The sequence below is a fragment of the Primulina tabacum genome, chromosome 13 (genome assembly GCF_025594145.1).
Source record: "Primulina tabacum isolate GXHZ01 chromosome 13, ASM2559414v2, whole genome shotgun sequence".
NCBI lineage: Eukaryota > Viridiplantae > Streptophyta > Magnoliopsida > Lamiales > Gesneriaceae > Primulina > Primulina tabacum.
Window position 1 is genome coordinate 18,213,806 of NC_134562.1, and position 72,089 is coordinate 18,285,894.

The 72,089-nt window shown below is 39.3% G+C and overlaps 2 protein-coding genes across 3 annotated transcripts; one reads left to right on the forward strand and one right to left on the reverse strand.

Moving 5' to 3' along the window:
- The first annotated feature begins 21,365 nt into the window (after positions 1 to 21,365).
- Positions 21,366 to 33,280, forward strand: LOC142522355 (uncharacterized). Of its 2 annotated transcripts, none has more exons than XM_075625681.1 (10): positions 21,366 to 21,890; positions 21,989 to 22,126; positions 26,221 to 26,409; positions 31,208 to 31,345; positions 31,453 to 31,574; positions 31,657 to 31,789; positions 31,901 to 32,030; positions 32,187 to 32,266; positions 32,420 to 32,554; positions 32,693 to 33,280. In XM_075625681.1, the coding sequence occupies exons 1-10, from the start codon at positions 21,435 to 21,437 to the stop codon at positions 32,918 to 32,920; spliced, it is 1,749 nt and encodes a 582-aa protein (XP_075481796.1). In that variant the 5' UTR covers positions 21,366 to 21,434; the 3' UTR covers positions 32,921 to 33,280. The 2 variants fall into 2 exon arrangements, with proteins under 2 accessions (XP_075481796.1, XP_075481798.1); XM_075625683.1 differs by having other exon boundaries at positions 31,657 to 31,783.
- A 689-nt stretch (positions 33,281 to 33,969) lies between these two features.
- Positions 33,970 to 43,385, reverse strand: LOC142523054 (protein GAMETE CELL DEFECTIVE 1, mitochondrial-like). The gene is made up of 4 exons (XM_075626693.1): positions 42,912 to 43,385; positions 41,321 to 41,559; positions 34,544 to 34,733; positions 33,970 to 34,444 (listed from the first exon to the last, which is right to left on the reverse strand). Exons 1-4 carry the CDS (start codon positions 43,323 to 43,325, stop codon positions 34,226 to 34,228), a joined length of 1,062 nt encoding a protein of 353 aa, XP_075482808.1. The 5' UTR covers positions 43,326 to 43,385; the 3' UTR covers positions 33,970 to 34,225.
- Between the last annotated feature and the right edge of the window lie 28,704 nt (positions 43,386 to 72,089).

Here is a 72,089-nt window from a genome sequence, read left to right on the forward strand (position 1 = left end):
TCAAAACTTATTTTAAATGATTTTTAAATGATTTATTTATGCTTAAAAGTTATTTTAAAATGATTTTACGATTTATGATTTAATTATGTTTAAATGATTTTAAATGATTTATTTATGTTCAAAAAATTATTTTAAATAAAAATATGATTTTAATGCATGTGAATGTATATGTATTATTTTCTATCCATGTTTAGAACGTACTGAGTCTTTAGACTCACTAGGTTTGTATTATGTAGGATTTGATGATTTTATGGGAGGCGGTGACGATTGAGTGGATCGAGAACAGCATTACACACAGAAGGACCTTTATGTTTCTGCACTAGCTTATTAGATTAAGGATTTAAAGATTATGTTAATGATTTTTATTAGAGATATTTTATGTTTTATTTTTATTGTTAGTTGATCTTCTAAAAGTCGATTTAGGATATTTTGTTAGTTGATGATTTATAATTTATTTTATGCGCTTGAGATTTAAATTGTTAAATTATTATGATTCATGATTATGTTAAATTATTTTATTTAGTAATTTAGAATTTATGATTTAAGATTAGGAAAAAAATCGAGGTCGTTTCAATATGATTTTTACGTAATTATGAAAAATACGATGCATGCTTTCTTTTAAGGAAAAAATTTTTATATGCATGTTTTTATTAAGTGGTGAATATAATGACACGTTTTGAAGGATGAGAGTTGGTTGTTACCAATAAGATTATATGAGATATTATGAGCTGAGGCCAAGGCTCAGTGAACGGATAATGTTGTTCCTGATGTCCCCGCCGCGGGTACCGCGGTTGTATTAGATGGATCCATCGAATAGACATGATATGATAGAGCTGATATGAAAGTCATAACTAATGAATAGAATTCAATAAAAGAAAATGTATACGTATATGATGATATGTCGAGACATGTTTTGACACGTTATGATTTTATACGACACATCTACGTTTATGCTTTTAAGTTCATGAAATGTATGTTGATTACAGTATTTTCACTGCTATGTGCTATGTATATGTATTTGCTATTAACAGTACAGGTGTTTAGTCTTTAGACTCACTAGGCGTGTGTGATGCAGATGAGCACTTGGATGAGGACACGGGAGGCGCCGAACTCTGAGTAGGCGGGGTTGGATGTGCGCGCACGACCTGAGGACCACACTTTTTCGCACATCACGTTTTTATGAGCCTTCAGTAGACATGATCAGTGTTATATGTTTTTTACGATATGCTATTGATTTTCAGGATATTACTCGTTTTATTTAATTATGCATGATTGAGGCCGAGTTGGCAATTTTAAACTACAGTATTTTATTTGTCGATTGTTCACGACTATTTTTAGACGACATATTTTTCAGTATGGTTGCATGCATGTAAAACATATAGATGTTCATTTTCGAAATGTGAGCTTTTACAAAAAAAAAAAAAATAGCAGCATTTTAAATTAGTAGACGTCACATTATGCATGTTTAAATAATCATATCTTCCAATTCAAAAAACTATTATAAAAACCATAAATTAAAAAATAACTTAAACGATAATATTTAAGTAAAAATTCTAATCAATTATTATGAAATTTAAAATTTATCTCATCTTGTTTAAGTTTATACGATATCTAGATTTTTATACAAAAAATTACTTAGTATCAACACATTTAAATAGATTGACATGTATTATATAACAAGAGGTACTAATATTTTAAACAAAATTTAAATTTTGGTTCTATGATTGTCAAATTTAAATTTAAGTATCTTTTATATATATATATATATATATATATATATATATATATATATATAAATTTTAATTATTTTTTCGTTTGATGTTAACATGACATTAAGATGTCACATATATATTTTACAAAAAATGATTAAAAATTACGATGAAAAAGACAAACTTGTCTAAAATGAAAATATGAGAATACACTCAATTTTTTGTACCATATGGTATAAAATCGTGAATGGATAATTGAAACGTTTACTACTCATTTTCTTTAAAATATACTAGATTTTTTTTCTCTCTGTCTTCGGCAAATATGCACACACACATATATAATTTTTCCATTTAAAACAAACAAACCAACCTATTATTTGAAAATCCAAAAGAACGCAGTGCACAACGTAAAATCGTAAACCGTCAAATCAAACCTAAAACTAGCAATTTTCAAAATACAAAAACTCTTAAATTATCTCAAAACCTCTCAAAAGCATTAAAGTCATAAAATCTTTAAAATCATACTAATGCGGAAAACTAGCAAATGTCATCGGGTTATGTGCACCATCAGTCCAGTTAGTTCAATCATCAAGTCCTCCATCATCATCAAAATTATTATCATTTGTATCATTCATACCTAGTGAATCTATTGACTCAGCAAACCTTAACCATGTTAACAAGTAGTATATATATATATATATACACACATACACTCGCAAGCAACAGTGAAAGATACTTTTAATAAAATAGCTTTTCATGAACATAAATAAATTTTAAACCTTTTTCCTTTCATTATATACGTATACATTTTCCTTTTATTGAATTCAGATCATTATTTGTGACATTCGTTTCAGCTTTTGATCGATTGATCCATCTACGTATAACAATGGTACCAGGAGGCGGGAACATCAGCGACACTCTCACCCGTCAACTGAGCCTTAGTCTTACATAACATCAAATCATTTAATATTAGTCACAATCAAGTCACCTTATTCAACCTTCCATGTATTCATCACTTATAAAATTCATGCATATATATCATTTTTCCTTTAAACCAAGCATGCAACACATCTTTTAGCATTATCGTTTAAAAATCCATAATCTTTTAAAATAAACATTTTATCATTCATTACATCATTCGGGGCTTTAGGACGTCTAACATTTTTCAGGTGTAAAATGATCGTTTTGCCCCTGAAACCCTAACTTTCTCAAATTACCCTTGGACCTTAAAACGACGATCCAAATCCATGAAAACTTAATATAACACCTTAAAATACACCCATAAGCATTACTTAGGCGTAAAATTAAGCTCATCAACTAATTTCCCAATTCGTTTTATAACTTGAACCTACGTCTCGGTTTTAACCTAAATCAACTCGAAACTTAACCAAACTTTACCAAACTTGAATCATAGCTTATTAACACCTAACCATGCCATATGTAACGCCCCAGATTCGACGACTGTCCTCACTGTACCAAGACGAGTCTTTTCAGCGTGTTTATGTCCTCACTCACACGCACCCTAGGAAACTTCTCAGGGGGTCACCCATCCCAAAATTGCCCCAAGTCAAGCACGCTTAACTTTAGAGTTCTTATGTGATGAGCTACCAAAAAGAAGATGCACCTTCTTGATATGAGTAGTACATATCAAATCTTTTAAGCCCTTTTCAACTGTACAGTCCATTACATTGAACAGTCTCAGAATCCATCTCATTCCGATGTGGGATCGGTTCATTCATGTTCCCTCCACCTAGAAGCCTGCCAGGAGTCGCTCATTGTCCGTGCAACCTCATGGCACCGGCGATCACCCCCCGCCCTCTTCGGCTCCGGGCCTCACATGCCCACCAGCTTCCGCTTGGTTCGTCCCCGAACCACACCGTACTAAGGGAGGTCGGCTCTGATACCACTTGTAATGCCCCAGATTCGACGACTGTCCTCACTGTACCAAGACGAGTCTTTTCAGGGTGCTTATTTCCTCACTCACACGCACCCTAGGAAACTTCCCAGGGGGTCACCCATCTCAAAATTGCCCCAAGTCAAGCACGCGTAACTTTAGAGTTCTTATGTGATGAGCTACCAAAAAGAAGATGCATCTTCTTGATATGAGTAGTACATATCAAATCTTTTAAGTCATCTTCAACTGTACAGTCCATTACATTGAACAGTCTCAGAATCCCTCTCATTCCGGTGTGGGATCGGTTCAATTATGTTCCCTCCACCTAGAAGCCTGCCAGGAGCCGCTCATTGTCCGTGCAACCTCATGGCACCAGCGATCACCCCCCGCTCTCTTCGGCCCCGGGCCTCACATGACTGAAACGTCTGCTTATTTGTTTTCTTAAAAAGTACTAGAATTTTTTTTTAATTTCCTCACACTTTCGATTATACACCTACATATTCATAAAATACTTTTGCACTCTTTTTAAAATAAACACCCAACTACTATTTGAAAATGCAAGGAGAAATAGTCAAGATAATAAATCGTAAAGCGTTTTACCAAACCTAAAAAGAAATAAATATTTGAAAAGTGTAGCTCATACTACCTCTCAAAAATCTCTCAAAAGCATAAAGTAAAATGTCGTAAAAATCTTTAACTTAAAGTCATAAACTTAAATGCGGAAATAGAAGCGCTAGTCCTCGGGTTATGTGCACCGACAATCCAGCAAGTCACTCATCAAGACCTCCAATATCATTGCTATTTATATCACCTGCATCAACACACCTAGTGAGTCTAAAGACTCAACACGTCCTATCTTTGATAACAAGTAATACGTAATACAGTTAACATATAACAGTGAAAAATACTTATACTTAAAATATCATTTTTCTTAATAATGCATAAACTTTAACTTAACATTTTCAAAAAAAAAACATAAACATATCACATACACCTATTCAAATCATATCCATATTCATGTCCATGTCCATATTCGTATTCATATTCATATTCATGTTCGTGTTTGTTGAATTCAGATCGTGATTGTGACTCGTATTCTAGATCGTATTGGGCAATGGATCCATCTAAAAAAACCACAGTACTGGGCGGCGGGAGACACCAGCAACACTCTCATCGGTCAACTGGGCCCTGGCCAACGTATTAACATATTCGTATTCGTATTCGTATCCGTATCCAAGGAAACACGATCATCGGGCTCCCACTGGACCATAACCCTCACGATATTTCCAACATATTCAGTAGTCACAATTCCTTCACATCCTTCAACATGTCGTATTTCCATCACTTATAAAAATATGCATATAATATCATTTTTATTTTGAAACCAAGCATGCAACACATCTTTTAAATGATCAATTTAACCCTTAATAATCCATGAACATTTAAAAATCATATTTCAACATATAAAAATTCATAAACATGTCACATAATCATATTGATAAACATAAAAATTGTACATTAATTAAATGTTTTATAATATAAATATATAGTTTTTGTTTTATTAAATGTTTAAATATTATATATTTTATAATAAATTGTATAAAATATAAGTTGTTGTGTAATTACAAGTTTTTACTATTTTTTACAGGTTCGATAAAACAAGAATAAACTTGGCGTTGCAAATGGGATTAAGATGATTCTTGGACCTGTAGAAAGTTGATGTTAATATCTACAATATTGGTGTCAAACATGAGATAAAAATCCTCTCACAATTGGGATGAAATTAAGCAACAAATAAAGTTACCAAAGGAGTGGCAGTTTTACCATGCTCTAGTATTTTGACCATATCTCTCAAATTACTTGGTCAAATGATTTGAAAAAAATACCACAACTAGACAACTCAATTATCCACATGTTTCTTTTTATGTGAAGAAGCAAATTCCAAAAAGAAGATTTTCAAAAGTGATGTGTAATATAATATAATATCTTGGAACACCAATGAAGACTTTTGTGTCAAAAAATAATATTTTATTTGTGGTTATCTCCCCAAATTTGGCTATAAATAGGGGTGCATTGTAATGTATTGAGATATCCCTCATTCTATGAACAAACCTTTGAGTTCATAATATTTCTCTCTATATTTTTTCTTTATTTCTTCATTTAAATATAATTAGCATGTTAATTTCATATTCAAAGTTTTACACTTTGAATAATGAATAGCTAACTTCCTAAAGTTGAGATGAAAAGGTGAAACTCTTGGCATGATAATAAGGTTACTAAAAGGTAAGAATCTATGTTTTATATTATTTAATCATTATTTATTGTTTATGTTATATTTATTTCTTTAAGCATTTTTATACCCTACTTATAAGTGGAAGTTTTGATTTATTGTTGCTATATGTTACACTAAATTCTTGGAACCATTTAAATGTTAGTTTGGTGTTACCAACCATTTAAAGTGGATGCCTTGATTTATTATATATGAATATATTATAATATTAAATTCTTGGAACCATTTAAATGTTTGTTTGGTTTTACCAACCATTTAAAGTGGGAACCTTGATTTACTATATATAAATATATCATAATATTAATTTCTTGGTACCATTTAAATGTTAGTTTGGTTTTACCCACCATTTAAAGTGAGAACCTTGATTCAGTGTTTACAAATTTATATAGCACAATAAATACTTGACCACATTTATAAGTTTTGGTATATATTATATACTTATAAGATAATAATATATAACATAATATAAATATGATTATTTAATATATTGGAACCATTTTATTAAGTGGATTTCAATAATGTTCGTTAACGTTAACTTTAATAAAATACCAAGAGTGGATCCTTTAATCTCAACTACTTAAATTAAAATTTGAACAATTAAAATTTACCCATTAAAGATTCAAACAATTAAAATTAAAAAAAAAAACAAAAACAAAAACAAAACAAAAAGACATTGTAGTGGACTTGTAATTACCTTAGCTTCCCTGTGGATACGATATTCGAACTCACCGAATTATACTACTTGTGGACAACCTGCTCTTGAGAGTGCAACAATCAAAGTCGCAACACATATTAACATATAAAACAGCAAATAGGGCACTGTCATGACGTTTACTAATTTTCCGGTGTAAAAAGACAGTTTTACCTCTGGACGTGACATTTTACATTTTTGACGTTTTCTTAATTTTCTTGACTCTAACATGTCCCAAATAATTATTTAAGCCTAAATTAAAATTTCCATAATTTTATTTAGCTTAAAAAAAACTAGGCTTTTTAATTAATTCGTAATTGGACGTTTTTGACGGCGTTTTAATTCCGAAAAATCTCATACTTTAATATAAAATTCCTAAATTATAAATTTTGTATTTTTATGTTATTTTAGCCCTTAGAACCACGACTCGACCCCAGTGAACCATTTTTTCAATTTTATAAGCTTAGGACACCCTAATATGACACAATATCTTCGACCCCGAGCCATCTCTTGATTTTATCGAGTCACCCCCAAGCCATGTTAATCCAAACCCTGACCAACACCCTAGAGTACCTTACTGGACCCAAGGAACTCACGGAAAACGCCCTAAACAGAAAAACGAAGACCCAAGCCTAGCCCTCAATCATGGCCGAGAAACCCAATGGTGCAAGGACTCTTCTAGCTTTCTTAGGATTTAGCCAACCAACCCAGCCCCTGAACCAACCTCTCGTGTACTTACCTAGGACCCCACGGCATCACCCTAGCCCAGCCCCAAGCCCCCAGGCCGAGCTACATGACCCCTGCAAGCCTGCGCAAAACTGCGCTAGTTTGTTCACTCTCGGGTAGGAGTCCTTGTCAACAAGGACTCCTCCTAGCCCACTTGGCTCGAGTCCTAACATGGCTAGGACTCTACCCTGGACTCACTCACGGACGTGGCTAGCCCCTGGTTGCAGCCGAAGCAAGCCCAGTGTGGGGACCCGGACGCTAATCAAGTTCTTAATCATCATTGGGACTAATTAATCAATTATAAAACAGGGTCTAAAATTTTTTTCTTTTTAAAATGCGGAACGTAGTGAAATCAACTAATATACAACTCAGTATAAAATAAAGTACATGTCCTGTACGGTCTACAAATCAGTAAAACTAAGGTTCAACATCTAAATATCAAGTGTCAAAACCCTATATACATCCAAGTCCGAAGTCTCCACTCTATCACGATCTCTCCTCATCTCCTGGACCCTGATCCTGTCCCACATGTTGTCATGTACACATACAGACAAGACAATAGCCGGATAATTCCGGTGAGAATAAATCCCAGTATAAATCAACGAAACATGCAATCATATAAACAAATATAAAGCATGTAATCAGGTAACAGATATATGTATCAAAATCTGAAACATAAACAATCGTAGACTGTCAAACATATACGTGACTCCACGTTTCAGACTAGACTCCATCCTAGTCTAGGGATCCCGGTTTCCAAATGTGGTATTCCTATATCGAATTCCGTAATAGAAGGAACTCTGTTCCTATTACTCGATATAACCAAATATGGTGTTCCTATATCGAATTCCGTAATAGAAGAATTCCATATAACCAAATATGGTGTTCCTATATCGAATTCCGTAATAGAAGAATTCCAATCCTATTACTCGATATAACCAACATCCGGTGTCCTGACCTATCCGTCATGGACTGTAGCTCTATCGCTAATATCCCGTCTTGAGACATCGTGCAATGTGCCCGTGGCGATCCCGCCACTGTCAGGCACTTCCGTCCCAAGATGTCTACACTATCCTGTAACATCGTGCAATGTGCCCGTGGCGATCCCACCACTATCAGGCACTTCTGTCACAAGATTTCCCATCTGATACCTGCTATCTATAAATCAAGAGAACAAGTATATCAATCAAATCAATGCAATATCACTGCAATAAAGTAAAGTATGTGCTTTAGGGAAACTCAAGTCTAAACCGACTCAAGTCAATCTCCCAATACCACATTGAATTATACCTTCCGTTTGTAGTCTCGGTCTGCCGCAATCTCAGTTCTGAACTCAAGACTATCTCTGTAAATCTGAAACGACATGTCGAGAATCATAATATCAATATTCTATTCTCAGTTCAACATTGAATCTGATTAATCTGGATTTAATCCAATTTACGACAGAACGACACAATCTCAGTATCCTCGTCACTACCATATCAACAGACATCAATTACAAATCATAACTCATATCCGATATAGTCTGTAACTCATTCATAATCTAAATCTGTCCGATTTCAAATCAATATAATCAGAAAATCATAACAATTCCATAATCAGTCTGTTTCTCAATCTGACTTCGATTCTATGATGTCTAACATGTCAAGAACATCATATATGAATCCTATTCAATTCTGACAATGACATAATTTCAAAGCATGTCAAAACGTAGCAAAACTTACGTCAAGTTATAGCCTACGTTGATAGGATTGCAGTACTGAAGTCAGATTACAATTCGGACGGACGGATTGAAGTATAAAGGCGTAAGGATTTTTCACTCTTTCACAGAAACCTTTTCTCGATTCCTTCTGCTGGTTTTTGAAGAATATAGCAAGATATACGTATATATATATCAAGTTGCTCGGTTAATGATACGTGTCTATTTTTCATGAATTTCAGTCGGCGCTCGGGCGGTGCTAAACTACCGCTCGGGCGCGGCATTCTCTGTCCGAGCTCCTTCGGATTACACATTGGCGCTCGGGCGGTCACAAACTACCGCCCGGGCGCCACATCTTCTGCCCGAAGCATGCTCCCGTTGCACATTGGCGCTCGGGCGGTTATTTTCTACCGCTCGGGCGCCAATAATTCTGTCTCAAAATTGCACCCTTCATATGTTTTGGCCAATCTGGTCTCCTAATAGCCCGTCTATAATTATATCAAATCATAATCAAGAATCTCATATTAACATGATATAAAATCTCGGATATTACACCCAGTCCTTAAACAAACGAACCAAGCCTCCATGACAGCAACACGTCTCTAGCTTGTGTTCTGTGCTTGATGTTGCGTGTTGTGTGGTTCTAAGACACCTTACACTCGTGTAAAACAGTACCATAACACTTCCTAGTCATGGCAGCCCCTTTATGCACATAAACAACACAATTTGGATAAAAAATTCTACTTGAAAATTTCATGATACATACAAAAACGAACTTGAAACAAAAATGTCACTTGTTTTAAATCTTTTCATGCATAAAATATAATATGATGTGATGATGTTTTGAAGGAAAGAATAGACGTGCCTTTACGTAATTTACGCACGAAAAACCGTTGACGATGACGAAGAACGGAGCAAGAACCTTGGCTTGAATTCCCTTGAGCTTTACCGAATATTTCCTCTTCAAATTGTGGAGGTGGGTGCCGTGTGTTTGATGAGTGCTTCCATTGTGTGCAGATTTTAGAAAAACGGCGTGTACGTGTGATGGTGTGGGGAGGGTTACATATATTTATACATTAATTAACTCACCAATTAAAGCTTAGGCCAAATAAGCAAGGTTTAGGCCCATCAGTGCTAGATTAGAGTTTAATTAACATTTTAAAATAATTTTGGTAAAAATAAGTTTGTAAATTTAATAGTCGGGTTGCCAAAAAGCTTATATTTTGTTGAAAAGCCAACGCCGATAAAGCTTACGTCCCGGCGTATAAAGTCACCTCAAAACCTCTTATTTTCAAAATAAGTAAAACCATCAACCATATTTTAAATAATTAAAAATAATTCTTTAATAAAAACATTTTACGTTTTTCAGCCCTCGGTCTCCGTTCTTCGATCGCAACTTGAATTTTCCTTAGAAATATAGTTTTATGCAAATGACAATTAAATCATATTTAATATGAAATCATGCATTTCACCCAAATAATTTAGCAACTAAATCAATTAATTACTTAATTTCATATTTCCTAGATTTGCATGCAGTTGGATTACGTCGTCTTAATTTTGGACCTTACAATTCCTCCCCCTCTTAAATTAAATTTCGTCCTCGAAATTAGAACTTACCGAATAGATCTGGATAGCGACTCTTTAGGTCCCTCTCGGTTTCCCAAGTAGCTTTTTCTTCAGAGTGATTCAGCCACTTGACTTTGACCATTGGAATGACTTTATTTCGCAATCTTCTTTCTTACCTTGCCAAGATTTGGACAGGTCTTTCTTCATAGGTAATGTTTGGAGTTAATTGAAGAGGTTCATAATTAAGTACATGTGACGGGTTCGACATGTACTTCCACAGCAATGAAATATGGAACACATTGTGAACTCCTGAAAGCGCTGGTGGCAATGCCACTCTATAAGCTAGTGTCCCAATTCTCTCCAAAATTTCGAATGGACCGATAAATCTTGGACTTAGCTTGCCCTTCTTGCCAAATCGCATAACACCCTTCATGGGTGCTATTTTCACAAATACATGGTCGCCCACTGCAAACTCCAAGTCCCTTCATCTTTTGTCCGCATAACTCTTTTGTCGGCTTTGCGCAGTCTTCATTCTATCCCGAATTTTGACTACAAGCTCGGCAGTCTCTTCAATCACATCCGGACCAATCTCTCTTCTTTCCCCAACCTCGTCCCAATGAATAGGAGATCTACATTTTCTTCCATAAAGTGCCTCAAAAGGAGCCATCCCGATAGATGATTGGAAACTATTATTGTAGGTGAACTCCACTAGAGGTAACTTTGGTTCCCAACTGCCTTGGAAATCGATAATACATGCTCGCAGTAGATCTTCCAAAATCTGTATAACTCTTTTGGACTGACCATCGGTTTGAGGATGGAATGCTGTACTGAATAATAACTTGGTCCCCATTGCTGCATGCAGACTTTTCCAAAAAGACGACGTGAATCTCGAATCCCTGTCAGAAACAATAGATACTGGAATCCAATGCAGACGAACTATCTCTCGGATGTACAAGTCGGCGTACTATATCATGGTGAAAGTCGTCTTAATAGGTAGAAAATGCGCTGATTTATTAAGACGATCAACTAATACCCATATAGCATTGAATCCATTAACAGTCTTTGGAAATCCCACAACAAAGTCAATAGTGATATTTTCCCATTTTCACTCGGGAATAGGGAGTGTTTTAATTTCCCCGCTGGTCTTTGATACTCTGCCTTGACTTGTTGACAAGTCAAGCATTCAGATACAAATCTCAGGATGTCTCTCTTCATGCCTGGCCACCAATATAATAGCTGCAAATCTCTGTACATCTTGGTACTTCCCGGATGGATGAATAAGGTGTGTCATGGGCTTCCTTCATAATAAGATCTCTCAAAGCATCGTCACTAGGAACCCATAACCGATCTCGATAACGAACTATACCATCCACCTCTGAATATAATTTCCGACCCTTGGCTTCATCTCTAGCTCTCCACTTTTGCAACTGCTCATCAGTGGACTGCCCATCACGAATTCTATCTCTCAACGTCGACTGTACTGATAGTGTGGCAAGATTAGGGGCCTCGCCCCTAGCATAGACTGTAAGCTCGAACCGCTGTATCTCGGACTGCAACGGTCCTTGGAGTGATAATTGAGTGATAACTGCTGCTTTTCTACTCAATGCATCTGCCACAACATTAGCTTTCCCCGGATGGTAGTTAATCTCACAGTCGTAGTCTTTCACTAACTCAAGCCATCTGTTCTGTCTCATATTCAATTCCTTTTGGGTGAAGAAGTATTTCAAACTTTTATGGTCGGTGAAAATTTTGCACTTCTCCCCATAAAGGTAGTGTCTCCATATTTTCAAAGCAAAAACTACTGCTGCTAGCTCAAGATCATGAGTAGGGTAGTTCTTCTCGTGAATTTTCAGCTGTCTCGACGCATAGGTGATAACTCGATTATTTTGCATAAGAACTGCGCCCAAACCAAGTTTATAAGCGTCGGTATAAAGAACATACTCCCCTTGCCCTGATGGCATAGACAATACTGGCGCTGTAATCAAGGCTTGCTTCAGCTTATCAAAACTGTCTTGACACTCGGATCCCCAAATAAACTTCGCATTCTTCTTAGTCAAAGATGTCAAGGGCACTGCAATAGATGACAATCCCTTGATGAATTTGCGATAATAGCCAGCTAGTCCCAAGAAACTGCGAATCTCGGTAACACTATTCGGTACTGACCACTCTTTCACTGCCTCAAATTTACTTGGATCGACCTCCACTCCACTACTAGAAATGATGTGGCCTAAGAATGCCACTCTATCGAGCCAAAACTCGCACTTGCTGAATTTCGCAAAAAGCTTTCTATCTTGTAGAACTTGCAGTGCTGTCCTCAAATGTCGACTATGCTCCTCCCTACTCTTGGAATAGATCAATATGTCATCAATGAAGACTATAATAAACTGATCTAGGTACGGCTGAAATACGCGATTCATGAGATCCATGAAGATCGCTGGCGCATTGGTCAACCCGAATGGCATGACCATAAACTCATAGTGTCCATATCTCGTGCGGAATGTCGTCTTATGAACATCTGACTCCTTTACTTTCAATTGATGGTATCCAGATCACAGATCAATCTTGGAAAATATCGATACTCCTTGCAACTGGTCAAATAAATCTTCGATTCTTGGCAGTGGGTACTTATTCTTGATAGTGACTCTATTGAGCTCTCGATAATCAATGCAAAGACGCATACTACCATCCTTCTTTTTCACAAATAATACAGGCGCGCCCCATGGAGAATAACTAGGGCGAATGAAACCCTTGTCTAGAAATTCTTGGATTTGATCTTTTAGTTCTTTCATTTCAGCGGGTGCTAGACGATAAGGTGCTTTAGATATAGGAACAGTGCCCGACATTAGATCAATAGAGAATACTTCACGATCGGGTGGAATACCAGAAACGTCTTCGGAAAAGACGCTAGGAAAATCCCTAACAATATCGACATCCTCCAATTTTTGACTGATTGGAGCATGTATGGCTGTGACACATGCTAGAAAAGCTTGGCATCCCCGCTTAATAAGTTTCCTCGCATATAGACAAGAGATGATGTGCGGCATTTGCTTGTTCCTTGCTGCCTCGAAGACAAAAGATTTACCATTAGGTGGTCTAATAGATACTGATCGCTGACGAAAATCAATCGAAGCTCCATTAGCTGATAGCCAATCCATCCCAAGTATAATGTCAAATTCGGGCATAGGGAGTACAATAAGATCTCCCCGAACAACATCCTTGAATAAACGAAGCTCCAGATTCTTGACAATTTTAGACGTGAGCATCTGATCACCGGAAGGAATAGAAACTTTGAAACCCAAACCCATATCTTGAGGAGTAATTTTCAGTCTTTTGATGAAGGTTTCAGATATAAAAGAATGTGTAGCCCCTGAATCTAGCAATGCGTAGGTAGCTACACCTAGGATGATTATCCTCCCTGCGGGGAAAACGTCTTTTAAATCTTTTCGTGTCGAAACTTAAGGATTTACTATCATTAATTTCCCAAAGGTTAGGTGAAGATTCATGTTGAACTTAGGTATTTCTTGAAAAATTGCAACTTAGTCCTTCAATTTTCCGAAATTTGCATTCTTGACCTCATATTATCGAATTATTGCCAATAAATCCTGATATTATGTTGGAACTTTTCAAGTTCGCAATCTTGATTTTGATGGTAACAAAACTTGTTAATTGTGTTACTAATGATCTACCTTAGTTGTGCAGCATCTAGGATCATCTACGAGTTGTTTACATCGCAAAACTAAAGACCCAACTGATCGCTCAAAATGAATCAGTTCAACTGACTACATCATTTGAGCAGTACAGCTGATTGACCAGTTGATAGGTAATTCAACAGGAAAACCTCAGAAGCCTGGCCAGCCGAAAGAGTGTTCAACTGATGAAGAAACCCAGCTGATCAGTCCAACTGAACGAGTGTGAAATCAGTTTCACTGACGAGTCAACTGATTTCACCAGCCCAACTGAAAGATCAGTTCAAACTGACTAGTTCGAAGCATCAGTTAGAATCCTTCAGTTACGGACGATGATAGATTCCTTCTTGTGGATTCCAGCTGTGCGAAAAGGTACAAAGCCATTGTCCAGTCAAAGGACAATAATGGACATTGTATCAGAGCATTAAAGACAAAAACACTTCAGAGGGACAGTCAAAAAGACGAGACACATAGTCCAAGAAGGCAATTCAAATGCAACGGATACAATAAATGAGTCTCACTGTACGATCAGCTTCCTTCGCCTATATAAAGAGAAGATCGGTGAAGAATCAAAACAGAGAGAGCACATATACAATACTAGAGAGAAAATGGCACACTCAGTTGCATATCAGCTTTCAGAAGCACTTAAGCCCAGAGGGAATTATCATCGTGATATCTGCTTAGATTAGAAGCCTGTTATCCCTCTATGTGTGAGAACATTTCTGTTCAGTTCTCACACACATTCACTCTCAAAAACCACCCAAAACAGTCTTGCACAAAGACGTAAAACTTGTGTATGTAGTCTTTCTCACATAGACGTTAAATAAGTGTTGACTGAAAGTGTTGTTTTCAGTTGTAGCTAGAAGTTCAGTTTAGGCAGTAGATAAGTCCTAGCTAAGTGGGCTTGTACACGTAGTTGTATAAATCAAAGTCTTCTAGTGTACCTATCCGTGGAGATAGAAGGGGTGACGTAGGAGCAGTTGAAGTCTCCGAACATCCATAAACATATCTTGTGTATTTAACTGATTATCTATCGCTTTAAACTTGTTTTGATTAGTTAAAGTGTTTGTGTGTTCAGTTGTTACCATAACTGAAATACAAGAATGCAAAAACTAATATGTGTTCTTTCAGTTAGTCAGTTTACACAAGTTAAAATATTGTTATTAACATTTCAGTTTTCTTTATGAAGGATTACTTCGAGTTTCTTCCGCTTGGTTTAAAACCAAACTCGATTTAATTCATCGGTGTTAATATTCTTAGAACACGAGCTATTGAAGCTCATTGAAGGTTGTTGTGTTCAAAATGCCTTCGAAGGCACTAACACACACGATCCATCATATTATTTTCGAAAATTCTGATTCAGCCCTTCATGTTTCGAGAATTTCATTATTGATCTATCAACATTCAGAAATTGCACTTAGGTCACGTATATTTCGATTTATTGCATTTCGGTCCCTTAAATTTCGGTAATTGCATGTTGATCCTTCCAAATTCGAAATTCTCCCCAACACCTTAATTATGATTTTCTTTAATTTTGGCCCTAAAACTTTTTATTTGGAATTGTTTCATCTCCATATAAAATAAGGCACAAAATTCATATAATTTTTTATGGTTTCTAAAATCATAACTTAATCGCCTAAGGTAGAACATGCAACTTAATTTCTACTAAATTAAATCTTGTTCCCAATTCAACTCAAATAACCAATTTGACATTTCATGCAAATGAAAGCAATAAAAAAATGATAAATGACTAGGTTACCCGTGATGAGCGTAGTGTCTGCCTCTTCTTCAGCTTCCTCGGCATTCATCATATATGCTCGTCCCATGGTAGGTGCATTCTTCTTTGGGCAATCAGCTGCTTTGTGCCCTTCTTCCTTGCATATGAAACACCTAGAAGTACCGCACACACATGGCCCATAGTGTAGGCGATTGCACTTATTGCAGGTCTGCCCTTCTGCTGGTTTTGGTGCTACCGGTGGTGGGTTTTGCTGTCCTTGCTTCTTGACTTGACCTTGGGGCTTTTGAGGCCCTTGAGGTCTAGGAGGACCCATATATGGCTTCTTGTTAGGCTGATTGTTATTCTGATGCTGTTGTCTCTTACATTGTAACTCAAAATCGATGTCCTTCAAGGATTTCTCCGCCTGATATGCATAGGTAATTGCTGTAGCATAATCCCCAGGACGCATCATCATAACCTTATCCCGAATGGTAGGTCGTAGGCCATCCATGAAATGTCTAAGCTTTTCTTCCGCATTCCTAGCAATAAGGGGTACAAAGTGAAAACCCCTATCAAACTTTTTCACAAAATCAGCAACAGATACGTCTCCCTGACGGAGAGTCATAAATTCCCTCTTTATCCGGCCTCTCACATCAGCAGTAAAGTATTTCTCATAGAATTTTGTCTTGAACTGTGCCCAAGTGAGTGTAGCAAGGTCCACACCATGCTCGGCTCCTTCCCACCATAAAGAAGCGTCATCTCGAAACAGATAAGTGGTACACCTCACACGGTCAGCGTCTCCCATGTCTAGATAGCGAAAGTGTACCTCGAGTGAACGAATCCAACTCTCAGCAGCAAAGGGATCAGTAGTGCCAGAAAATTCCTTCGGCCCTAGCCTTCGGAACTGATAATAAATATCATGGTGTGGCCTAGGTGGCTGCTGTAGCTGCTGCTGTTGTATCTGCTGTAACTGCAGCTGTAGCTATTGCTGCTGTAACTATTGCTCGAAGAGACGAGCCATACCCTCTAATGCACGAGTAGCAGGATCCCCTGGAGGAAGGGGTGGTGGTGGTGCATTTCTTTGACTATTCCCTCGACGATTAACACTGTTCTCTTCTTGATTCTCGATAACGGGTGCACCTCTAGGAGGCATTTTATCTGAACGTTTTTCAAATTCTAACTTAACCAACATGCATTTAATCCAAGTCTTCTAATCATGAGTCATATCCTAGCTCATTTAGCAATTTAAGCATATAAAGAAATAAATATTCAAAAGCTAGTAAACATGTAACGTAAACATATTATTCATGTTATCAAGCAGGTAACATCATATTAAATCATATAAAGCATGTAAAACTTACAAATTGAGGCGTGACGACTGAACTTCCCGGCACTGATGGTGGCACAACCCTTTACAGGATCTTTGCTCTGATACCAACTGAAACGTCTGCTTATTCGTTTTCTTAAAAAGTAGTAGAATTTTTTTTTTAATTCCTCACACTTTCGGTTATACACCTACATATTCATAAAATACTTTTGCACCCTTTTTAAAATAAACACCCAACTACTATTTGAAAATGCAAGGAGAAATAGTCAAGACAATAAATCGTAAAGCGTTTTACCAAACCTAAAAAGCAATAAATATTTGAAAAGTGTAGCACATACTACCTCTCAAAAATCTCTCAAAAGCATAAAGTAAAATGTCCGTAAAAATCTTTAACTTAAAGTCATAAACTTAAATGCGGAAATAGAATGCGCTAGTCCTCGGGTTATGTGCACCGACAATCCAGCAAGTCACTCATCAAGACCTCCAATATCATTGCTATTTATATCACCTGCATCAACACACCTAGTGAGTCTAAAGACTCAACACGTACTATCTTTGATAACAAGTAATACGTAATACAGTTAACATATAACAGTGAAAAATACTTATACTTAAAATATCATTTTTCTTCATAATGCATTAACTTTAACTTAAACATTTTCAAAAAAAAAAAAAACCATAAACATATCACATACACCTATTCAAATCATATCCATATTCATGTCCATGTCCATATTCGTATTCATATTCATATTCATGTTCGTGTTTGTTGAATTCAGATCGTGATTGTGACTCGTATTCTTGATCGTATTGGGCGATGGATCCATCTAAAAAACCACAGTACTGGGCGGCGGGAGACACCAGCAACACTCTCACCGGCCAACTGGGTCCTGGCCAACGTATTAACATATTCGTATTCGTATCCGTATCCAAGGAAACTCGATCGTCGGGCTCCCACTGGACCATAAACCTCACGATATTTCCAACATATTCAGTAGTCACAATCCCTTCACATCCATCAACATGTCTTATTTCCATAACTTATAAAAATATGCATATAATATCTTTTTATTTTGAAACCAAGCATGCAACATATCTTTTAAATGACCAATTTAACCCTTAATAATCCATGAACATTTAAAAATCATATTTCAACATATAAAAATTCATAAACATGTCACATAATCATATTAACATATAAAACAGCAAATAGGGCACTGCCATGACGTTTACTAATTTTTCGGTGTGAAAAGATCGTTTTACCCCTGGACGTGACATTTTACGTTTTTGACGTTTTCTTAATTTTCTTGACTCTAACATGTCCCAAATAATTATTTAAGCCTAAATTAAAATTTCCATAATTTTATTTAGCTTAAAAAAAACTAGGCTTTTTAATTAATTCGTAATTGGACGTTTTTTAAGGCGTTTTAATTCCGAAAAATCTCATACTTTAATATAAAATTCCTAAATTATAAATTTAGTATTTTTATATTATTTTAGTCCTTATGAACCACGACTCGACCCCCGTGATCCATTTTTTCAATTTTATAAGCTTAGGACACCCTAATATGACACAATATCTTCGACCCCGAGCCATCTCTTGATTTTATCGAGTCACCCCCGAGCCATGTTAATCCAAACCCTGACCAACACCCTAGAGTACCCTACTGGACCCAAGGAACTCACGGAAAACGCCTTAAACAGAAAAACGAAGACCCAAGCCTAGCCCTCAATCATGGCCGAGAAATCCAATGGTGCAAGGACTCTTCTAGCTTTCTTAGGATTTAGCCAACCAACCCAGCCCCTGAACCAGCCTCTCGTGTACTTACCTAGGACCCCATGGCATTACCCTAGCCCAGCCCCAAGCCCTCAGGCCGAGCTACATGACCCCTGCGAGCCTGCGCAAACCTGCAGCCGAAGCAAGCCCAGTCCTTAAACAAGAGAACCAAGCCTCCATGACAGCAACACGTCTCTAGCTTGTGTTCTGTGCTTGATGTTGCGTGTTGTGTGGTTCTAAGACACCTTACACTCGTGTAAAACAGTACCATAACACTTCCTAGTCATGGCAGCCCCTTTATGCACATAAACAACACAATTTGTATTAAAAATTCTACTTGAAAATTTCATGATACATACAAAAACGAACTTGAAATAAAAGTGTCACTTGTTTTAAATCTTTTCATGCATAAAATATAATATGATGTGATGATGTTTTGAAGGAAAGAATAGGCGTGTCTTTGCGTAATTTACGCACGAAAAACCGTTGACGATGACGAAGAACGGAGCAAGAACCTTGGCTTGAATTCCCTTGAGCTTTACCGAATATTTCCTCTTCAAATTGTGGAGGTGGGTGTCGTGTGTTTGATGAGTGCTTTCGGTGTGTGCAGATTTCAGAAAAGCGGCGTGTACGTGTGATGGTGTGGGGAGGGTTACATATATTTATACATTAATTAACTCACCAATTAAAGCTTAGGCCAAATAAGAAAGGTTTAGGCCCATCAGTGCTAGATTAGAGTTTAATTAACATTTTAAAATAATTTTGGTAAAAATAAGTTTGTAAATTTAATAGCCGGGTTGCCAAAAAGTTTATATTTTGTTGAAAAGCCAACGCCGATAAAGCTTACGTCCTGGCGTATAAAGTCACCTCAAAACCCCTTATTTTCAAAATAAGAAAAACCATCAACCATATTTAAATAATTAAAAATAATTCTTTAATAAAAATATTTTACGTTTTTCAGCCATCGGTCTCCGTTCTTCGATCGCAACTTAAATTTTCCTTAGAAATATAGTTTTATGCAAATGACAATTAAATCATATTTAATATGAAATCATGCATGTTGCCCAAATAATTTAGCAACTAAATCAATTAATTACTTAATTTCATATTTCCTAGATTTGCATGCAGTTGGATTACGTCGTCTTAATTTTGGACCTTACACCCTATGCAACCCAAATCAAGCCAATTAAACCCTTAAGGACACCTAGAACCTTGCTGGAAAATTCTGTCCTAGTTTCGAAATCATAACTTGAACAAACCCTAAATTCCTTCTACCCTAGCCCATGGCTGACCTAATCAGACCCTAGCTGACCATCCTAGGATCCTAACCAAACCCATTAGACCCTACTGGACCAGCCCTACAGCCCACGCAAGCACAACCCTCACCCGTGTGCTTGAAGCCTTGCGCGACTCCCCCATATTCACACCTACAGCCTCTCCCCTCGCACTAGGTACAGTACTAGTCGGCTAGGACCGCCACTAGACCCCATTAGGACCCCTGGACATGTCCCAACAGCAGTCCAGAGCAGTGCCCTTCTAGGAACCCAAAGCCGAAAACCCTAACTTCTTTTTTGAACCCAAAAATGTGCTGCTTGTTTCCCCTCTTTTCCGGCCCTTAGCCATGCCCTTTATGACCCTTAAACCTACTGAAAAACATCCCTTCCCACAGCTCTATCATGGCAGCCCCTTTGTGAATCTTAAACATGAATTTAAAAGTATAAAAACTCAAGTTTTGATCATGTATTGTCATAAAAACGAAAATATAAGAAAGTGTAGCATATTTTTCATACAATCATGTTAAATGCACATAATATAGTATGAACGATGAGTAAAATATTTTTCTTTTATGGTCATCGGTCTCCGTTTCTCGATCGCGTCTCGAATAACCTTTAAAACATAATGTTATCCATTCTAATATAAAACTATGTTTTAAACATATAAACATGCATACAACATTTTATAAATGCAATTAAAATAATTTAATTAAACATTTTATTTTTCTTAGATTTACGTAAAGTTTGATTAGTTATCGTATTTTGGATCTTATAATAATTACAACAGAGGAAGAAGAAAACGAAAAACAATTTTCCCAATGTTAATTCAAGTCACAAAATTAGCTAGGCATAACGCATTTTCGTTTGCAAGAATTACGTAATAAAATTGGCAATTTTTTCCTATTAAATTAAAATTTCTTAATGGCATTCCCGTAATTTTAGGTATGAACAAGGTTAAATTCTGCTAGAGTCAAACTACTATAAATACACTCTTCTTCCCTTTCTCCAATTCAATGCCCGTCATTTCTTCGATCTCTTTTTCTCTCCCAATTTCCCTTTGGCGATCTCCGCAGTTTCAATGGAAGATGATAGATCAATTTCCCTCCCCGCCGAATCCGCCGAGGAGAACAACCATGGCTGGCAGAAGGTGACGTACGCGAAGAAACAGCGCAAGAATCAGCCCAAGATGGTGTCCGATCATGCCACGGCGGCGCTGCCGAACGAATCCGCCGAGAAAAACGGTGTCTTCAATAGCTTGGAGAAGCACGCGGCGGAGAGGCGGCGGAAATTGGAGGCTCAGCGCGCCTCTGCGGCGATTTACGACGATGAGATTCCGGTGCGATCGAGGAAGAAATGGGGAGATGAAGAGGACGGGGACGTCAGCAGCGACGCGGATGTTGATGCGAAGGAGAATAATGCCGCTGAGGCGTATAAGGAGAAGCCGAAGAAAGTTAAGAAGCCTAAGGTTACGGTGGCGGAGGCTGCCGCGAAGATCGACGATTCTGATCTTGCCTCGTTTCTTTCTGGCGTTTCGGTAATTATCTGTCTCCTTTTTCATTTTTTGGTTTTCCTTGTTAATATTCTGTGCTTGATTTTAAGCGTTATTGGATTTTTTTGGTGTTTTGGTGATAGGAATCTTATGAAGGGAAACAAGATATTCAATTGATGAGGTTTGCGGATTACTTTGGGCGTGCATTTTCGGCTGTGAGCGCCTCACAGTTTCCATGGATGAAGCTTCTTAGAGAGTCTGCTGTGGCAAAATATGCTGACGTGAGTTGGTTAGAACGTTGTGTAGCATCCCATACTTTTTTTATCTACAATTTTTTTAGCGTGTAAATGTTCTAAATTGGCGGGTGGTATGTCACTTTTATGCGAGCATCTGTAGTATGTTTTGGGGATTCAAGGAGAAAGTACATCATGTAGTAATTTCTGATTTTTCTTTGCCAAAGCCATATAGTAGTTTTTGAGTGAACAGCATTTCCTCTGAGATGTGCTAACGGATGTTTTGGCAGTATTTGATGGTGATTTTGGAATTCTGATTTTTACTTCAATGTTTGAACACTCGATATTTGACATTGTGATCTTGTCTATATTTTGTTTGCATGGAAAACTGATAAACTTAACGTCCTTAAATGTTTATCATCCCTCGTTACATCTAGCATGGGAAAACTACCTTTATTGCCTGCCATCCATTTCTTTTGACCAATCCTGGAAGCCGTTCCTGTTTTGATTCCTATAACGCCTTGACAAATGTTTTAGTTCATGGACCTGGTGGTAGTCTGTATGGTTGTGCTTTCCAATAATCAATCCACATTTAATGGTTTTCATCAGCCTGCCCACATCTTCCATTTGTCGATAGTTAGGGGTTCCCTGTTATGACCCTTGGTAAGGATCTACTTATAGGGCAATTGAGTGGTTGATCGTTAAGCTCATTGATGTGTTGTGGCTTTTTCTGCCTTTCCCACCTACTTTGGATGAATTAAGTTTAGAGGATTCTTTTCATGAAGAGAACCTCAAGATCTTGTTGCTCAAGAATTTGGAATAATAATTTGGTATTTTATTCCACTGAATTTATCCCTTGAATACAAATAGGATGCTATTTGAATAAGGAAACCAACGAGTAATCATGCAACAAAAATAAGAAAGCACAATAAATTATGAAACTAGAATCCTATAGTCTTAAAGATGATTGAAATATTTATTCCTTGACTGAAGCTGGTTGACATCCCTAATTGTTCTCATCGTTGTCCCTTGACTGAAGCTGGTTACTGTTAGGGGTTTAAAAAACGAACCCGACTCGAGTCAACCTAAAAAATCAGGTTAGGGTCGGGTTTTTTTGGGTTCGGGTCAAATCTTGTTGGACACGAAATTAAACCTGAAAAAATTAGTTGGATTGGGTCGGATTCAGCTCAACCTGGGTTTACCTGATTTTTTAAAAAAATAATTTTTTATAGAAATAAGAAATATTGGCTACATTTTTATATTGTATGTTTGAATTTTTTTTATTGTATATCGATATCATATATTTTCATCATATAATATTGATTTTGTAAAATATTGATTGTTTAAACAATTGTTTATTTTTTATAGCAAGTTTACTTTAAAATTTCTACAAGTTGACTTTCAAATTTTTGAATTTATTCATAAATGAGGATGCACAAATATTTATGTTGTAAAATATTTATTTTTGAAACAATTTATTGAAAGTTATTTTGACATGCTTGGACATTTTTTTATTGTTATTGATCTCATTAATTTTTATCATGTAATATTTATTTTGTGAAATATTTATATTTCCTAAATACTTGTTCTTTCATAAAGTAATTATGGTTTACACAACTTGTACTCTTAAATTTAAATATTTAAATCCACAAAACATAATTATCATTTATTTAAGCAATATTTTGTTTTATGTTTTTAATTAAAATATTTATTATGTGTTTTGAATCCTTAACTATTTTGTTAAATCGTAAAATAATAATGTTGCATACTTGCATATTAAAAAGATCATATATTTTTTTTGAAAATAACTTTTCGGGTTAGTCGGGTTGGTTCGGGTTTATAGTTTTCAGGTAGGGTCGTGTTCGTGTTGAGAAAACTTTTGTAGCACACATCCTTCGACCCGACCCGAACCTACCCGAATTGACACCCTTAGGTTATTATCCTCTTTGTTGGGCTGATGGTTTGGATCTTTATTTGCCCTAATTCGGGCTTTTGTGCCCATTACATCAGGTTCCCCTGTGGAGATCTTGTTTGTCCTCAAAACACAAAGGGAAGAAAGCGAGTGGTCCCTGTAGCAATGTCCTCCTCCAAGAGTGCTGGTCCCATCCTTCAACCCGACCCGTGCGGTGATATTGCATGGGGATCCATCACTCAATCGATCGGTGGTGTCCCTCAAATCAGTAGTCAAGATGACTGATTTTGAATTCAGTGGGGCGGTGTTGAATTGAAGGCCGATGCACCAGCCCTAATAAGGCCCCGCATTGAATTCTTGATACCTATGCAGGGGTATTCCGTGAACCCCAAGGACTACCTCCGAATCGCAGCAAGGATCATGCAATAATTATCCGAGAGGGTTGTGGGCCAGTGTCAGTTCGCCCCTATCGATACGGTTACCGGCAGAAGGATGAGATTGAGCACATGGTAGGGGATATGCTGAAGTCAGGTGTGATACAGCCCAACAATAGCTTTTATTCGATCCCAGTTATTTAATCAAAAAGAAGGATGGGAGTTGGCGGTTCTGTGTGGATTACAGCTTATTGAAGGAGATTACAGTAGCGGATAAATAACCGATTCCTGTGTTTATGAGTTTCTTTTGGTTGGAACTTTTTCATCTACAAGGCACACAACTTAAAATGAGTACAACGTACCACCCTGAAACCGATGGCCAAAGTGAAGCATTGAATGAGTGCGTTGAGGCGTATTCGAGGTGTTTTTGTTCGGAGCAACCAAAGAATTGGGCAGAGTGGTTGCATTGTGCAGAATTCTGGTATAACACTTCTTATCAGACTTCTGCGGGTTTATGTCCTTTCGAGGTGGTCTACGGGCGCAAACCACTACCTATAATCCGTTTTCTCCCTGGAGAAACTGTGTTAGCTGCTGTCTCACAAGAGCGCTGTGGGACAGAGATGAGCTTCTGAAGCAGCTAAAATTCAATCTTGAGCGGGCTCAACAACATATGTCGAAGCATGCTAATTGGCGTAGAAGAGAGGTTCATTTTCATGTGGGGGATATGGTTTATTTAAAGTTGCGACTTGCGACCGCATCGACAAACATCAGTTTGTACGCGGGTCTTTCAGAAATTGGCAGCCAAGTTTTATGGTCCCTTTTGGCCTATCGATTACAGTTACCTGAGGAGTCTAAGGTGCATCCCGTTTTTCATGTTTCGTGTTTGAAAAGAGCTGTGGGATTGCCAGAGGGGCTGGATTCTGACATGCTTATGACGTTTGAACCGGATTACATGGTAGCAGAGCGAATTAAATGGATCAAGGGGGAGCCTGCTAAGCAACTATTGGTCAAGTGGAAAGGGAGATTGGAGGAGGATGCTATGTGGGAAAACTTACTTGATGTTGCTGCACAGTTCTCTGATTTTCGCCTTGAGGACGAGGAGATTTTTGAGGATGGTTTTTGAGGAGGCCAGAGATGTTATGAATTCAGATCCAATTGAGAAAAACAGGGAGTCATTGGGTCCGGGGATATCAAGTTATGAGAGCCCAAATGGAAGTGGAGATGGGAAGCCCAACATTGTTAATGTGTATGTTAGGAGATCAAAGAAGATATACACGTGAAGTGGGTGGGGGTATATTAATAGAGAGGAATTGTATACGCGAGCATTACGTTAGACATTCGCGTGGAAAGAGTGACTAGCACTTAGCTAGGGAGAAAACCATTGTACAGGATTTGCAATACGATTTCAGTTGCCTTTGTGTTCTTCATATTTCTGTTCGTTTATTCGGAGAGCATGTTTATTTGGAGAGCACAACAGTTACCATCCTCCTTGTTGGGCTGCTGGTGTGGATCGTTATTTGCCCTAATTCGGGCTTTTGTGCCCATTACATTCCCTTATCTGTAAACAGCGGCCAGATATCATATCTGATTTGGACATCGTTCTTCTCTCTTTTTGGAAAAGTAATACGCTGATGTATTTTCTCATTCTCTAACTGAAATTACCGTTGATTTTGTAAAATTAATTCTGCATGCATATACCTTTTCTAGCCTTCGTTGTACTGTCTCAACTCTGTCTGTTAGGATCATAAAACCTCTATGATTATATCCATGCCTGTTCTTGGTATGCATGGTTTTGGTCATTTTTTGTGACCTTCATTAATGCCTGAATCTACTTCTTGTTTGCTCTTTTTTAACAGATCCCAGTGTCCTATGTACCGGAGGCTGTTTACAAGACTTCAGTTGACTGGATCAACCATCACTCATACGAGGCGCTGGAAAATTTTTTATTGTGGTCATTGGACAGCATTCTTCAGGATTTGGCAATCCAACAACCGGCTTCTAAGGGCACAAAGAAAGGAGGGCTACCACCATCCTCGAAGTCTCAGGTAAATATGATCAATTTTCATTTTGTTCTCATTTCTTTTATGTCCCTAGGGTTTACTTTCAATGTTAAGTACAGTATCAGTGGGAAGTCAATTGTACTTTTTGATGAAGAATTCTGATATGGGGACTGTGTTTTACTTTGAAGTCCTATACCCTTCTTTTTTATACATTGGAGCTGGTAGGTTACCTATAATTACATAATACTTCGAATTGTGGGATGCCGATTATTTTTCTCTGATAGTTGTATGCGGTACCTTAACTTGTCCCCTCTATGCATTTTCATGAACATCTCTCATCTTATTCATTTTCTAGTGTTTGCTGAAGAGTAGAAGTTCTATGAAGAAAATTTGACATGTTGGACATACACTTCATAGTTTATACGATCACGATCGTCCTCGGCCTTCCTCGCTCCATGTTTCTTTTAAAAGTACCAAATTCTATACCTATTCAAGGGGCAGTTTTTTAAAAGCCCTACTATGTGTTTTTTTTAAAAAAACAGGCCTCTCCTATGTACTGAAATACATAGGGAAGGGCTATTTTTAAAAACAAACACAGTGACAACCTTTTCTATGAGTATGTTAGTAGTAAGAGAGTTTCTTCTTATTCTCATGTAATTACTGGTCTGCTTGTCCCAACACCTTTCTTATTTTCGTGAAAAACTTTGCAATGCTAAGTTCTTTAATATCAAATTGTTTACTGATTCATAATTTATTCTATTCATGAGCAATAGTGGTATGCAATGTGGTTTCTCATGCATGAGAAAAGTTGAAGTTGTATCTATGTTGGCCAAGTCGTGATGTGTGTGATATACTATTTGAAGTTCTGACTAAACTTTCATCTTAATATGATCGCCTATAAATTCGAATAAGTTGTTTTGACTAAAAACCTCTCTTCTTATGAGGGAAACGTAGGAGTCGAGCTTTACTGTTCCATTACATTTGTTCAAGTCTTAGAATTTAAGGTTGAGTTGTTTGACAGACCATATGAATGTTTTGTTAGTTGTGTGACAGACCATAAGATCATCTTTATACTTTTTGTCTTTCCAGTTCAGTCCCTTAATTTATTCGAATGATAATTTAGTCCCTCAAATATGTCAAGTTGCCCTAGTTATGTGCTCGGCGTTAATTTTCTCGTCAATATTCAATGGATCAAATGTACTTGAGGGACTAAATTAACACAAACAAATTTGAGGGATTGAAGCCACAAGAGGGATAAATTACAAGGACGATTTTATATAGTCCTGGTGTTTTAATGTTAAGTATTGATGGGGAAGTTAACCTAGGGATTAAAAAAGCAATGTTTGAAAGCAATGGATCGAAAGCTTTAGGGCCGGACTTGTTTACCTCGTCTTTTTATCAAAACTGTTGGGATACGATCAAAGAGGATTTACTGAAGGTGTTTGCCGAATTCTTCAAAGGAGGCATCATTAACGATATTACCAATAAGGCTTACATTTGTCTGATCCCAAAGAAACAGGATGCGGTCAAGGTTAAAGACTTTAGACCAATTAGTCTGATAACGTGTATCTATAAGATCTTGGCTAAAGTCTTAACTAGGTTGAAAAAAGTTTTGAGCGAAGGTGGATTAAAGGTTGTGTATCGAATGTCTCCTTCTCGATTTTTATTAATAGAAGACCATGGGGCAAAATAAAAATGGAGCGAAGTCTTAGGCCAAGGGTCCATTATCCCCTTTCCTTTTTAATCTCGTGATCGATGGATTGGGGCGATTGATGAATAGGGCTAATGTTGTGAATGAATTAAATGGGTTAAAAGTTGGGAGATATAAAATAGAGATCCATCATATCCAATTTGCGGATGAAACATTTTTTTGTCAAATCTGATGGGCATTTGCGTTGTTTGGTGGAGATACTCAACTCATTCAGCTAGAAGTCGGGATTGAAGAATAACTTGGAAAAAAGCCTTTTTTTGGGATTGTTTGTTCAGAAGTGGAAGTCGAAGGGTTGGCTTCAGAGATTGAGTGTAAAAAAGAGGAGTGACCAATTAAATATCTTGGGGTACTGTTGGGAGGCAAACCCATTAATTTGACTTTTGGGAACCCGTGGTTTCCTAGATGTCTAAGAAGCTAGCAAGCTGGAAAAAAGCGTTTTATCAAGGAGGAGTCGTCTAACATTGATAGCGTTAGTGTTGAGTGCAATGCCAACATATTTTTTTTTTGATAAGAAACATAATAATATTATTAATATGCGAAGTTTATAGTACAAGAAGTGGACTAGTGATCCACTGCCATAAACTAGTTAGTTCTAACAATACACATATGACCAATCTCTCAAAATATCTGATGTAGACAATCCCTGAAAGTTTTTATCTGTCCGAATCCAGTTCGCTGTTGTGAATTTGATTTTTCCCCAACATTCTTCCGCTGTTTCTTCTAATTCTTCAAAAATTCTTCTATTTCTCTCCAACCAAACAGCCCAACTAATTCCATGGATCACTACTTTCCAAAATATTTTACCTCTTTTGCCAAGCATATATCCCAGATCCGTAGTAAACAAATCTTGTGTTGTCTTCGAAACCAGTCTCATCTCTTTCAAAGCCCTGGCCCACAACGCATGAGTGAACTTGCAGTGAATAAACAAATGATCTTGTGTTTCCCCATGCTTACGACACAACACACACCAGTTCGGACAAAGCGAACAATTAGGATATCTCTTTTGCATCACCTCGGATGTCGGTAATTTTGCAAGGATTGCTTTCCATGAAAAAATTTGAATCTTTGACGGAATTGGTATTTTTCAAATGATATTGAAAAATTTGAAATCTTGTGGACCATTACTATTCGTGAAGAATGAATTGAAAAAAGATTTGACTGTGAACCTACCGGATGGATCCCCCTCCCACTGTCGAAAATCATCAACCCCTTCGACCAATCTAACTCCCTCAAGAACGAGTAAAAGCGAAGATAATTGAGTAATCTCCTCCTCACGGAGAGATCTACGGAAATGCAAGTCCCAAGAAAATTTATGTGACGAAGAATCAAAAGAAGTAAAATATGAAATAGGCAAATTACGAACCAAAGATAGCTGAAACAAAGAAGGGAATAAATCCCGGAGAGAAGTTTCCCCCAACCAAATATCCTCCCAAAACATGATTTTAGTCCCCCCTCGAACCACTAGTCTCAGTAGTCGGTGATAAGTCGGGTACGATGTAGAAATGAACTTCCACGGACATCTAAAAGTCACATTCTTAGCCAACCCCGCATCCCATCCATTGTCTTGTAACCCATACTCTTTATTACTCTTTTCCACAGCGTATCACTTTCAACGTTGAACCTCCACCACCATTTTCCCATTAAAGCTGTATTTCTCAAGCATATATTCCCAAGACCTAATCCAACTTTCTCTTTCGGTCGACAAACTTTTTCCCATCTAATCATATGACAATGTAAATCTCCCTCGTTCCCATCCCACAAAAAGTTTCTCATCACTCTCTCCATCTCCCCCGCTACTCCTTTTGGTATCTTGAAGAGAGATAAGAAATATATAGGTAGAGCATTCAATACCGAAGCAATCGAAGTCACTCTACCCCGTTTAGACAAGAAAGCCTTTTTCCAAGTTGCCAATTTTCGAATGATCTTAATCTTGATAGGCTCCCAAAAAGACACTTGTAGAGGATTACCCCCTAAGGAACTCCCAAGTATTTTATTGGCCATTGTTCCCTGCGGCACTCGATCCCCTTCGCTATATCTTCCTCCTTCCTTTGTTCTTGATTCAAACCCAATAAAGCACTCTTATCCCAGTTGATCCAACTTTGCTTGGGATGTGCGTTTCAGCAGGGCTTTAAATGAGGTCGAAATTGTTGAGTTCAACGCTCTACTAAGGGGTCTTAGATATTGTTTGGACGGGAGACTCTTCAAGGTCTTTTTCTATTAGTTCTTTTTATGAGTATTTTTTTCCAATCAGCAACTTCCCTTATTTCCTGTATTTTACTAATATCTGGAAAGTACCTATGCCATATGAGGTTCATGTTTTCTCGTGGATTGTAGTTTTGGGAAAATTGCCGACTTTTTATTCGTTGCAAAAAAGATGGCATAATTGTGCTTTATGTCCGAGCTGGTGTAGCCTATGTCGGAACAAAGAGGATCAAGATCATTTACTTTTGCATTGTTCGTTCACGAGCGGAATATGGAACAAAGTATTGCAGGAATTGGGTTTGGAGGGATCTTTCTAAGAACGGTGCATGTTATATTTCTTTTGGAGCCAGGATTACCTAGCGGGAGGAAAAGTTGGTGTTTTTGGTATGTGGTAGCGGAGCAGAAGAATTTTCACCGACATAGCTGAGTCTGTAGAGGTTTGGGAGAAGATCAAATTTAGGGTTGCTAGTTCGACAACAAAGTTGGCAGTGTTTAACCATTTACTTATCTCAGACGTAGCGAGGATTGGAAATTTCTATGTTATTGACAAAAGTGTAGTAGTTTTCTCATCCGCCTACTCGTACTTTGTTTTCCTATTCTAATAAAATTTCGTTTCTAATAATTTTTTTTTGGAAACTCTAAGCTTTTAATACTGATTTTTTGTGAAACATTTTTGCTATTTTAAAAGGAAAGAATGTGATAGCGGAGATACAATATTTCACCTTTCTGGCTATTGCAGTTGAAGATAGATATGTAAAATAAAGTTACAGTGATTTGTTTTGTTAATGTTTTTATGTCCTTTGATTCTCTTATTTCAAGACAAATGTTGGTTGATAAGTTGTCGAATGCAGAGCTACTAAAATATAGTCAATTTTATAATTTTTATGCATAGTAGTCTGAACTGTTTTTTTTTTGTTGCTGATATGGCAGGTTGCTATCTTTGTAGTGTTAGCAATGGTATTACGTCGGAAACCAGATGCTTTAATCAACGTGTTGCCAAAATTGAGTGAAAACTCAAAATACCAAGGACAAGATAAGCGTCTAGTTATCATATGGATGGCAGTTCAGGCTAGTTTAATAGATGCTTATTCACTTTGGAATCAACTCTGATCATAAGAACTTGTTAATCTTTGTTGAATCTTGTATTTTAAGCCGACGTTTGACCTTTTCTGTAGGCTTGTCAAGGAGATCTTGCAGTTGGATTGTACTTGTGGGCACATCATATTTTGCCAACACTTGGAGGAAAGTCCGGGTCTAATCCACAATCTAGGGATCTGGTCTTGCAGATAGTGGAAAGGTTTGGGGTTACAGTTGCTGTACTTCATGTTTCATCATGTTATCTGACTATTTCCCATTAACATGCTAAGTCCGTGTATCAGAATTGTGTCTGCACCTAAGGCTCGGGGTATATTAGTAAATGGTGCTGTTAGGAAGGGGGAACGCTTGGTGCCACCTGCAGCACTTGACCTACTATTACATTTAACTTTCCCTGCATCCTCCATTCGAGTTAAGGTCTTTGATTTTACATCAACAATATCCTTAAAAGTAGTTCTATATAGTATTTGTTCAGCCTCTTTGCTCCATCCTCGTACCAATTTTAACATTTGTAGCTGTTTGTGTCAGGCAACTGAAAGGTTTGAAGCAGTATACCCAATTCTCAAAGAGGTTGCTCTTGCTGGTTCTCCTGGGAGCAAGGCCATGAGGCAAGTGTCGCTCAAAATACAAGCTTTAGCTGTGAAAGCAGTTGGAGAAGGTATTTTGATCTTGGAGATGCTCTACTTGTTTTGTCTTTTATTAATTCTTTTTTATCTTTTATACTCGAGTACTGTAGGATGATACCACTTAATCTATATGGTATGCTGCAAGTAGTTACGAATGTGAAATGCATTTGGCAAATCATGCTATGCAGGGTTCCCTGAGCTATCTCGAGAAGCAACTAGCATCTTCATATGGAGTTTGACTCAGAGCCCTGATTGTTACCAACAGTGGGTAGGTTTCTCGAGTCGGTGTCTTGAACTTGGCTATACTTTTCTCTGCACTGATTCATTTCCTGTAATATGGAAGTTTTCCGTGGATACCAGCTACTGCTATTGATGTGCGTACCTTTTGTTAGAATTGATGCTATAAAATCGATTTCAACAGGACAAGATATATTTGGATAACATAGAAGCTAGTGTTGTCATCCTGAGGAAGCTTGCAGAGGACTGGAAAGAATTTTCTTCAAAACAATCTTCTCTTCAAGCACTTGGGGAGACACTGAAGAGTTTCAGGCAAAAGGTAGGCCCTTTATATCGTCAGTTTTGGTTTGTTCAGAGTTGAGGGTTTTTATGTTTCAGCTCTCCTGAACTCTCATTGTATATTGCCTCGTCTATAAGTTGGAAGTTTCGGCTCATTCATTTCAACTTCATTTTACAGAACGAGAAAGCATTAAGTGGTGGAGTCGACGATGTTCGACAACCTTTATTTAAAGATGCTGACAAGTATTGTAAGTTGATATCAGGAAAGTTATCTAGCGGTGGTGGCTGCGTAAAAACTGTGGTGTTTACTATCGTTGTTTTGGCCTTGGGAGCTGCTGTTATGTTCCCAAGTGTCGATTCATGGGATTGGAATAAGCTCTCAGTTTTGTTCAATATCAACCAGTAAGTTATGATTTCCTGGAGACGTCAAAGATAGGCTTTCGGCTCCTTCCACCTTTCGAAAACTAATCACAATTAATATGAAGAGGAAGAAAAGCTAGCTGGGTTTTCGTGCAATAGCGAGTCCTAGCTATCGCGTACACTTTAGTAAAACATATTCGGTAGCTACAACCATGGAATTATCTCCGTTTTGTTCGGTATTATTGGTTTAGGGGTAAATTATATTTTGATGTAATTCAGCACAATCCAATTTTGTTTTTGCAGAACCCCTTTTTTGGGTCCCAAGTCCTATGAAGTAGGCCCCCATTTTGTGAAAGATGAAATTACCTTTGATAGATTTGAAGATGATTGTTGAATTGTGATTTTAGATTTTGGCTCTTCGCAGATATGCTCTTATGTTTTGTGGAAGGGGTCGATCTAGATTGTGGCAAGTTATTTAACTATGCAAATTCCATGCAAACCAACTTGACAAATTATTGTTGAAATTTTTGAGTCGGCACAAGAACATGCAATAAGAAAAAATATTGAGCTTATGTGAAATAATTTTCTGAATTTTTTGTTTTGTGTTAAGACTTTGGGAGTAGTGTAAATCATTTTGGTCATTGCTTGTGATGTGTCAAATGCTCCTCGATTTATGAATTGGCTCTATATATCGATTATATTGTTAAAACTAAAAAAAAGGTGCACGTGCTGAAATTTCCACCCAAAATTGGGTAATTGTCTGGTCAAGATGAGTAGATAAATATATTTTTTGGTATTATGTTATTTGGGATTAAAATCATTTTGATGCCGTTTTTGTTAATAATTCTAACCATTTTGGTTATTTATAACTAAAGATGAATTTATTCAAGGGATGCACGTGTTTAAAATTCTCTACAAAAGTTTTCCTTATTTCTTATATTATTACGTGGTTGTAAAATCGTGTCGGCTTAGATTTCGTTATTCATACGCATTGCTGAGAGGACTGATAGATCAATATGTTCATTTTAATAGCGAAATTTATTTATTGAAGTGCGGACGGACATTACCACATTTTTGCAGAAAGAACCAAGCAAATGCTATCAAACCATGTTTCCTATTTCCATATAAGAGAGTGAAAGTTGTGCAAATATAACCTTAATTCTTTCACAAGGGAAAAAAATTACTAGACGAACAATAAAAACAATAATTTTATTAGCTTTTATATTCGATCCTAGGTTTTCAGACATCTGCTCATGTAACAAAATCCATGACAATCCCATCATAAGCAACTTTAAGAAAATCACCCTATCGTTTGTACCTTCTTTCATTTTCATTGATAGCTCACTCAAGGTCATGGCAATATCTTCCGTCGTCTACGAGGAGTCTCCCGTTTCACGAACATCTTTTCAAACTCATTCAAAGGCCTCGTCGAGCCATCTGCCTCACTAACAAACTTCCAGCCACCCCCATTGCCACGCTTGTCTTTGGAACCGAGTTTTTCCACCGTCAAGTTCCATCCTTCGGCGGGACGCCTCCTGCTGTACTTGTGGCATTTCACCTTCTTTGCCATCTAAAATTTGAACATAACATTGGTTTTCCATATACATTATCATCGGTACCCGTGATACTAATTAGTCTACAATCTTAACCGAGTGTGTGTCTATTTTACCTTCATTTTGTTGAAGTTCATACGTTGAACAAACTCTTGATACAACATTTCATCCTCTTTCATTGAGATCTCATAGTGCACCTCATCAGGGTCTCGAGTCGTCCCGTCCCAGCCCTCAGGCATGACTTTAAAATCTGGCTTATATGCGAGAGACGCGATATGGAATTCTCTATCATGGGAATTGAAAAGTCTGCAGAGTAGAAGTTAACGAGGAAAAGCTGAGACACATAGAAGTCTTCATAAGAAACATATTTACATCACTGGCGTCATTTGAACTCTGAAATATGATATCGTAGGCCGTAGTGAAGCAACGGAACAATAAGCAATAACTGTCATTTTTACTAATTTTCAGAAGCATCGACAAATGGACACTTTACCCAGAATATGTCATTTGAACTATTTATCAAATACATTCTGGATACCATCGAGAATAATAATATGAAGTAAAATAAGAAAGATGGCTCGTTAAAGGCACGTTCGGTTTCCCGATTTCACAATTTGCATCCGAATAAATGACAATAACATGTAATTCACTAGCAAATATGGTTTAATGAAGCACAAAAAATTACCATGTGAAGATGACACAAATCTCTTGTGAAATATTCATAATATTGAAGGAAAAATCTTGTTCTCATCATATACATACAGGGAATTTTCTTATTCGTAAAAAATCTTGACTCATATTTTGGATGATGTATTTACAGAAATAAGCAAAACAAGCTATCACGAGGACAAAAAGTCCATCAGCAAATGAATGCATATCCTTAATTTATGAGTGAAAATATTGTCGAATATTACGACAAGGAAAGATCGCACACTCTCTGTCATTAATTAAAAGGGAAATAAGAGAAAACAGCCTTTTGTATAGTGTGATAAAAACACAGGAAATTTCTCAATACATTGTATAATCTGTACTGACGAGTTCATACACACTAAAAATTTTGCACACCAAAAAAACGGCTGTATATACACATAACGAATAGTTTAGATCCCTTGGTAGATCATGAAGCACAAACAAACAGCAGATGCAGTTTTTGGAGCTCATTTGTGGGAAGCAAAACGACCACACTCGTTTCGCAAAATTTGTACTTCATACATATAGAGCAGAATCACAAGGCATCTACATATCAATTTTGAGTTTTCTAAGCATTCATGACAACATAAAACTTTGAAGCTAAATTGAAAGTTTCAAGAAATCCAATCCGATAAAATAATCCAACTGAAAAATCTGCTTCCAACTATTCAAGAAATCCAATCCGATAAAATAATCCAACTGAAAAATCTGCTTCCAACTATATAAGCATCTCATTGGACTACCGTCTGGTAATGACCCAAATCCTTATTTTGAATGAAGTACAAATTAAGACATGATTAAATAGTTGTTAATTAAGCATTATTAAGGAATTCATTAGTTGAGAATCCACCAAATATAAAATGAACCACCCAATCTACTTCAGATCACATTATCTGGAGAAATCCAACTAGACGAATGAGATTATAACAGGTGGCAGATAAGATTGAGTTCGGATCTTCTGAACTAGTCCGGATCCAACCTATAAATGGAAGTTGATTTAATTTGTTTCCTACACCACTTTCCCTCAGCTACTCTATATCGAGTTCTAGCCATATTATACCTTAGGTTTTCTGGAAGCTTCGGAGCTCCTGTCGACTCGAGAAGGAGTCGGTGAACCGAGACACGCATATCGAGACGTCATCAGCGGGACGACGACGGACGCAAGTATAAACCTAAAGCCCTAAATAGTGATTTAAAGATCATTAGGAAGAACTTTGAAACATGCTTACAGTAATTATGGATCTGTCATGATAGCAATTTCAATATGCTGGTATTGTTTATGTTCAGACAAGTAAACTTTCTATCAGATTGTTTTAGTGAGGTACGTGATGTACTGAGTGAGATATCCAAGCGTAGTATACAAACTTATATGCTGTATATTTATCTGTTGCATGATACATGTTTTAATGCTTTGACATATTATGAATGACATATCACGTTGGGCCTAATAACTTTTGAGATATATCTCGTTTGTAGGGCCGCTCGACCCTGTTCTGTATTGTGGACAGTTGGGTATTGAGAGCTACAGTGTCCGACGAGATCCACAAGCTCTGATGACCCTGGACATTGTAGGTTCACGCTTTGGTTATGAGGTAGGAGCTAAAACATGTCTAGGACAGATCAAAGACTGCACATTCAGGGGCCTCTAGACTGAGCATGAGATTCTTGACTTGATCCTTGATATCCAAGCATATTGCATTTCATATGCATCATATATTTGTATACTCTTATATTCTCGTATTGGACGATTGTCGCTCACGTTCTTGTTTTCATCTTGGACACCCCATTCCACGGGGCAGATCTTAGGTTGGACGGTTCGGACGGCTAGGGCAGTGGCTAGAGCAGTTGGGTTTTCTGTGGTGATCCAGTGGAGGTTTTATTTGGTTTCTCGTATTCTCAGACATGATTATGATTTCGATTTAGTTGTATTAACGATTAGAACTAAGATTATTGTTTTGTTTTCATTTGGGTTGTGAGAAGTTATTTGGTTTCCGCTGTTTAAATTTTGTTATCAAGTTTAATTATGCATGCTTTTTAGTGGCTTAGGTAAGACACTACGTTTAGAGGTATCAAAGCATGCAAAGATTTTTGGGACGTTAGTAATTTTGTTTCGAGAATTTAGAGGTTGATTTTGGTTTCCTTCCAGATGTCGAGAGATGGAAGCAGTCACGGAAGTGTGAGACATGGCCGTTATGGCGACAATGAGACATGCAGAGAACATCGTCGTACAGATCGTGAGGGAAGGTGACACCGAGACCACGATGAAAGGAGACGCAGGACCCGCGTCAACGTTATGGATTTCATAAAGATGAGCAGTGTTTTCGAGTGCTGTACTATGAGATGGAGGTATCCGATTTTATGATCCAAGGAAAATATCGGGAATGATGAAAATCTGTTTTTGCCATTCTAGTTCAGCAATATGGGCGGATTCGTTGGCAACATTTCCGTCAGGCCTTCAACAATCATCACTTCCCACCAGCTCTTCGTCAGGAGAATGAGATGAAACTGTTGACCATTAAGCAAGGAGATTCGAGCATTGAGGATTACCAGAAGCGTTTTACGAATCTGTTGCCGTATGCTCCTCATATAAGTGAGAATTCTACGGCAAAATATTCTCATTTTTTGAATGGTTTGAACGAGGTGATTTTTTTATCGAGTTTCTGTCTGTGACAATCTGACTTTGTACGAAGGATTAGTGAATCGTTGTCGTCAAGCCGAGATCAGTATTGCTAGGAGAAATGCTATGCAAGCTAGCAAAATTTCTAGTTCGTTGGGACCAAGGGGTCAGTCTTTCAAGAAGTCTCTATTTTCTTCTTCTTTCAGTTCTGGAAGAGTGCACAATATTGGTAGGAGTGGAGGCAATCACCATACGGAAAAATATCGAAGGGTGACAAGTGCTTGTTTCAATTGTGGTGGTTTTGGTCACATGAAGAAGGATTGCCTCTAACTTAGAGGATCAGAGTGGAGGCAGAGGTTCTATGGTAGGGTCTTACAGTGGAAAATAGTTTGAGGCCACTGTGCAGCAGAAAGGTTTTCCCGCTCAAGGTTTCCGTCGTGGAGGGATATCACAAAGATCTCAACAACTCCCACGAGTCCAGGGACAAGTGTTTGACCTAAACCAAGAGCAAGCTAAGGAGTAAAACGAGAGTCATTGCAGATAATTTCTTTTTATGTGGTATTCCTGCATATGTATGAATTGACACTGAGACATCTCATTTATTCATAACATCAATGCTATTTAAGAAATATAAACTATCTTACGTGTCATTAGATATTTTAATGTCTATGTCTACACCTATGGGACAAGAGATTTTAGCTAAGGCGACCGGTAGTAGACAGTTTGTTAGAGTTAAAGGAAATACTTGTCTGCCAATTTTATGATACTGGCTGTGGAAGATTTTGATTGTATTATAGGAATCAACATGTTGACTAAGCATAGAGCGACGGTAGATAGTTATCAACGTCTCGTTCAGTTTCTTCCAGAAAGGGAAAAGAATTGGTTCTTTTACGGCGAGGAGCTCGACCTCCAATGCTAGTAGTGTTGCTATAAAGGCACATCGGGCTTTAGCGAAAGGAAGAGAGAGATACCTCATCTATGCTGTAGACTTATCGAAGTGAAGAACATTCCAGTTGTCAATGAATTTTCGGAAATACCTGGATTTCCTACGGAAACGGAAGTTGAAACTGAGATAGAATTGACACCAAGAACCGCAACTCCAGACCGCCTTATAGCTTGGCACCATCGGAGATAAAAAAGTTTCCATTCCGCAGGACGATAGAGATTTGGAAGAATTAGCCCCAAGATTCCTCGGAGAGATTTGGACTTAAGGAAGAATTAGCCCCAAGATTCATCGGACTTTTCAAAATCTTGGAATGTTGGAAATTGGCATATCGATTGGCTTTATTGCCATATCCACCCAGCATTTACAATGTCTTTTATGTATCGTTGCTACGAAGGTATGTAACAGATGAATCACACGTTATTGGTCCGACAGATGTTCAACTTGAAGAAAACTGGACTTATGTAGATCAACCACTCTTAATCCTGGGTAGGAAAGAGATGAAGTTCATAAACAAGACCATTCAACTTGTTCTAGTACAATGGCAATGCCCAGATACAGCAAAGGTGACTTGGGAGTTAGAGAGCCGTATGCGCTCAGAGTGTCCGCATTTGTTTTGGGTTGTACCATTGTAATCATGATTTGTATTTTATTCAGTAGTATTTGTACATCAGTTCTGATTTCGATGACGAAATCTTTGTAAGGAGAGGAGGATGTAATGACGCGAATCATTCTTTTGAATGAATTACTAATTAAGAAATGATTAAAAAGTTATAAATTAATTGAAAATCAATATGTTGGGATCCACCGAATTTAAAATAAACCACATATTCTACTTCAGATTACATTATCCCCTGAGAAATCCAACTAGACGAATGAGATTATAATATGTGGCAGATAAGGTCGAGTTCGAATTTTTTGAACTAGTCCGGATGCAGCCTATGAATGGAAGCTAATTTCATTTGTTTCATACACCACTTTCCCTCAGCTACTATCTCTCGAGTTCTAGCCATATACCTTAGGTTTTCTAGCTAGTTTCTAGGGCATTTTAGTGTCGAGAAGCTTCGGAGCTACTGTCGACTCGAGAAAGAGTTGGTGAACCGGGACACGCAGAGCGAGAGGTCATCAACGGGCTGAAATGCTCACTGTCGTCGCGGGAGGAGGATAACAAAAGCCGATGAAAAGATTAACCCCCGGAATAAAATGTTTATTAGACAAAAAGACGCAGATATAATCCTAAAGCCTTAAATAGTTATTTAAAGATTATTAACAAGAACTTTGAAGTATATTTAGTAATTCTGGATCCAGCATGACAGCAATTTCAATATGTTGGTATTGTTTTAGCTTCAGACAAGTAAATTTTCTGTCATATTGTTTTAGTGAGGTACATGATGTACGGACTGAAATCCAAGCGTAGTATACACAATTATATGCTGCATATTTATGTTGCATGATACATTTTTAACTGCTTAGACATATTATGCGTGACATATCACGTTGAGCATGATATCTTTTGAGATATACCTCGTTTATTGGAGTCACTCAGCCATGTTCTGTATTGTGGACGATTGGATATCGAGATCTATAATGTCAGATGGGACCCGCGAGCTCTGATGACCCTAGACATTGTAGGTCTACGTTTTGATGATGAGTGTGGGAGCCAAAACATCTCTAGGGCAGATCAGAGACCACATACTCAGGCGTCTCTAGACAGAGGATGAGATTATTGACTTGATCCTTGATATCCGAACATATTGTATTTGACATGCATTATATCTGTTTGTATCCTCATACATTCTCGTATTGGATTAATGTCACTCATGTCCTCATTTTCATCTTGGACACCTCATTCCATGGGCCAGGTCTTAGGTTGAACGGTTCGGACAGCCAGAGCAGTGGCTAGAGCAATTGGCTTTTCTGTGGTGATCCAGTGGAGGTTTTATTTGGTTTCTCGTATTCTCGTGCATGTTATGCTTTCGAATTGATTGTATTAATGATTAAGACCGAGATTATTGTTTTGTTTTTGTTCGGGTTGTGAGATGACTAAGTTATTTGGTTTCCGCTGTTTAATTGTTGTTATCAAGTTTAATTATGCACGTCTTTTAGTCTTTTTAGTAGTGGTTCATGTAAGTACGCTACACGACTTCCCTTCATGCAAAAACTCAGTATTTACAAAAGCCAAGACAGATTTATTCCCACAAATGAAATTGCACAATACAGTAATACGAATTACTCTTTTAATGATTGCTACGTCTGACTGCTAATCCGTTTCCTCAATGATGTTTGCTCCAGCAAAATACCAACAACCCAAATTCCATTCCTTCTAATCCATTTCCAAGACTCCGCTCCTTGGAACTTAGCATATGAGGGAAAGAAATTTGATGGCTTTGATATCTCTTGGTTTAAGAATTTGTCTCAAGTAACAACACAGTCAAAGAATATTCTGTCACAAAAATGTGTATTATGTCCTTAGAGATAATTGTGCCTTAATTTTGCCTTTTGTTCCTCAATGATACGAACTCCGAGAGAAAGCTACTAACACAGAATCCATCTACCTACCCACAATCGTGGAGTTTCATGGGTCACGCACCAGCCAAAGTGCAAAATAAAAAGAAGCTAAATAAATGCATAAGATCCACTTACTCGGGAAAACCGTCTATCAAGCGCTCAATGGTGTCATCCAATGGATGTCCAAGTTTCGTCTCTTCCTCTTCTTCATCCCCCTTCAGCCATAAAATCGCGTGTACCCTTTGCCTCATGACCCTGTATTCTTTTGCTAAGGCCTCCACAGTGTACACCTCTGGATTCTCCTTGTGCTTTTTATACATTTCAGCTTTTTCTGAATCTTTCAAATACAATCCTCTGGCACCTGGCTCTCGCACCTAAATTTACAAGTTATAAGGAATAATTACCATTTAATTTATATCCAATGATGAATATCCCTTTCTAATTGTCAATTACCCAGAGAAGTGAGATGATTGAAAATAGCATGAGATACACACACACACAAAAATTGAGTATCCAGTTTTCTGAATGAGTCATGATTTCAATTCGATAGAAGTACATAGTTCATATCTGATTCATGAACTATGTACTTCTATCGAATTGAAATCATGACTCATTCAGAAAACTGGATACTCAATTTATGTGTGTGTGTGTATATTCATGAACTATGCTTTCTCAAATCTGATATCCTAAAAACAGAGAAGTGTAGCACAAAAAAAATTAAAAATAATAAAGACTAAACAAATAAAGCACAATTGCTGCCTCATTCTTGAAAAATGTTAAATCTTTGAAGATTGAACCTCAATGGACAAAGAACCAAAATAAAAGGAATCCAACTCGGGCAAGAAACAAAACGATTTGCCGAGCGAGTCTCTCTGTAGAGAGAACAACGATATCCCAAACACAATGTTTTCTCCTCTTTTCCAGAATTAAACTGAATGAATGATGAAAACTGAAATCAAGTCACCAGAAATTTGCACAAAAAGTTTGGGACATTTGATCAGCAGCAAAATTACCAACGAAAGCTTTTATCTTGACTTTGCTTTTTACAAGTGAAATGCATGTATAAAATATACAATATGAGAAACCTAGTTACAAAGCCTTAACAAAGCTGTGTGCCAAGAGGTCTTATAGTAGTTAGAACCAATTATGTGTTCTCTTTTATGCATTGTATAATTAATATCATGCTCAATTCTTTCTTCTGTCTTAAATTTCCGGTGTACGGGAGTGATGTTGCCTGATTCATCCTGAGCATCGTGTATCACTTATTCATGAATTTAATTTATTCACTTCAAAGCATTCAACTAGATTGAAAAAAACAAACTGATATGTACTATCTCCATGATGAACCAAAGTTTTTGGTGATGAAACAAAGCCGTTGAAATCTTTATTTTTCCTAATGATTTCCTCCACTAAATCGTAGATCCAAATGTCATACACAACAATTACTTGAAGAAACTCTGAGACCACACAGATTGCATCAAAATGCAAATTTCAGGCCTTCCTCCAACAATCAAATTAAGGGGAAGAAAAGCTAATTTCATGTCCCAAAAAGAAAAAACTACTCCGCTTCATCGAAAGTCATTTCCTCACGCAACAACTACTTCAAGAAACTCTCGAAACCACACCTATAAAATCAAAATGAAAATTTGGGACCTTTCTCCAACTATGAAATTAGGTGAAAATGAAGAAAGAAACAATAATTTCATGTCCCAAAAAGCAATCTAACCTGCTTCATCAATACAGCCATTTCCTTCATCTTGTCATCCCAGCTGTCCACAAACGCCTTCCCTCTTCGATTCTCATTGTTCAATTCCCTCACCTTTTCCGTTACATCATCCGCCCACCCAGCAGACTTCCTTTCGAACTGGCCCAGACTCGGCTCAACAGCCACCGGCAGACTGATTTGATGCCCCACTGCTTCCCCATCGAAGTGCTCCTTCGTCAGCCCAGTTGACCAAGACGAAACACCCGCGTCCCATCCTAACGGGTCGGGTTCCGACGACCCGGATCCTCCAAAATGGGCCGCCCCATCGAGTCCACTACAATTTTGCGTCGAAAATAGTTTCTGAAATGCGGGTGAAAGCTGAACGCATGGTTGCAAGATTGAGAGTTGCGGAAGTAATCGTTGAAGAGCTCTCATCGCGGAGCAAATGAGGGTTTCTGCTTCGTCCTCTGTTCTGTGGTTATGGGAAAATGAGGAAAACGAGAGTCTTTAATTTTTTTATTTTAATTTTATATATAATAAAATTTATAATTTAATTAAATAAAAAAAACTTACTCAACTCAATTTTTCTATCTTTCTCGACTCAACTCTAGTTCTCATTTCATTTCTTATCTTCACAAAAACTCATTTTCTTCTCAACCTTCCATCCTGCATACATTGTTCTGATTTTTTGGCTAACAATTAACCATGAGTCTACAAGGTATTCCTCTACAACAAATCCAACGAAAAAACCACGTATTGATAAGAAAATTTATTTTCAAATATGAAATATTCAGTGTGAAGATACCAGGGTGAAGAGCACGACCCAGGGTCGTGAAGCACAAGTCTTCACGACCCCTGGGTCGTGAAGCACGCTTCACCAATTTAAAATAACAGTGTAGGGATCCGAACCTAATTCATTTTCTTAAATCGTTTTTGGGATTAAATGGATCAATTACATAATATGGGTCTAATTTTTTTTTTAAAAATACATAAGTGTGAAACATATGATAATCAATCTTACTTCATTTACAAGATCAAGTTTAATATCTACAATCTGATCGAAATTACATGTCTTGTACAAAATACATTCATATTAAACTAGGATTCAACAACTATACATCAAGTGTTGAAAGCCAATTCTACTTCTAAGTCCGGATCTCTACTCTAATCTTGATCTCTCATCCTTTTCTCGACCCTGATCCTGTCCAACCTGTTGTCATGCATACATACAAACACAACAACAGCTGGATAACTCCAGTGAGAATATAATTCCCAATATAAACAATGAATACATTCATTTCATATAAACAATTACAAAAGCATATAACAGTTATCAATAGCATGTATCATAATCTGAAAGACATGAATCGATATAAAACTGTAAATCAAACTCTTTGACTCTTAAATCTCTGACTCGACTCTTCTCTAGTCTAGGGATCCCGGTTCCCGGATGTTGGCACATTATATCGAATCTCTGCAACAGAAGTCGATCTACTCCTAAACACATCGATATAAACCAAACATCTAGTGTCTTGGCACCTCTGCCAAAGACTCGTTCTCGATATATATCTTCTATTCTCTGCTTTTCTTTAAATCAATAGAATAAGCTCAAACATTCAAAGAATTCAAATATATCAAAACAATAACGAATAAGTATGTGGTTTTGGGAAACTCAAGTCGTATCTAACTCGAGTTACATATCCCGGTTAACATTGATTTATACCTTTCTTTTCTTGGGGTTTGGCTTTGTTATGTCTTTGAAATCTTCAATACCAATCTGGAATGACATTCGAGAAGGACATTGTCATTATACAACTCAAACCAATACTGGATATGATCAAAACTCAATCTAATTCTGTTTCGACGGCATAACATCGCAATCTCGATATATCCCGGCAACTCAATATCAACAGATACCAATTTCACCAACTCATACTCAATCAATAAACACAATTCTAATACCAAATCTGTATATTCTCAATCAAATCTAACTGAAAATGATAACAATTACATACAGTATCCGTTCTCAATCCGGTTTCGATTATACGATCACCATAATCTCAGGAATACATAATATAAATCAAATCATGATTGTCCCAACAATATATTTTCGAACCACTGAACTTTCACAAGCGGAATAGTCTTCGTTCTGAGCTGCTTTTCTTTATGATCGAGAATCTGAATCGGCTTCTCGAAATAACTCAGAGTTTCATCAAGTTCAGCCTCGTCTGGCTGAATAATATGAGAAGCATCGGGAAGATATTTCCGCAATAAAGATACATGAAAGACATCATATATTCCAGATAAAGATGGAGGTAGAGCGAGTCGATATGCACTATCACCTATCTTCTCGAGAATCTCGTACGGACCAATATATCGTAGAGATAACTTTCCTCTTTTTCCAAATCTGACAATGCCTCTGAAAGGAGAAATCTTCAAAAATACTCTGTCTCCTACCTCAAATACCAACGGTCGTCGTCGAACATTGGCGTATTTGGCCTGTCTATCCTGAGCTGTCTTCATTCTTTGCCGAATCAGTTTCACTTTCTCAGTCATATCTCGAATCATATCAGGCCCAAGTTCAGGTACCTCAGAAATATCATCCCATTACAAAGGGGATCTGCACTTTTTGCCATGCAACGTTTCAAACGGAGCCATCTCTATACTCGTCTGATAGCTGTTGTTGTACGAAAACTCACAAAGTGGTAAAGAATCTTGCCATCTAGTGCCAAAATCTAGCACTACAGCTCTAAGCATATCCTCTAATGTCTGGATAGTCCGGTCTGACTGTCTGTCAGTCTGAGGATGATATGCGGTACTCAAATGCAATTTCGTACCTAGAGCTTGCTGCAAACTGTGCCAAAAGTACGAAGTAAACCGAGGATCACGGTTTGATACAATCGACTTCGTCACTCCATGCAATCTGACCACTTCTCTAACATAAATCTCTGGCATCTGGTCATGTCTGTATGTCATCTTGTACGGAATAAAACATGCTGATTTGGTCAATCTGTCAATAACGACCCAAATCGCATCGCAACCTCGGGAGGAACGTGGTAGTTTTGTCACAAAATCCATGGACATGTGATCCCATTTCCATTCAGGAATAGATAAGCTATGCAACAGACCTCCTGGTTTCTTTCTTTCGGCTTTCACCTGTTGGCAATTCAGACATTTGGATACAAAATCGGCAATATCTTCTTTTATCTGTTTCCACCAAAACTATTTCTTCAAATCATTATAGATCTTTCTGCCACCAGGATGAATACTGAATCGACTACTGTGTGCCTCGGACAAGATCTGCTGTTTCAAATCTGAAACATCTGGTACAACAAGACGATTATTCACATATAACACATCATCACGAACCTGATATTCTGATTGATGCCCTGATCTGACCATCGCAATCGATTTCTGAACATTCTGATCAGCTTTCTGTACTTCTTTAATTCTAAAAATCAGCTCTGGTTCAACTTGAATGTCATAGAGTCTCAAAGGTTTACAATCTGTTACAAATACTAATCCAGACAAACAACAATCTTCAATCAAATTTAAAACACCACTCGTTGATAAGGATAAAGAACATACCTTTCGACTCAGTGCATCAGCTGCTGCATTGGATTTTCCCGAATAAAATTTGATTTCACAATCAAAATCTTTCATTAAATCAAGCCATCTTTGCTGCCTCATATTCAATTCTGACTATGAAAATAGGTATTCCAGACTCTTGTGATCAGAATAAATCTCAAACTTCTCACCATATAGATATTGTCACCAGCTCTTCAATGCAAATACAATGGCAGCCAATTCAAGATCATGAATCGGGTAGCGAGTCTCATGCGGCTTTAATTGTCTCGAGGCATAAGCAATCACATGTCCTCGCTGCATCAGAACACAACCTAATCCTCTGTGAAAAGCATCACAATAAACAATAAAATCACCAGTACTTGACGAAATAGTCAACACCGGAGCACTGGTTAATCTCTTCTTCAACTCCAGAAAACTGGATTCACACTCTTCTGACCAAACAAATGGAGTATTCTTCTGAGTCAGCTGAGTAATCGGCTTAGCAATACTGGAGAAATCTTTAATGAATCGACGATAATAGCCTGCTAAACCCATAAAACTGCGTATCTCTGGCACTGATGTCGGTCTAGGAAAATCGATCACGGCCTCAACCTTACTAGGATCGACAGAAATACCATCTCCAGACATAATGTGTCCCAAAAACACAACCTGTCTTAGCCAAAACTCACATTTCGACATCTTTGCATACAGTTTTTCAGTTCTCAGAGTTTTCAAAAAAATTCTCAAATGCTCAGCATGATCAATCATATTCTTCGAATAAATCAGAATATCATCAATGAAGATAATCACAGAATCATCAAGATACTTCTGAAATATACAGTTCATCAAACCCATAAATACAGCTGGAGCATTCGTTAAACCAAACGGCATGACTATAAACTCATAATGGCCATACCTGGTTCTGAAAGTTATCTTCGGTATATCAGAATCTCTGACTCTCAGATGATGATATCTAGATCTCAGATCGATCTTGGAATAACAGAAGAATCCTGCAACTGATCAAATAAATCATCGATACGAGGCAAAGGATACTTATTCTTCACCGTAGCCTTGTTCAACTATCGATAATCAATGCATAGTCTCATTGAACCGTCTTTCTTTCTGACAAATACTACTAGAGCACCCCAAGGAGAAACACTTGGTCTGATGTAACCCTTGGTCAGTAAATCTTTTAACTGATCTTTCAACTCTTTCAATTCAATTGGTGCCATTCTATATGGATTTTTTGAAATAGGAACAGTACCTGGTATCAATTCAATGCTGAAATCTATTTCTCGAACTGGCGGCAAACCCGAAATCTCATCTGGGAAGACGTCAGCAAACTCACATACCACTGGCAAATCTGCCAATGATGGGCTCGATTTAGTACATCTATTGAATACACAAGGAATCCCTCTGCTCCTTTCTGTAATAATCGAGTCATAGATAATGCAGATATCAAAGGAATTCGCGATCTGGAACCCTTACCGTAAAATTTCCATTCATCAGCCATTTCAGATCTGAATCTCACAATTTTTTGGAAATAATCTACGGTAGCTCTGTACTTGGTCAGCATATCGATACGAATAATGCAGTCAAAATCAGACAACCCAAGTACAATACAGTCTAACTCAACCTCATGCCCATCATACTATAACATACAATGTTTCACAGACTTCACTGATATCAAACATGTCCCCAAAGGTGATGAGACATATAATACAGCTATAATGGCCAGAAAATTCGTGTTTGAAAATTTGCGGAAAAATTTAAAATTTTCTTATTAAAATAATTAAAATGCCTCATTCATAAAATAAAATGATAAATCAAGTTTAATATTCAAAATAACAGCGGAAGAAATTATTGTTCGCAAAATAACAAGTTAAAGTAATCCAACAACTGATAGAAATGTTTAAGCATAAAAATGGTAAATGTTGTAAATGAGGTCCTCGGGTTCCACTACTGCTGACCCAAGCTAGCTCACTGGTCCCCGCCCTCGATCCCGACCTCATCAGTACCTTCAACAATTAAGTCTAGTGAGTCTAAAGACTCAGCATGAAAATATCGTAAATAACGAGTAAATAATATAATAAAATTTCATGGGAGTAAAAATATCATGTCATGAGGCATAACGTGAAAATAACTTATCATAAGCAATTATAATACGTGCATAACTGAATTGAGAATCATAAGTGAAATGTTTGCTCAATAGAGCCCTGTAATGAAATAGCATATAATAATTTTCTGTTGAGATTATGTTTTACGCAAGTGGCCCCTGCACTGCACTGAACTGAACTGACCGGTAAGTGACCACCGGGTGATGTAATAATCGTCTGATCAGACTAATGCCACAGTATACTGGGTGGAACTGAACTGAACCGGTAAGTGACCACCGGGTGATACAATAATTCCATGATAGTGAAATGGCCACAAGCAATATCGCATAAATCTCAAAAATGAATATTTTATATTTTTATGCACGTAATATAATTAAATGACATAATTAAATATCCTGTATTATTTTACCACATGGGTTGGATCGTTCCCAGGCTCGCTGCGACCTAAATTTAACATGAAAAATATGCAAATGGTTTTCTTGATCGAACTTTGTAATTGAATCCAAAAACGAGACAATTACGCCCAATGACTTGGTATTTAATCATGACTCTGTGCCAACCCGAACCAACACCGAACCATCATTTAGTCATGATTAAAATACACCTAAAATGATAAAATAATGCTCCAAAAATGATGCATGTCGAAATTTTGGTGAATGGAGGCCAAAACATGAAACGCTCTTTCGAGAGTCAATTTGGCACGTCGCACCGTAAATTCTTGTACGACCTCTAAACTTAACCGAATTACAAACGGCCAAAAACACGGCCTTCCTAACTCAATGAGGTACTGTCCAGTCCAAGGCCATAGGATAAAAGCCAACCAAGAACTCAAACGAGCCTCTGAACCGACGCAGCAAGTTGCTGTCCAGAAATTCCAGCAACCGCACTTGTGCTTACATCGCTTTGTTTGCGAGACTATTGGTCATTGGGGCTTGAACCACCGACCAGAGCCTCTTACCAACATCCTAGGGTATGGTTTGAACCATGGCTAAGGGCCCTAGGCCAACCACAATCCAATCCAACACCTAGGTCAACACCAAGCTTCAACCGAGAACTCAAAATCTGTACAGTGATGTTTCTGAAATTTTATTTTGTTGCTATCATGCATCATACCAGTGGCCATATGGTTGACCATGGCTTGATCTAGAAATCATGGGATATGGTGTGAACCAGGGCTAAGGGCCAGAGGCCAACCAAGGTCCACTCCAAACCACCAAAAACCGAGGGACACAAGCAGGATTCAAAAGGGCCGAAGGGGAGGGGCTGTTCTTGTTTTCTTTTATTTGAAAAACGATTCCACCATGGACCAAGACTCGAAATGGCGACTTGGTCACGTCTTAGACATGATAGGTCGGTGTTCTAACCATGGCTATAGGCCCTTAGGGCAGCCAAGATCAGAAACTCTCCCCTTGACAGCAAGGTGACAAAAAAATCGAACCACAAGTGACACTAGGAGGGAGTTGCTGTCATATCCGATTTCCAGCATGCATGGGCTTAAACTATTGGAACAATATGATCCTAACATGTCTTAGTACATGTCTAGATGCAGCCTTGGGAGCCTGGACATGAGCCAACCGCCTGAAACCACACAAACACAGAACCCGTGAAGTATGAAAGAAATCAGAAAATCTGCACATGAATTTTCGAAAAATGCTTCTTATGTATTTCGGTTTTTGTTTCAAAAAAATCATGAGTATGATGTTTTTAAAATATTAATATGGCTTGATTGAGGATTGAAAGAAATATAGACATGCCTTGGTTTCGTTTTGAAAAGAAAACGAATGAAACGACGACGCGGCGCGGCGGAGATGGAGTGATCTTCCTTCCTTCTACTCGATTTTTTTTCTCTATTAATTCCCTTGCTCACTCTCGATTTTTATCTCAATGTACGCTCTGAAATTTTGAAATAATGGAGAGGGGGGGAATGGTTAGGAGTGATGAAGGGGAGTTGCAATATAGAAGGGATGGCAAGACCAAGTCTTGCTCTCTTTGAATTTGAAATGGTTTGATATCCAAGAGATTGTTGGAGGGATAATGGGGTGCAACAAGGACCGATTCTTCCTATCAAACAAGGCTAGGATAATGATCTAATATTAATTAATGGTGGTTAATAAATGAAAGGATTATCATGCTAAGAAATGACAAGGAAAGGGTCAAAGGTGGTGAGTTGTCAAAGAATTGTTTAATCACCTAAGGGGGTGGCCGAATCATGCTATGAAGTGGAGGGGAAATATTGCTTAGTTAATGTATTTTAAATCTTTAGAGCGTTACCTATCCTTTAAATAATTTAGTGAATTAACACATTAATTATGGAACCCAAATGAACTTATTTCCTACTCACCTCAAGTTACTTAAATAATTGCTTAAACACTCTTTTACCTTAAATTAACTTACTAGTTAGCTAAAATAAATTCTGGGAATGTTTTCTTAATATTGAATTTTATCTCAAAACTCCAACTCCAGTCCGGCCTCACTGAATTAACTGAAAAGATAACAGTTAAACTACTGCAATAAAATAATTAACTTTAAAGGAATGAATTTAAATCCTCATGCAATAATAATAAAAATCATTTTACTTTAAATGCTAGAAATTATGCATGACTTATACGTAGTCTGATTTACGGGTTCTACAATCCTCCCTATTTAAAAGAAATTTCGTCCTCGAAATTAAAACTCACCGAATAACTCAGGGTACCGACTCCTCATCTCTGGCTCAGACTCCCACGTAGCTTCCTCCTCTGAATGGTTAAGCCATTTGACTTTCACTCGCTTAACCAGCTTGTTCCGAAGCTTCTTCTCCTGTCTGTCTAAGATCTGTACTGGTCTCTCCTCAGAAGACAGGTTCGGAGTAAGCTGCAACGGCTCAAAGTTCAAGACATGCGAAGGATTTGCCATGTACTTCCTCGGCATAGAGACGTGGAACACATTGTGTACTCCGGTCAGATTCGGAGGAAGAGCAACACGATAAGCTAACGTCCCAACTCTGTCGAGGATCTCAAATGGTCCAATGAATCTCGAACTGAGCTTCCCTTTCTTCCCAAATCGCATGACACCCTTCATAGGTGCTATCTTCACAAAGACATGGTCGCCAACGGCAATCTCTAGATCTCTCCTCCTCTGGTCCGCATAACTCTTCTGTCGACTCTGAGCAGTCCTCATCCTATCACGGATCTTGACTACTACATCGGCAGCCTGCTGAATAATCTCCGGACCCAACTCTGCTCTTTCTCCTACTTCATCCCAGTGAATAGGAAATCTACACTTGCGGCCATACAGTGCTTCATACGGTGCCATACCTATAGACGACTGGAAACTGTTGTTATAGGTGAACTCTACTAATGGCAAGTTCGACTCCCAACTCCCTAAGAAGTCAATAACACAAGCACGGAGAAGATCCTCCAAGATCTGAATAACTCGCTCTGGCTGCCCATCTGTTTGAGGAAGGAAAGCTGTGCTAAACAGCAACTTCGTACCCATGGTCGAATGCAAACTCTTCCAAAACGAGGAAGTGAATCTGGGGTCTCTGTCAGACATGATAGAAACGGGAATGCCATGAAGTCGGACTATCTCTCGGATATACAACTCTGCATACTGAATCATGGTGAAAGTCGTCTTAATAGGCAAGAAGTGAGCTGATTTGGTAAGACGATCTACAATCACCCAGATGGCATTTGATCCTCTGACTGACTTCGGCAAGCCGGTCACGAAGTCCATGGTAACATTCTCCCACTTCCACTCGGGAATAGGGAGAGGCTTGAGCAAACCTGCTGGTCTCTGATGTTTCGCCTTCACTAACTGACAAGTCAGACACTCGGATACAAAACGTCTGATGTCCTTCTTCATTCCGGGCCACCAATACAACAACTGCAGATCTTTGTACATTTTCGTACTCCCAGAGTGAATAGAGTACGGCGACATGTGGGCCTCTGATAGAATATCTGCTCGGAGAGAATCACCGCTAGGAACCCACATCTTGTCTCGGTATCTCACTATACCGTCGCTCACTGAATACAAGAAACTGCCCTTGGCCTCATCTCTTTGCTTCCACTTTGCTAACTGCTCATCTGCTGACTGACCACTGCGAATACGGTCAATAAGGGAAGACTGGATCGTCAAAGTAGATAGACGAGGAACTCTACCTTGAGGATATGACTCTAGATCAAACCTCTGCATCTCAAGCTGAAGAGATCTCTGAATCGTCAAATGAGCCATCACTGCGACTTTTCTGCTCAATGCATCCGCAACTACATTAGCTTTACCCGGGTGGTAGCTAATGTCACAGTCATAATCCTTCACAAGCTCCAACCAACGCCTCTGACGCATGTTCAGCTCCTTCTGCGTAAAGAAATACTTGAGGCTCTTGTGGTCGGTAAAGATCTGACACTTCTCTCCATACAGATAATGCCTCCAAATCTTCAAGGCAAAAACTATGGCGGCCAACTCTAGATCATGGGTAGGGTAATTCTTCTCATGGATTTTCAGCTGACGAGAAGCATATGCTATCACCTTCCCATGCTGCATCAATACTGCGCCCAAACCGAGCTTCGAAGCATCGGTATACAATACAAAATCTCCGGGCCCAGACGGCATGGCCAAAATTGGTGCTGAGATAAGAGCTTGCTTCAAAGTATCGAAGCTCTTCTGACACTCCTCGCTCCACACAAATTTAGCATTCTTCTTCGTCAATGATGTGAGTGGAACGGTAATAGAAGAGAATCCCTTAATAAACTTCCGATAGTATCCTGCTAGCCCAAGGAAACTACGGATCTCTGATGCATTCTGCGGCACAACCCAATCTCTGACTGCTGCAACTTTTGCTGGGTCTACCTCAATACCACTGCTAGAAACAACGTGGCCTAAGAACGCCACCTTTTCTAACCAGAATTCGCACTTACTGAACTTTGTGAATAACTTGTGCTTCTGCAAGGTCTGCAGCACTGTGGTCAGATGTCTGCTGTGATCCTCCTGATTCTTGGAGTAGATGAGAATGTCATCTATGAATACTATCACAAACTGGTCAAGATACGGCTGAAATACGCGATTCATGAGATCCATGAAGATTGGTGGCGCATTCGTCAGGCCGAACGGCATCACAAGGAACTCGTAGTGACCATAACGAGTCCTAAAAGCAGTCTTGGAAACATCAGCATCTTTCACCCTCAACAGGTGATAACCGGAACGCAGATCTATCTTTGAGATTATCGAAGCTCCCTGCAACTGGTCAAACAAATCCTCAATCCTCGGAAGTGGATATTTGTTCTTCACTGTAACCCTGTTCAACTCCCGATAATCAATGCAAAGCCTCATAGAGCCATCCTTCTTCTTTACAAATAAGACTGGCGCGCCCCATGGAGAAAAACTCGGGCGAATGAACTCCTTATCCAACAGTTCCTGAATCTGCTTCTTAAGCTCTGTCATCTCTGTCGGCGCTAATCGGTACGGCGCTTTGGATAACGGAACCGTACCTGGTATAAGCTCAATAGAAAACTCCACCTCTCTCTCGGGTGGCATACCAGAGACGTCCTCAGGAAAAACATCTAGGAAATCTCTAACAATAGGAACATCTGAGGCTGACTGACTGGGCACCTCGGGGACAGATACAAAGGTCGCTAGAAATGCCCGACACCCTCTATGCATGAGCTTCTTAGCCTGGACATAAGGAATAATGTGCGACAAAGGAAAGTACCTGTCTGGCTCAAATAGGAATTTTGCCATCCCAGGCGGTCGGACTAGAACAGATCTCCGCTGGAAGTCTATCAACACTCTGTTCCGTAATAGCCAGTCCATCCCCAGTATGATGTCAAACTCTGGCATCGGCAACACGATCAGATCCGCATAGACGAGGTTGCCATGGAGCTCAAGATCTATGTCTCGGATCACATTGGTAGCTGCCATCTCCTCACCAGAAGGCAATACTACTGAATAGGCTACATCTAGCCCAATGGTCTTGACCTTAAGCAAATTAGCAAAGACCTCCGAAATAAATGAGTGAGTAGCCCCTGAATCTATCAAGGCTTTCTTAGCGGAACCAGATATAAAAAAATTCTCCCTAAAAGGTAGGAACACTACACTGAACCCAATAATCACAAGAACTAACCTATAGACATGCAAAGGTCAAAGTTCTTCTAACTTAAATTCTCAAAATAATACTGAGTAGAGCATGCAATCCTACTGCAATTCTATGTTCAAAATTTCAACCCAAAACAATAAATCCCCAAATAAAACTTAAAGCTTAAAGGTACCTGTCATGAGCATCGTATCTGGGTTCGTCTCCGTAGCATGGAGAGCGAAAACTCTGCCTTGGGTGGGCAGATTCCTCTGAGGGCATTGCAGTAGCAAGTGGTCTGGACTACCACACTTGTAACACTTCCCGGAACCATACATACACGCTCCAACATGGCGACGTGTGCACTTAGGACAAATTGGATGCTCAAAAGTCCTCGGGGCTGGGCGTTCCCCACTGCTGCTGCTGCTGCTGACCTCTGTTTCTCGGCGGGCCGTGAAAAGGCCTCTTGTTCTGTTGCTGCTGTTGAGGAGGAGGGCGGTGCGGTACCTGGATTGGGCGCTTGCCCTGGCGATCCCTCTCAATGTCGCGCTGGTCCTGCTCTGCAGCTAGAGCTCTGGAGACAGCGACCTCATAAGTAGTAAGGTCAGCAACCCTAACATCACGGTGCAAGATCGGCCGTAGACCCACTAGGAAATGCATTAACTTGGCTTTAACATCATTTGCGATCAGGGGCATAAAATGACAACCCCTCTCAAACTTACGGATGAACTCTGTAACAATCAGATCTCCCTGTCTCAAGCTCATGAATTCCGTGGTCAACCTGGTGCGCACCTCCTCAGTAAAATATTTGGAGTAGAATAGATCCGTGAAGCGTGTCCAGCTCAGCGTAGCCAAGTTCAGGGCTACTGACGCTCCTTCCCACCATAAGCGGGCATCTCCTCCGAATAAATAGGTGGCACAACGAACTCTGTCTGCATCTCCAAGCTCCATGAACTCGAAGATAACCTCGATGGACTTGATCCAGCCCTCGGCAATCATGGGATCAGACGTCCCTGAAAACTCCTTCGGCCTCATCCTCATGAAGCGCTCGTAAGTAGCCTCGGGCCCTGTCGGCCTGGCTGTCACAGCATGGTTCCCCGCAAACTGTGCGAAGAACTGAGTCATCCCAGCTAACATCTGGGCATTCATGTCAGGTGGAGGGGGTGGTGGAGGTGGTAAGTCCCTCTCCTGCCTCTGGTTCATGCCGTCCTCATGGCGAGGCTCATCCTCTCTAGTGCGCTCGAGGATGCGTCTAGGGGGCATACTGTTCCATACATAACCCATACGTAACCCACATGCATAATCTCTATAATTTATTTAAATTTAAATACTGAACAATAAAAATCTGGACGTGAAATATTTCATGAAAACATGCTGTTTAATAATTCATGCTTTAAATAAAATGCGTAAATGTAAAACTTACAGACCGAAGACGTGACTTCATGAGCTTCTCGTGGTCAGTAGTAGTACAACCTTTTACAGAATCATTGCTCATGCCCATCATACTATAACATAAAATGTTTCACAGACTTCACTGATATCAAACATGTCCCCAAAGGTGATGAGACATATAATACACCTATAATGGCCCGAAAATTCGTGTTTGAAAATTTGCGGAAAAATTTAAAATTTTCTTATTAAAATAATTAAAATGCCTCATTCATAAAATAAACTGATAAATCAAGTTTAATATTCAAAATACCAGCGGAAGAAATTATTGTTCGCAAAATAACAAGTTAAAGTAATCCAACAACTGATAAAAATGTTTAAGCATAAAAATGGTAAATGTTGTAAATGAGGTCCTCGGGTTCCACTACTGCTGACCCAAGCTAGCTCACTGGTCCCCGCCCTCGATCCCGACCTCATCAGTACCTTCAACAATTAAGTCTAGTGAGTTTAAAGACTCAGCATGAAAATATCGTAAATAACGAGTAAATAATATAATAAAATTTCATGGGAGTAAAAATATCATGTCATGAGGCATAACGTGAAAATAACTTATCATAAGCAATTATAATACGTGCATAACTGAATTGAGAATCATAAGTGAAATGTTTGCTCAATAGAGCCCTGTAATGAAATAGCATATAATAATTTTCTGTTGAGATTATGTTTTACGCAAGTGGCCCATGCACTGCACTGAACTGAACTGACCGGTAAGTGACCACCGGGTGATGTAATAATCGTCTGATCAGACTAATGCCACAGTATACTGGGTGGAACTGAACTGAACCGGTAAGTGACCACCGGGTGATACAATAATCCCATGATAGTGAAATGGCCACAAGCAATATCGCATAAATCTCAAAAATGAATATTTTATATTTTTATGCACGTAATATAATTAAATATCCTGTATTATTTTACCACATGGGTTGGATCGTTCCCAGGCTCGCTGCGACCTAAATTTAACATGAAAAATATGCAAATGGTTTTCTTGATAGAACTTTGTAATTGAATCCAAAAACGAGACAATTACGCCCAATGACTTGGTATTTAATCATGACTCTGTGCCAACCCGAACCAATACCGAACCATCATTTAGTCATGATTAAAATACACCTAAAATGATAAAATAATGCTCCAAAAATGATGCATGTCGAAATTTTGGTGAATGGAGGCCAAAACATGAAACGCTCTTTCGAGAGTCAATTTGGCACGTCGCACCGTAAATTCTTGTACGACCTCTAAACTTAACCAAATTACAAACGGCCAAAAACACGGCCTTCCTAACTCAATGAGGTACTGTCCAGTCCAAGGCCATATGCTAAAAGCCAACCAAGAATTAAACGAGCCTCTGAACCGACGCAGCAAGTTGCTGTCCAGAAATTCCAGCAACCGCACTTGTGCTTACATCGCTTTGTTTGCGAGACTATTGGTCATTGGGGCTTGAACCACCGACCAGAGCCTCTTACCAACATCCTAGGGTATGGTTTGAACCATGGCTAAGGGCCCTAGGCCAACCACAATCCAATCCAACACCTAGGTCAACACCAAGCTTCAACCGAGAACTCAAAATCTGTACAGTGATGTTTCTGAAATTTTATTTTGTTGCTATCATGCATCATACCACTGGCCATATGGTTGACCATGGCTTGATCTAGACATCATGGGATATGGTGTTAACCAGGGCTAAGGGCCAGAGACCAATCAAGGTCCACTCCAAACCACCAAAAACCGAGGGACACAAGCAGGATTCAAAAGGGCTGAAGGGGAGGGGCTGTTCTTGTTTTCTTTTATTTGAAAACCGATTCCACCATGGACCAAGACTCGAAATGGCGACTTGGTCACGTCTTAGACATGATAGGTCGGTGTTCTAACCATGGCTATAGGCCTTTAGGGCAGCCAAGATCAGAAACACTCCCCTTGACAGCAAGGTGACAAAAAAATCGAACCACAAGTGACACTAGGAGGAAGTTGCTGTCATATCCGATTTCCAGCATGCATGGGCTTAAACTATTGGAACAATATGATCCTAACATGTCTTAGTACATGTCTAGATGCAGCCTTGGGAGCCTGGACATGAGCCAACCGCCTGAAACCACACAAACACAGAACCCGTGAAGTATGAAAGAAATCAGAAAATCTGCACATGAATTTTCGAAAAATGCTTCTTATGTATTTCGGTTTTTGTTTCAAAAAAATCATGAGTATGATGTTTTTAAAATATTAATATGGCTTGATTGAGGAGTGAAAGAAATATAGACATGCCTTGGTTTCGTTTTGAAAAGAAAACGAATGAAACAACGACGCGGCGCGGCGGAGATGGAGTGATCTTCCTTCCTTCTACTCGATTTTTTTTCTCTATTAATTCCCTTGCTCACTCTCGATTTTTCTCTCAATGTAGGCTCTGAAATTTCGAAATAATGGAGAGGGAGGGAATGGTTAGGAGTGATGAAGGGGAGTTGCAATATAGAAGGGATGGCAAGACCAAGTCTTGCTCTCTTTGAATTTGAAATGGTTTGATATCCAAGAGATTGTTGGAGGGATAATGGGGTGCAACAAGGACCGATTCTTCCTATCAAACAAGGCTAGGATAATGATCTAATATTAATTAATGGTGGTTAATAAATGAAAGGATTATCATGCTAAGAAATGACAAGGAAAGGGTCAAAGGTGGTGAGTTGTCAAAGAATTGTTTAATCACCTAAGGGGGTGGCCGAATCATGCTATGAAGTGGAGGGAAAATATTGCTTAGTTAGTGTATTTTAAATCTTTAGAGCGTTACCTATCCTTTAAATAATTTAGTGAATTAACACATTAATTATGGAACCCAAATGAACTTATTTCCTACTCACCTCAAGTTACTTAAATAATTGCTTAAACACTCTTTTACCTTAAATTAACTTACTAGTTAGCTAAAATAAATTCTTGGAATGTTTTCTTAATATTGAATTTTATCTCAAAACTCCAACTCCAGTCCGGCCTCACTGAATTAACTGAAAAGATAACAGTTAAACTACTGCAATAAAATAATTAACTTTAAAGGAATGAATTTAAATCCTCATGCAATAATAATAAAAATCATTTTACTTTAAATGCTAGAAATTATGCATGACTTATACGTAGTCTGATTTACGGGTTCTACAAGACATATACTACAGCAGATAATGACTCAACAGGCAAAGCATGTATCAATGCAAATCACTCAGAAATAAAAGTATGCGATGCACCCGTATCCATCAATACATAAGCAGGGTAACCACAAAGAGAACAGTTACCTGTAACTACATCATCAGGTGCTTCATGTGCCTGTTCTTCAGTCAGTGCAAATACTCTGGCTTGCTGTCTCGGAGGCTGGCTAACAGTCTGGCTTTCTCCTGCCTCGGTTGTGACTGAGTAGGTGCTGGCTGGAATGAGTGAACAGCAGATGATCGCCTATCAGTCTGAGCCACTGATCCAGATGATTCTGCTCCCTGGGATCGTTGAGAACCTCGCTGTGGACAAACTCTGGCAAAGTGTCTCTACTGTCTGCAGATGTTGCAACTACCAAATACTCCTTTGCATTGCTCTGTGTGATGTCTTCCTCCACAAGTTCTGCAATATACCCCTGTATAATTCTGGCTCTGTCGTGAACCAGTGGAGCTAGATGAACTACTACCAGATTTCTTAAACTATTTTCCTCTGGCTTTCAATTGATCTTTCTTCCCGCTGTTGCTACTGCCACTCTCGAAATTTGGGAGGTGGTTGGTGGAACTGAGTTGAGGGTTGTTGCTGTTTCGGTGCTGGTGCAACATACGAAGCTCCTTTCTGCCTAATCAGGCATGCTTCCGCTCCTTTTGCTCTATTCAAAGCATCAGCAAAATTATTCGCCTTTCCTGTATTTACCAGTGTAAAAATATCAGGATTCAGCCCATTGATAAACTGATCAGTCACTGCTTCGTCATTCTCAGCAACGTGTGGAGCAAATCGTAGCAAGGTAGAGAATTTGGCCACATATTCTTCAGTATTCAATTGTCCCTGTTTCAGGTTGGCAAACTCTGCACCCTTGTCTTTTTTGTACGATACTGGGAAGAATCGTTGATAGAATTCAGTTTAAAGATCTTCCAAGTAATAACCGTATCTCGATGCTCCAAATCTCTTTTAGTTGTAAGCCACCAATTCTTTGCAACATCATGCAAATTGTGCCCAATCAGTCTGACTCTACGCTCATCTGTATAGTCAAGTGAATCAAATAGCATCTCAATGTCATCAAGCCAACTCTCACAGTCAACAAACGTCTCAGTGCCTTTCAAAGTCGACGGTTTAAACGACTGAAATCTCTTTAACAATGGTTCCATAGGTGTGGCTGTAACATCCATCGGATTGGTCGAGGTGCTACCCTGTTCTGGGATTCTTCGAGGAGGCATATCTGACTATCAAAAGGATTAGTAATCAAGTTAACAAATCTGTCTCAGTCCTCTTCTGATCATCTTACCTCCGATCAAGAGTCGGTTCTGATTCATTGTAATGCCCGGGATTTTTATCTGTTAATCTGCGAAATGATTTATTGTGAATTGATATTAATATGAGAGGATTAATCGGGACAAGATTTGATTCAGCATGAAAGGTTGTATGTGCGAGGACAGTACACCTCGCGCATATGCGCGACCAGGAGGCGCGCATATGCGCTAGATGGGCAGAGGGCCTCGCGCATATGCGCGAATTGAGTGCGCGCATATGCGCCAGTGTGTGCAAGAAAAAATTGCGAGTCCAGAGAACCTCGCGTATATGTGCGGTGGTGGGGCGCGCATATGCGCGAGCTGCCGAGTAAAATGATGCCGAGGACTTCATGCCAAGCTGCAAGAAATCCGTCCGTCAGAATTTCAATCCGACTTCAATACTGTGTTCCTATCGACAAGGACTTCAACTGGACGTAAGTTTTACTAAGTTTTGATATGTCTTGAAATTATGATATTCCCAGAATCGGATATGATTAATATATGATGTTCTTGACATGTTAGACGTCGTATAATCAAAACCGGATCGAAGAACGGTTACCGTATGAAATTGTTATGAATTTCTGATTAGATATGATTGAAATTTGATATCACATTTGGGTTGTATCGATTGGGAGTTGCAGGAATTGATATGTATTGATTTGTATTGCTTGGTATATTCAGATTGTTCCGTTATGCCGTTGATTTTGAGTTAGATTCAGATTTGATATTGATTTGAGCAGTATATTGATATTATACTTCTTGATATTGTTATTGCCAGATTGTGTATTGACAAACTTCGAATTCCAGACTTGAACGTTGTCAGAACTGCAACTAAAGAAAGGTATAAGTCAATGTCGAACCGGGAGAATGACTCGAGTGTGATATACTTGAGTTTCCCTAAACCACATACTTATTGTTATTATGTGCATTGATTTGGATTGATATGCTTGTTCTATTGATTTATAGATAGAATGTATTAGACGATTGGTCTTGTGACAGAAGAGCCAGATGGTGATTGAATCGTCACTGACCCATTGTTCATTGTCACCGAATAGTGATTGGCGGAGGTGCCAAAGTCTTTGACGGATAGGTCAAGACATTGGATGTTTGGTTTATATCGATGTTTGATTAGAGGTGGATTTACTTCTATTACTGAGATTCGATATAGTATGCCAACGTATGGAAACCGGGATCCCTAGACTAGGAAGGAGTATAGTCTGAGATATAGAGTCATGAATTGAATTATGTTTTAAGATTTTGATACATATTACTGATATCTGCTTCATGCTTTATATTGATTATATGATTCCATGTATCGTTGATTTATACTGGGATGTATTTCTCACCGGATTTATCCGACTGTTGTCGTGTTTGTATGTGTGCATGGCAACAGGTGGGACAGGATCAGGGTCGAGGAGATGAAGAGAGATCGTGATTAGAGTGGAGACTACGGACTTGGTTTGTAGATAGGGTTTGAACACTTGATATGTAGTCGTTAAACCTTAGTTTTAAATGACTGTATATGGTACAAGACTTGTACTTTGTTTTCAATGTATATATTCGAATGAATTCCATTACGTTACGCATTTGATACTTGCATAAAAAAAATTTAGACCCTGTTTATTATAATTAATTTAATTATTCCCACAAATGATTAAGAAATGAATTAGCGTCCGGGTCCCAACAACAGATGGTATCAGAACGATAGATCCTTTAGACTGAGATAGGAGCTAGTGAGCGGGGTAGAATGAGTTTTCTTTCCTTGCTTTTGATTGCTAACATGCTCTACTGCTTTATAATGTATGTTTATCTGTTTATCTGATTTGATTTGGAAACATGTGTTATTGAGAATGAATCAAAACCGATTCTTGATCAGCAGTAAGATGATCGGAGGAGGACTGAAACAGATTTGTTGTATTTGGTTGCTAACCCTTTTGGTAATCAGATATGCCTCCTCGAAGAGTACCAGAACAGGGTTGCACTTCGAATCCCCCAATGGATGTGACAGCAACACCGATGGAAACATTGCTGAAGAGATTTCAGTCGTTCCATCCACCGACTCTGAAGGGTACTGAGACAGCAGTGGATTGTGAGAGTTGGCTGGATGACATTGAGATGCTGTTTGAGTCCTTGGATTACACTGATGAGCGGAGAGTGAAAATGAACGGGCACCAATTGCATGATGGACAAAGGGGCCGAATTTGTCAATCTGAGATAGGGTCAGCTAAACATTGAGGAATATGTGGCCAAGTTCTTTACATTACTGCGCTTTGCTCCACATGTGGCCGAGAACGACGAAGCTGTTGCCGATCAGTTCATTAATGACCTGAATCCTGAAATATTTACATTGGTGAATACAGGGCGACCAAACAATTTTACTGATGCCTTGAATAGAGCTAAGGGAGCCGAAGCCGGTCTGATGAGACAGAAAGGAGCTTCATTTGTGCCTCCAGCACCGAGACCACATCAACCACCTCTCCGATTTGAGAGTGGCAGCAGCAGTGGTGGAAAGAAATATTACCTAAAAGCCAGAGGGAAGCAGTTTAAGAGATCTTGAAGCAGTTCATCCAGTTCTAGTGGCTCGAAACAGATTGGTCAGGGCCAGAGTTATACAGGAGCCTATTGCAACACTTGTGGAGGAAAACATGCCACAGAGCAGTGCCGAGGAGTGTTTGGCAGTTGCCGTATTTGTAGACAGCAGGGAAATTTTGCTAGAGTTTGTCCCCAGAGAGATTCTTAGAGATCACAGGATGCCGAATCATCTGGATCAGTAGCTCAGACTAGTAGACGACCACCATCTGCAATTCACTCTTTCCAGCCAGCACCAGCCCAGTCACAGCCGAGGCCAGGAGTGTAGAACCCGTAAATCAGTAGACGTATAAGCCATGCATAATTCTAGATTTTTAAATTTAATTGACTTCATTGCATGATTATTTTAAATGCATTTGTTTGAAGTTAATTATTTATTATTTCAGTTCAGCAGTTTGATTTTTAGCATTTCAGTATTTTCAGTGAGGCCGGACCGGAGTTGGAGTTTTGAGATAGAATTTAAGATTTGAGAAATATTTCCAGAAGTTAATTTAGCTAGTAACTAAGTTCATTTAAGTTAGAAAGGAAGGTTTGAAGATTTAATTTAATTATTTGAGGTGATTAAGAAATGAACTCATTTAAGTTATTAAATTAAGGGGTTAGCTCACTAAATTATTTAAAGGATTAGTAAGGCTTTCAAGGATTATTAGTTGACTAGATAATCAACATTTCCCTTTATTTTATCATGCATTTTTCGGCCACCCTTAGTGCTAGAAGATTCATTTTCCAACTCACCAACTTTGACCAATTCTTTGCATGTAATTAGTAGGATAATTCTAGGATTTTTGGGAGCACAATTTAATTAAATAAATGGACATATCCTAGTCTAGAATCAAGCTAAATTTCGGCCACCACCTCCTAGAAGCATCCACCAACTCATTTGATATCAATTCAAAATTCAAATTCAAAAGGGGAGTGGACTTGGTCTTGATATGATCCTATTTTTGTGCACCCTTCTCCTCACCTTCATAACCATCACTCCCCCCTCCACCTCCACCGAAAATAAGACCCCTTTTCAGTAGAAAAAACGTGGATAGCAGCTAGGGAGAAAGGGAGAAAAATCGAGAGCCAAGAAAGGTAGAGAAGCAAGCCACTCCGTCTCCTCCGCGCCGTCTCGTCTCTTCTTTTCGTTTTCTTTCGAAACGAAACCAGGCATGTCTAGATTTCTTTCAAACCTCAATCAAGTCATATTATCATTTATTTTTCAGTACATGATCATGTTTTAGCAAGCAAAAACCGAGATACATGTCAAAATATTTTTGGAACACACATGCAGAATTTCGGCCCTTTCATGACAAGCTTCACGTTTTTCTGAGTTTTGTGGTTTCAGGTGATTGGTTCGATTCCAGGCTCCCAAGGCGGCTTGTATACATGTAGTAGGATGCATTAGGACCATGTTGGTCCATTCAAACCAGCCCCATGCTTGCTGGAAATTCAGAATGACAGCAAGTCCCTTAGGTGCAGAAAAATGTGGTTCGAAAATTCAGTTTCTTGTCAAGGGGTTGGATCTGATCTTGGCTGCCCCAAGGGCCTATAGCCATGGTTGGATCACTTCCATAGCATGTCTAAGACGTGACTAAGTTGCCCTTTTGGTGGCTTGGTCCAAGGTTCATCAGTTTTTAATCAAAACATCAAAACAGCCTTTTTCCCCATTCGGCCCTTCCATTTTTCAGCATATGGTTCGTTTCTTTTGTGGCTTGGTGTGGATCTTGGTTGGCCTATGGCCCTTAGCCATGGTTCATATCATGCTCCTAGATGTCTAGATCGTGCCATGGTCAATCAAATGGCCACTGGAACGACGCAAGACATCGATCATAGCATAAACACTACACACGCATGCACGTTGCTCTCGGTTGGACCCTTCGGTTAAGATTTGGTGTGATGCGGATTGTGGCTGGCCTAGGGCCCTTAGCCATGGTTCAAATCATTCCTTGGGATGTTGGTAAGAGTCTCTGGTCGGTGGTTCACGCCCCTAATGGCCGATAGTCTCGAAACCAATGCAAGTCTTGTAGTGCGCAGCTGCTGTATTTTTTTGACAGCAAGTATGCTGCTGTTCAGAAGCGTCGTTTGAGTTCTTGGTTGGCTTTTAGCCCATGGACTTGGACTGGACAGTGCCTCATTGAGTTGGGAAGGTCATGTTTTCAACCGTTCGTCATTTGGATCATTTTTGAGGTCGTACGAGAATTTACGGTGCAATGTGCCAAATTGACTCTCGAAAGAGCGTTTCGTGTTTTGGCCTCCATTTCACCTAGATTTCGACCCTATCATTTTAGGAACATTATTTTATGATTTTTCAGCGTATTTTAATCATGACTATACGTCGGTTCAGTGTCGGTTCAGGTTGGCTCGGAGTCATGATTAAATGCGAAGTCATTAGGCGTCATAGTCGCATCTTTTGAACGTAAATTGCATAGTTGGTCAAGTTTAAGCTATTGCATATTTTTCATGGCACAGTTAGGTTGCAGCGAGCCTGGGAACGATCCAATCCAATCCAGTTGGTAAAATTACAGGAATTTTCATTACGCCAGTTAATTATTTTACGTGCATTAAATAGAAAATGATTATTTTTTTTGAGATTTATGCGATATGGCTTGTGGTTCATTCACTATGTGGGAGTGTTATTTTTATACGGTCGCCAGTGACCGATCAGTTCAGTATGGTACCACCCGGTCGCCAGTGACCGGCCAGCTCAGATCAGTTTCAGCCTCCCCGGTAGCCAGTTACCGATCAGTTCAGCTTAGTGCAGTGGCCACAGGCGTAAAACATAATCTCAACAGAAAATTTTACCAGATATTTCAGTACAGGCTCCAAGGAGCAAATATTTTTACAGTGACTTCCAGTTCAGTTATGCACGTATTATAATTGCTCAGTACAGATTATTTTCAGTATGCCTCAGGACAGGATATTTTATCACATGCATATTTTAAATTCAGATTTTTACTCGTTACCTGCGATTTATGCATGCTGAGTCTTTAGGCTCACTAGACTTGATTGTTTTAGGTACTGATGAGGCCAGGGCCGAGGGCGGGGACCAGTGAGTCAGCTTGGGTCGGCAGTAGTGGCACCCGAGGACCTCAGAGCAGCAGTTGTTATTTTCTTCGCAAACAATTTTTATCAGTTGTTGGATATTTTTAAATCGTTGTTGTTGGCAAACTTTGATTTTCTTCCGCTGCAATATTTTGAAATATTGAACTTGATTCACCAGTGATTTTATGAATGAGGCCATTTAAGTTCTTTTAAAAAGAAAATTTTTAATTTTCCGCAAATTTTCAAGCAAGTAGTTCGAGGGCCCTCACAGTTGGTATCAGAGCGGTGGTTCTGTATAGGGTTTCACTACTACTGACCGCGAGAAGCTCACGAAGCCACGCCTTTGGTCTGTAAGTTTTTCAGTTCAGCATTTTGTTCAGCATTTCAGTTATAGCATGAATTATTTTGTCAGCATGCTTCCAGATTTTCAGTATTTCAGAGTTCATTTAAAATAAAGTATGGAATTATGCATGTTAGTTACGTATGGGTTATGTTGGAACAGTATGCCCCCTAGACGCATTTTAGAGCGCAACAGAGAGGTGGAGCCTCGCCGAGAGGACAGAGAGGAGCATAGACCGGAGGGAGACCTACCACCTCCTCCACCGCCCCCACCGGACATGAGTGCCCAGATGTTAGCTGGGATGGCACAGTTCTTCGCACAGTTTGCGGGGGGCAATGCCGCAGCCGTAGCCGCAGCCGCAGCCAGGCCGACAGGGCCCGAGGCAGTGTATGAGCGATTCATGAAGATGCGCCCGAAGGAATTCTCTGGGGCATCTGACCCCATGGTTGCCGAGGGATGGATCAAATCCCTCGAGGTTATCTTCGATTTTATGGAGCTGGGGGACGCAGACCGAGTCCGATGTGCCACCTACCTGTTCACTGGAGACGCCCGCTTATGGTGGGAAGGAGCTTCGGTAGCCCTGACATTGGCTACACTTTCTTGGACCCGCTTTACGGAGGTTTTCTACTCCAAGTATTTTGCTGAGGAGGTTCGCACCAGGCTGACCACCGAGTTCATGAGCCTGAGACAGGGGGATATGTCGGTTACGGAGTTTATCCGTAAGTTCGAGAGGGGCTGTCACTTTGTGCCCCTGATAGCGAATGATGCCAGAGCCAAGCTGATGCACTTCCTGGTGGGTTTACGGCCGATCTTGCGCCGGGATGTTAGGGTATCTGACCCTGCTACTTATGAGGTTGCCGTCTCCAAGGCCTTAGCCGCAGAGCAGGATCTGTGGGATATCGAGAGGGATCGCCAGGGCAAGCGCCCAGTCCAGGCACCGCACCGCCCTCCTCCTCATCAGCAGCAGAATAAGAGGCCTTTTCATGGACCGCCCAGGAACCGAGGCCAGCAGCAGCAGCAGCAGCAGCGGGGACGCCCAGCCCCGAGGACTCAGGAGCACCCAGTCTGTCCCAGGTGCTCACGTCGCCATCCTGGAGCATGTATGGCTGGCTCAGGAAAGTGTTTTAAGTGTGGCAGTCCAGACCACATGTTGCTGCAGTGCCCTCAGAGGAATCTGCCTACCCAAGGCAGAGTTTTTGCTCTCCATGCCGCGGAAGCCAACCCGGAGACTATGTTGTTGACAGGTACCTTTAAACTTTAAGTTATTCTTCGACTTTCAACATTTTGGGAATCGGGATTTAGATTTTGAACTTAGAACTGTTATAGGATTGCATGCTCTACTCAGATTTATTTCGGGGAAATTAAGCTAGAGGAACCTAGACCTTTGCATGTCTATAAGCTTAGATCTTGTAGTGGGATTCAACTTAGAGCTCCGCTCTTTCAGGGAGAATTTTTATATCTGGTTCCGCTACCAAGGCCTTGATAGATTCAGGGGCCACTCACTCGTTTATTTCGGAGGTCTTTGCAAACTTTCTCAAGATCCAGACCATTGGGCTAGATACAGCCTTTTCAGTAGTGTTGCCGTCAGGCGAGGAGATGGCAGCCACCAATGTTATCCGAGATATAGACCTTGAGCTGCACGGTAATCTTGTTTATGCGGATCTGATTGTGCTACCGATGCCGGAATTTGACATCATCCTAGGGATGGACTGGCTATTGAGGAACAGAGTGTTGATAGACTTCCAGCGGAGATCCGTTCTTGTCCGACCGCCGGGAATGGAGCAGTTCTTATTTGAGCCGGACAGGTACTTTCCTTTACCGCGCATTATTCCTTATGTTCAGGCTAGGAAGCTCATGCATAGAGGGTGTCGGGCATTTCTAGCAACCTTTTTATCTGTCCCCGAGGAACCCAGCCAGTCAGCCTCAGATGTTCCGATTGTCAGAGATTTCTTAGACGTTTTTCCCGAAGACGTCTCTGGTATGCCACCAGAGAGAGAGGTGGAGTTTTCCATTGAGCTTATGCCAGGTACGGCTCCGATATCCAAAGCACCGTACCGTCTAGCACCGACAGAGATGGCAGAGCTTAAGAAGCAGATCCAAGAACTTCTTGACAAGGAGTTCATTCGCCCGAGCTTTTCTCCATGGGGCGCGCCAGTCTTATTCGTGAAAAAGAAGGATGGCACGATGAGGCTTTGCATTGACTACCGGGAGTTGAACAGGGTTACAGTGAAGAATAAATACCCACTGCCGAGGATTGAGGATCTGTTTGACCAGTTGCAGGGAGCTTCGATTTTCTCCAAGATAGATCTGCGTTCCGGTTATCACCAGTTGAGGGTGAGAGATGCTGATGTCTCGAAGACAGCTTTCAGGACTCGTTATGGCCACTACGAGTTCCTAGTGATGCCGTTCGGTCTGACGAATGCGCCAGCGATCTTCATGGACCTAATGAATCGCGTATTTCAGCCGTACCTTGACCAGTTTGTGATAGTGTTCATAGATGACATTCTCGTCTACTCCAAGAGTCGGGAGGAGCACAGCAGGCATCTGACCACAGTGTTGCAGACATTGCAGAAACATAAATTATTCGCAAAGTTCAGTAAGTGCGAATTCTGGTTAGAGAAGGTGGCGTTCTTGGGCCACATTGTTTCTAGCAGTGGCATTGAGGTAGACCCGGCGAAAGTTGCAGCAGTCAGAGATTGGGTTGTGCCTCAGAATGCATCAGATATCCGCAGTTTTCTTGGGCTAGCAGGATATTACAGGAAATTCATCCAAGGATTTTCCTCTATTGCCGTTCCACTCACAGCACTGACAAAGAAAAATGTGAAGTTTGTGTGGAGCGAGGAGTGTCAGAAGAGCTTCGATACTTTGAAGCAAGCTCTTATCTCAACACCCGTTTTGGCTGTACCGTCAGGATCTGGTGAGTTTGTTCTTTATACCGATGCTTCGAAGCTTGGTTTAAGTGCAGTTTTGATGCAGCATGGGAGAGTGATAGCGTATGCTTCTCGACAGCTGAAAATTCACGAGAAGAACTACCCCACCCATGATCTGGAGTTAGCGGCCGTAGTTTTTGCTTTGAAGATTTGGAGGCACTATCTGTATGGAGAGAAGTGTCAGATCTTTACCGACCATAAGAGCCTCAAGTATTTCTTTACGCAGAAGGAGCTGAGCATGCGTCAGAGGCGTTGGTTGGAGCTTGTGAAAGACTACGATTGTGACATTAGCTACCACCCGGGTAAAGCTAATGTAGTTGCGGATGCTTTGAGCAGGAAAGTCGCAGTGATGGCTCATTTGACGATGCAGAAACCTCTTCAGATTGAGATGCAGAGGTTTGATCTTGAGACTTACCCTCGAGGTAGAGTTCCTCGTTTATCTACCTTGACTATCCAGTCCTCTCTTATTGACCGTATTCGCAGCGGTCAGGCAGCAGATGAGCAGTTGGCACAGTGGAAGAAGAGAGATGAAGCTAAGGGCAGTGTTTTGTATTCAGTCAGCGACGGTATTGTGAGATACCGAGATAGGATATGGGTTCCTAGCAGTGATTCTATCCGAGCAGACATCTTATCAGAGGCCCATACGTCCCCGTACTCTATTCACCCTGGGAGTACGAAGATGTACAAAGATCTGCAGCTATTGTATTGGTGGCCAGGAATGAAGAAGGACATCAGGCGTTTTGTATCCGAGTGCCTGACTTGCCAGTTAGTGAAGGCCGAGCATCAGAGACCAGCAGGTTTGCTCAAGCCTCTTCCTATTCCCGAGTGGAAGTGGGAGAACATTACCATGGACTTTGTGACCGGATTGCCGAGGTCAGCCAGAGGATCGAATGCTATCTGGGTGATTGTAGATCGTCTTACCAAATCAGCGCACTTCTTGCCTATTAAGACGACTTTCACCATGGTTCAGTATGCAGAGCTGTATATCCGAGAGATAGTCCGACTCCACGGTATTCCAGTTTCTATCGTATCCGACAGAGATCCCAGATTCACTTCCTCGTTTTGGAAGAGTTTGCATTCGACTTTGGGTACGAAGTTGCTGTTTAGCACAGCTTTCCATCCGCAGACAGATGGACAGTCGGAGCGAGTTATTCAGATCTTAGAGGATCTTCTCCGTGCTTGCGTCATTGATTTCTCTGGGAGTTGGGAGTCGAACTTACCATTGGTAGAGTTCACCTATAACAACAGTTTCCAGTCGTCCATAGGTATGGCTCCGTATGAAGCGCTGTATGGTCGCAAGTGTAGATCTCCTGTTCATTGGGATGAAGTAGGAGAGAGAGCAGAGTTGGGTCCAGAGATTGTTCAGCAGGCAGCAGATGTAGTAGTCAAGATCCGTGATAGGATGAGGACTGCTCAGAGCCGACAGAAGAGTTATGCCGATCAGCGGAGGAGAGAATTAGAGTTTGCAGTGGGCGATCATGTCTTCGTGAAAGTGGCACCTATGAAGGGTGTCATGAGATTTGGCAAGAAAGGGAAGCTCAGTCCGAGATTCATTGGACCGTTTGAGATCCTCGACAGAGTTGGGACGCTTGCTTATCGTGTGGCTCTTCCGCCAAATCTGGCCGGAGTACACAATGTCTTTCACGTCTCCATGCTGAGGAAGTATATGGCAAATCCTTCGCATGTGCTGAATTTCGAGCCGTTGCAGCTTACTCCGAACTTATCTTATGAGGAGAGACCCGTGCAGATCCTAGACAGACAAGAGAAGAAACTTCGGAACAAGTTGGTTAAGCGAGTCAAAGTCAAATGGCTCAACCATTCAGAGGAGGAAGCTACGTGGGAGTCTGAGCCGGAGATGAGAAGTAGATACCCCGAGTTATTCGGTGAGTTCTAATTTCGAGGACGAAATTTACTTAAGGGGGGAAGGATTGTAGAACCCGTAAATCAGTAGACGTATAAGCCATGCATAATTCTAGATTTTTAAATTTAATTGACTTCATTGCATGATTATTTTAAATGCATTTGTTTGAAGTTAATTATTTATTATTTCAGTTCAGCAGTTTGATTTTTAGCATTTCAGTATTTTCAGTGAGGCCGGACCGGAGTTGGAGTTTTGAGATAGAATTTAAGATTTGAGAAATATTTCCAGAAGTTAATTTAGCTAGTAACTAAGTTCATTTAAGTTAGAAAGGAAGGTTTGAAGATTTAATTTAATTATTTGAGGTGATTAAGAAATGAACTCATTTAAGTTATTAAATTAAGGGGTTAGCTCACTAAATTATTTAAAGGATTAGTAAGGCTTTCAAGGATTATTAGTTGACTAGATAATCAACATTTCTCTTTATTTTATCATGCATTTTTCGGCCACCCTTAGTGCTAGAAGATTCATTTTCCAACTCACCAACTTTGACCAATTCTTTGCATGTAATTAGTAGGATAATTCTAGGATTTTTGGGAGCACAATTTAATTAAATAAATGGACATATCCTAGTCTAGAATCAAGCTAAATTTCGGCCACCACCTCCTAGAAGCATCCACCAACTCATTTGATATCAATTCAAAATTCAAATTCAAAAGGGGAGTGGACTTGGTCTTGATATGATCCTATTTTTGTGCACCCTTCTCCTCACCTTCATAACCATCACTCCCCCCTCCACCTCCA

Coding starts and splice junctions, on each gene's coding strand:
- LOC142522355 (XM_075625681.1), top strand. CDS start 21,435: ATGGAAGATGATAGATCAATTTCCCTCCCCGCCGAATCCGCCGAGGAG. Junction 21,891..21,988: donor CGTTTCTTTCTGGCGTTTCG/GTAATTATCTGT, acceptor TTTTGGTGATAG/GAATCTTATGAAGGGAAACA. Junction 32,555..32,692: donor TGAAGAGTTTCAGGCAAAAG/GTAGGCCCTTTA, acceptor TTCATTTTACAG/AACGAGAAAGCATTAAGTGG.
- LOC142523054 (XM_075626693.1), bottom strand. CDS start 43,325: ATGAGAGCTCTTCAACGATTACTTCCGCAACTCTCAATCTTGCAACCA. Junction 34,734..41,320: donor TTGATAGACGGTTTTCCCGA/GTAAGTGGATCT, acceptor TCTACTCTGCAG/ACTTTTCAATTCCCATGATA. Junction 34,445..34,543: donor TGAACTTCAACAAAATGAAG/GTAAAATAGACA, acceptor TTCAAATTTTAG/ATGGCAAAGAAGGTGAAATG.